Source organism: Perognathus longimembris, unplaced genomic scaffold (assembly GCF_023159225.1).
Source record: "Perognathus longimembris pacificus isolate PPM17 unplaced genomic scaffold, ASM2315922v1 HiC_scaffold_156, whole genome shotgun sequence".
In the NCBI taxonomy this organism is placed as follows: Eukaryota; Metazoa; Chordata; class Mammalia; order Rodentia; family Heteromyidae; genus Perognathus; species Perognathus longimembris.
The window spans coordinates 31,660-99,792 of record NW_025956573.1 but is presented as its reverse complement, the minus strand read 5'-3'; the positions used below and the strand labels follow the sequence as shown (position 1 = coordinate 99,792).

Below are 68,133 nucleotides of genomic sequence, written 5' to 3'. Positions count from 1 at the left end.
ATTTTCAAAAATTCCTGGAGATATTAATTGGCTTCTCCCTTATCTTAAATTGTCCACAGCTGAATTAAAACCCTTATTTGATCTATTAAAGGGGGACCCTGACCCTACATCTCCCAGAGAAATGACAACTAAAGCAGCCAAAGCCTTGAGCATAGTAAATTCTGCCATTTCTTCCCAACATGTAAATTATAGATTACTCAGCCCCTTGGGAAGCTTATATTTTAACTACACCTCATTCTCCAACAGTGGTCCTCTGGCAGAAGGGACCCCTTTTGTGGCTTTCCTTGCCTGCTACTCCTTCAAAAATAGTTAATTCCTTATTATGAATTGGTAGCCACCTTAGTCCATATGTGCTGTGTGGAATCTTGTAAGTATCTTGGACGAGATCCACAGGTTATTTACATACCCTACACTTTGCAGCAGCAAGAATGGCTTTATATTCATTGTGATTCCTGGGCCATTGCTTGGGCCAATTTTGTGGGCATAATTTCACATCATTGTCCCTCCAACAAATTAATTCACTTTGCCTCTCCTTACCATTTAGGGAGGGCAATGCTATTACAGATGAGGCTACCCAAATTTTTCTTTCTCAAATTGACTTGGCAAAGCAATCACATGCTGCCCACCATCAAAACAGTCGTGCCTTACGTCAGCAATTTCATATTACTCGTGAGGCAGCTCGTCAAATTGTAAAAACTTGTCCCAACTGTGCTACCTTCCTGCCTGTGCCCTCCAATGGGATTAATCTTCGAGGCTTAGTGGCTAACCATGTGTGGCAAATGGATGTTACCCACGTCCCTCTTTTGGACGGCTCCGCTTTGTCCATGTTACAATAGACACTTACTCTAATTTTATTATAGCTACTCCTCTTAGCGGGGAAGCTGGCAAACATTGTATCTCCCGTGCCTTATGCTGCTTTGCTACTATGGGACTTCCTAAACATATTAAAACTGATAATGGTCCGGGATATGTTGGACGAGCTTTTCAAACTTTTTGCAAATCTTACCAAATTGTTCACTCTACAGGAATCCCCTATAATCCTCATGGTCAAGGAATTGTCGAACGGGCCAACGGTTTGTTAAAACACCAAATTTCTAAATTAAAAGGGGGGGAACTATACCCCTTCTCTCCTGTTAATATACTTTCTCATGCTTTATTCGTACTAAATTTTTTAAATTTGGATTGCAATGGCCACTCCGCAGCACAGCGGTTCTGGAAAAGAGAGAGCAAAGAGCTTTTGCTCAAGTTAAGTGGAAAGATCCTTTAACGAGTGCTTGGCACGGGCCCGATCCGGTATTGACATGGGGTCGAGGACATGTCTGTGTTTTTTCACAGGATGAAAAATGATGCCCGCTGGCTACCTGAGCGTTGTGTTCGGATTGTGGAAACTCATCAGAACAGTACAAGCGCTGACCCACTGGGCTTATGTGCCAGATCCACCGATTGTGCACCCTGGGACCTGGGAGGAAGCTGAGGTGTTCGTCCATGTCAACAGATCAGCGGACGGTACAGCTCCAGACCCTTTTGTCCAACACGTTAAAATGGGAGATTTTGCAGCTTCTGGCATTGGAACCCCTTTATGCTTTACAACTGACTCCAACAGTTATATTCCAGGCTGTACTGTGATGCAATCCATAAACTATAGAATTTGGATTCCTGATAAAAGTCAAGTGTATAGTATACAAATGACTTCATTGCCTACTGGGTTCCCTGTAAGTGCCAATTCTACCTCATCCTTCATGATACCTCGCTGCATCAACTCCTCTCAAATTGTAGAATCCACGGGAGAACTGCACCCCATAAAGTGTAGACATGATCACCCTTTTATAACCAATATTTCAGGAACTAATTCTCAGCTGACAGACTGGTCCGGAGCTAATCTCACCAACAAGTACAACCCAGGTCTGTGGTGGATGAATGGGCGCCCTCAACGTCATGTCTGGATGTTAGTGGCTGCTCTGAATAATATCTCCTGGCCCACTTCTACTTCTTTAAAAATATTATGAGTTGTGTAACACCCCCTTATGCTATTATGTATGGACCTTTTAATATTTCTATAGGAGCCATGTATTTCAATGTTACTTGCACTAACTGTTCTTTTACAAATTGCTTGTATAGTGGCCTTACTGATTCTGCAATTGTTATTAAGCAACCACCATTTGTTATGCTTCCTGTAAACTTATCTGAAGCTTGGTATGAAGAAACAGGTATTCAAGTGTTAAAACATTTAAAAGAGCTTATGTGCCCTAGACGATTTGTAGGGCTACTAATAGCAGGCATTGTAGCCTTTATTTCCTTAGCTGCCTCTGCTGCAGCGGCCACTGTGGCTCTAACACAAAATGTGCAGACAGCTCACTATGTTAATCAGCTTGCTCATAATACCACGCAAGCCCTGCACTTTCAAGGCAGGATTGATGAGAAGGTAGAACAAAAATTAGAAGCATTGTATGAATCTGTGTTGTCTCTGGGAGAACAAATTCGTGCCTTACAAACTTTGCAACGGGTGCGCTGTCATGCTGGGTTTGACTTTATTTGTGTGACCCTCCATAAGTATAATGGGTCGAGCTATTCTTGGGAACAAGTTGTAGCACATCTAAATGGTATTTGGCACCATAATAACTTGTCCTTAGGTCTCTTTCAACTCCATAGACAAATAGCCGGACTAGAACAAGCTCCGCCTTTGGACTCTAAAAGTGGCAGAAACAGCAAAAGAACTGTTTGAACAACTTCAACAGTATGTCCCTTCCTTAACTAACGTTAAGGGGCTGCTAATGACATTGCTCGGCCCAGGGATACTTTTGCTGATGGCTTGCCTATGTCTTCCTTGCATTGTACGCATATTGCAAAACTCTTTCATGAGTTTAGCCAGCCAGCTGCATAAGGTCAAGCTCCAAGTAAATGAATTTCCCCCGAGAGGAACCGCAGCCAGAGACGGGTATGAGGCGGTGCCAGCCTTAGACCGACCTAAGACAGGGCCTTCAGCACTGCTCTGAAGTTGTTCCCCAAGACGGGTAAGGCGGGCTGGGGCACCCACCCCACCTAAGACAGGCGGGTTCGCTTCTTTTAATAAAAAGACGGGGGAACTGTCGGGAGCCGAGCTAGCAGCTAAGCTCATCCTGACCTCTGGCTGTGCTGTTATCACAAGGAATGTGGTAAGATTTGGCTTAATTGACAGCCAGCACTTACCAAGATGTTTTACTGTGTCCATAGGCGCCTGGTTTATGTTTACCATTCAGCCTTGTCTTGTTTTATTGCCTCCTGTTATTTACCGACCTAAAAGCTTTCTTATTTTCTTAAACTTTGGTAACCCTATGCCTTTCCCTGGTTCCCAAACTGCATAAAAGCTGGATGTTAAGAATAAACGGGGCTGCAGTCTTGAGGTTCAACCTTACGGCTGTAGACCTCCCGTACCCCATCTTTGTCTCTTGTCTTTTTTCTCTTGCCTTATTTTTCCTTTTCCGTATCCCTGCCGCCCCTCAGTCAGGATTTCTGTTCCCCTGCCGGCTGGCCCGGCAGGTCCACCAAACCAGCTTTACAGAAAATCTTCAAGGATATACTACACATGGAACACAATCAAGAACACAATACAGAGAAATGAACCCTAAATAGAAAGCCAGAATATTAGATAAAGAATTGGGAAGACACAGCTTTTAACAAGACAGTTATAATGAAAGGAACAAATGATCATCTCTCAATCCTAACTCTCAACATTAATGTACTTAATTCTCCAACATAGACTCATAAATTGGATCAAAAATCAAGATCTATCTTTCTGCTGCCTCCAAGAGACACATCTATCCAGCAAAAGCAAACATCTTCTAAAAGTGAAAGGCTCAAATAAAATCTTCCAAGCAAATGGCCCCCATAAGCAGGCTGAAGTTGCTATCCTAGTATCAGATAAAATTGACTTCAAATTAAAAACAGTACAAAAAGACAAAGAAGGTTACTACATACTAATAAAAGGATCTCTCCTACAGGAGGATGTAACCATCCTAAATATCTATGCCACAAATAAAAGAGCACCCAACTTCATCAAACAAACACTACTGACTCTAAAAGCACTCATAGACCCAAACACATTGATAGTTGGAGACATTAACACTCCACTGTCATCTCTGTACAGATCAATATGCCAAAAACTGAGCAAGAAACCTCAGAAATAAACAACTGCATAGACCAAATAGACTTAACCAACATCTACAGAATATTCCTTCCAGCAACACCGGAATACACATTCTTTTCAGAAGCACATGGAACATTCTCCAAAATAGATCACATCGTAGGGCACAAAGAAAATCTGTACATATTCAGAAATATCAAAATCATTCCCTACATTCTCTCAGACCACAATGGAATAAAACTAGAGCTCAACTAAAACAGCCACCACAGAAAATCCTACAATTCATGGAGACTAAACAACATGTTGCTGAACCATCAGTGGGTCAGTGAAGAAATTAGAACAGAAATTCAAATGTTTATGGAAATAAACCAAGATGTGCACACAAAGTACCAGCTCCTTTGGGACACAGCAAAGGAAGTACTCAGAGAAAAATTTATATCTTTGAGTGCCTACACCAACAAACTGGAGAAACAGCAATTCAACTACTTAAAGAAGCACCTTAAACAATTCAAAAGAGAACAACAAGCCAAAAACACAACCAATAGAAAGAAGAAAATAATTAAAATCAAATCAGAATAAAATGATTTAGAGTAAAAATAAATTGAAAGAATCAACAAAACAAAGAGTTGGTTCTTTGAAAAATTTAACAAGATAGACAGACCCCTAGAAAATCTGACCAAAAAATGAAGGCAGCACACCCAAATAAACAAGATCAGAAATGAAACAGGTAACATTACCACAAAAACAACCAAAATTCAGAACACAATAAGGGACTATCTTTCAAATCTTTATGCCAACAAATTTGAGAACCTGGAAGAAATGGATGATTTCCTAGCAAAAATTGATGTCCCCAAATGGAACCATGAATATTTAAATCTTCTAAATAGACCCATACCCAGCATTGAAGTAGAAACTGCAATAAGAGATCTCCCAACCCAAGAAAATCCAGGTGCAGATGGATTCACAGCAGAATTCTACAAGTTTTAAAACAGAACTCACACCAATATTTCTCAAACTTTTCAATGAAATTTAAAGAGAAATTTTGCTACCAATCACATTCTATGAATCCAGTATAACCCTCATCTCAAAACCAGGCAGGGACTCATCACAGAAAGAGAACTATAGACCAATTTCCCTGATGAACATTGATGCAAAAATTCAGGACATTTGATTCCAACATGTCATCAAAAACTGATACATCATTTCAAACTGGATTCATCCCAGGGATTCAAAGTTGGTTCAGTATACTCAAGTCAATTAATGTAATCCACCACATCAACTGGAGCAAGGTAAAGAATCACATGGTTATATCTCTAAATGTGAAAAAGGTATTTGATAAAATTGAGCACACATTTATGATAAAAAAAAAAACCCTGGAAAAACTGGGATTCCAAGGAACATTCCTGAATACAATAAAGGCAGTCTATTACAGACCAACAGCAAGCATAATTCTAACAAGTGAAAAGCTAAAGCCATTTCCTTTAAAATCAGGAGCAAGACAGAGATGTCTGCTCTCTCCTCTCCTCTTCAACATAGTACTAGAATTCCTCGCCAGAGCAATTAGGCAAGAAGAAAACATAGAGGGGATACAAATAGTAAAATATGAAGTTAAACTTTCTCTCTTTGCAGATGACATGATTCTATACCTAAATAACCCCATAGACTCTACTCCCAAGCTACTAGAGCTGATCCAAACTTTGGCAAAGTAGCAGGATATAAAATAAACCCAGAAAAATCAATGGCTTTTCTATATGCCAATGACCTGAACACTGAGGCCTAGATCAAGAAAGAAACTCCTTTTGCAATAGCCTCAAAAAACATAAAATACCTTAACCAAAGAAGTGAGAGACCTCTAAGATGAGAACTTTAAAAATATGAAAAATGAAATTCAGGCAGAATTAAGGAAATGACAAAACCTCCCATGCTCCTGAATTGGGAGGATTAATATTGTCAAAATGGCAATATTGCCAAAGACTATCTACAAATTCAATACAATACTCAGTAATATCCCAACACCATTTTTTAGTGAAGTAGAGGAAACAATCCAGAAATTCATATGGAACAATAAAAGACCCTGAATAGAAAAAACAATTCTAAGCAGAAAGCACAGTACTGGAGGAATTACAATACCAAACTTCAAACAGTATTACAAAGCTATAGTAATAAAAAAAAACATCTTGGGAGAGGAACAGGCCTGAAGACCAATGGAACAGAACTGAAGACCCAGAAATGAACCCGCAGAACTATGCCTACTTAATCTTTGATAAAACTAACAATAACAAATGTGGGAGGGGATGTGGCCAAAAGGGAACCCTACTTCATTGTTGGTGGGAATGTAAACTGGCTCAGCCACTCTGGAAAGCAGAATGGAGATTCCTCAGAAGGCTAAACATGGAGCTCCCCCATGACTCAGCAACCCTTCTTTTGGGCACCTACCCAATAGACTATAACAAGAACACACTAATGCCACCAGCACAACAAGGTTCATCGCAGCACAATTTGTCATTGCTAAAATATGGAACCAACCCAGATGCCCCTCAGTAGATGAATGGATCAGGAAAATGTGGTACATATACACAATGGAATTTTATGCCTCTATCAGAAATAATGACATTGCCCCATTCTTAAGAAAATGGAAAGACTTGGAAAAAATTATACTAAGTGAAGTGAGCCAGACCCAAAGAAACATGGACTCTATGGTTTCCCTCGTAGAGAATAATTAGCACAAATTTAGGCTAGTCACAGCAGAGGATCACAAGAGCCTAATAGCTATGCCCTTATGAACACATATGATGTTAAGTGAAATAAACTCCATGTTATGGAAATGACTGTTATATCACTGTTGTAATTACTTTCAACATGTCATTTGAAATGGTAGCTTCTTTTCTTGATGATCCTCTTATATTCCCTTCCTGTGGTTGTCCCTATCCTATCACTTGATCTCATCTGAGTACTCTGGATACTGTATATACTGGTATTAGAACTAGGGAAGTGAAAGGGAATATCAAAATTGAGAGACAATGGATAAAAAGACAAATGACTCCAAACACAATACTTGCAAAACTATTTGGTTTAAACCAACTGAACAACTCCCAGGGGAGAGGGAAATGGGGTAGGGGAAAGGGGGAATGAGGGAGGAGGTAACAAATAGTACAAGAAATATACCCATGGCCTAACTTATGAAACTACAACCCCTCAGTACATCACTTTGACAATAAATAAGTAATTTTTTTAAAGCTAGTTGTCCAACAAGGACTGTACCACCTACATCATCAACTTCAATGTGGCTAGCAGCCTTAACAAGTAGGAGACCAAGCACTGATAAGCTTCATTTGGCAACTGTCTGATCTTAGACAAATCCTCAGTCCTGGCCTCCAAAGTAGGAATCTTCCTCCAGGCTTTGGTTTGCTCATTCATCAGTTTGCTCATAAGCAACTTCAGGATAATTGACCTGCTGCTGAACATCAGAATATTCACCTGAACCCACCAGCAAGTCATATGATACAGGGATGTTGGTGGGATTATTATATTTTGCCACCTGGTCAAATCTTTCCATCCATTATGACTTCCATAACAGACAATCCTCCCTATTGAAGCAGGACTGAGCAATTGTCTTTCAATCCCTTGGGCACAATGCCTGTTGGTCCAAATCATATATCGGGGTTAAAGTAAAAGGAACAGTTGCCCCATGTTGAGTGGAAGTCTTGATTTCTTTCAATTCCTTAAAATTTACAATACCATACTGTCAGTTGCCTCTTTAGTGTAAGACAGGAAAAAGTTGGAAATCCCTCTTCCCCTTCTTTGAAGTCAATAGTCTTTTGGACTATAGACATAGGTGGAGGAGTTTGAATTAAGATAGGGTAATAATTTCTTTCTTCCTTTATCACAGGGAAGGTGGCTCTCACATGGCCAACCATAGGGTAGTGCCATGTCTTGAAGAATCTTTGCCTTCTTTATAGTGAATATCAAAAGATTCACACTTTTAACACTCTCACACTCAGATGGACAGCCTTCTCCCTCCTCATATGATACAGAGGAGGGTTATGTTTCTGCTCAGACAGTGATTTTATACAAACAATTCAATCTGGTGATTTGGACTCTCTAGAATCATGTTCCAAACAGAAAATATTTGAGGGGGGATAGCTTGTTTTTCTCTAATTTTTATCTGATTCTTTCATTCTTGGCCTGCCTTTTGCCATATGGCCAAGCCCACAGTTCCAGGGGCATAGATTCTCTATAAGCTCAAAAAATTCCTGTATCACCTTTGAACTAATCTTGCAGCCTTTTTGCCATAGAAGGACTTTGAGGGCCATGAGAAACAGTCTTTGTTTTGTTTTGCCCCTATGATAAGTCTCCTTTCTCGTTCCCACTACTGCACTTCGAGGTCCACTTTCCTGCCTACTTCTGTGCTTGAAACATCCTTCCAGTAATTGCCTGGGACCCTCCTTCAGGTGCAGTCCACCTGCAGCACCATGAGGGGCTTTGAGGGGCAGAGGCATGATAATGAAGGAGACAGAAAAGGCTGATGACACAATTCTGTTTATTCCACCTTCTATATTTGTCACATGCTTGCATAATGCTGCCCTAGGACCCACTGCACTGAGAAGTGCGGACAGTATACATCTTTGCTCATTCTATTTCAATCAATCTTTGTCTACCATGCTCCTTAAGATAAATCTCCAGGCCATAAAGGTGAAAGGAACACTTCTCTATTCAAAAGGTACACTTCTCTGTTCAAAAGTACTTGCAGCCCTGAGGGTTGGAGTCAAGGCTCACACCTTCACAGTTCCTTTCAGCTGTCCTGTGTTCTCTCTCTTGATGAGGCTTTCATAAACTAGCAGTGACCTGCTTCCTTGTGGCCTGGTTAGATTCAGATACCCGCTTGACATGGGAGTGTCCTGTTACCTAGAATCCCACTCTTAGGCCTGATTGTGGAAGATTGGAGGAAGTCGGGTAGAGTTGGGATTTATAGTTTGCTGGAGAAGGGATGAAGCAGTGTCCCAAGAGTCTTTTCCAAGGTATCCAAGCAAGGTTTAGGAAAAGAGTTTGAGTCTTTGCTTTCTTCAGATAGGATCTGTCCCTTTCAGGCAAAGATTTGGGCAAGGGAACTTTGGGTTGCCACAGAGAGGTGGTTACTAATGGAAAGAGTCCTCGATGGAATACTCACAGGTTTTGTGAGGTGGTGTTGAGCAGGCCAATGGAGGCCTGTTGAGGGGGTATCCTTCCGAGTGGCTGTAACAGTGTGCTATCAGTTGGGAGCCCACGCAGTACTCGTGTAACAGAGGGCCCATGGGCTTGTGGAATTTCAGTGGTGGTCCATGCGTGGCAGTAGGTTCAGCGGTGGCACTGATTCTTAGTCCGTGGGGGTTTTGGTGCAGGGGCTCAGTAGCATGGACTCTCTGTGGCAGTGGCAGCGGGGTCCCAGGTTCTTGGACACTCAGGGGTATTCTGAGGTGGTGATAGTAGTGGTAAATAGGGTCCACTTGCTAATTCTGGGATTCTTCCTGATTACCTTCCTTGGTTTCCACGGTCCAATGCTTCATGCTTTCTTTACATTTCTTTATTCTGTTTAAAGTTTGATTAATGGCCTTTCATGTCTGTTTTTCTAGGTCTACCCACATTGCCTGGGATGCTGTGGGTTCTGGAGCTATGGCTACACAGCTGCAGCTGTACAGCAAGAGTTTCCTCATTGTTTCTGTTTCCTTCTTTTGCCTTTCCTAAGGGAGAATTTTTTGTAACAGAATAATCCTGTTTAGAGTTTGAATGGTATGGATATTTTTTTTCACATTTTTATTATCAAACTGGTATACAGAGAGGTTACAGTTTCATACTTTAGGCATTGGATACATTTCTTGTACTGTTTGTTACCTTGTCCCTCTTACCCCCCTCTCCCCTCTCCCTTTACCTTTCCCCCCCTGAGGTGTTCAGTTCACTTACACCAAACAGTTTTGCAAGTATTTCTTTTGTAGTTGTCTTTTTTTACCCTGTGTCTCTCAATTTTGGTATTCCCTTTCAATTTCCTAGTTCCAATATCAGTATACATGGTTTCCAATATACTCAAATAAGATTACAGAGATAGTGTAGGTACAACCACAGGAAGGTGATACAAGAACATCATCAATAATAGAAGCTACAGATACAGATGGGACATTGAAAGTAGTTACAACTATGATATAACAATTGTCTCCATAACACGGAGTTAATTTCATTTAGCATCATCTTATGTGTTCATAAGTGTATAGCTATTGGCCTCTTGTGATGCTCTGCTATGACTTGTCTAAACCTGTACTAATTATTCCCAATAAGGGAGACCATAGAGTCCATGTTTCTTTGGATCTGGCTCACTTCACTTAGTATAATTTTTTCCAAGTCCTTCCATTTCCTTACAAATGGGACAATGTCATCCTTTCTGATAGAGACATAAAATTCCATTGTGTATATGTACCACATTTTCCTGATCCATTCGTCTACTGAGGGGCATCTGGATTGGTTCCAGATTCTAGCTATGACAAATTGTGCTGCGATGAACATTGTTGTGCTGGTGGCATTACTGTGATTTTGTTTGTGGTCTTTTGGATAGATACCCAAAAGTGGGGCTGCTGGGTCATAGGGGAGTTCTATATTTAGCCTTCTGAGGAATCTCCATTCTGCTTGCCAGAGTGGCTGAACCAGTTTACATTCCCACCAACAATGAAATAGGGTTCCCTTTTGTCCACATCCCCTCCAACAATTGTTATTGCTAGTTTTCTTGATATATGACATTCTTACTGGGGTGAGATGGAATCTCAATGTTGTTTTGATTTGCATTTCTTTTATGGCCAGTGATGTAGAGCACTTTTTCATATGTCTCTGGCCATTCTCATTTCCTCATCAGAGAAGTCTCTTTCTAAGTCTTTAGCCCACTTGATGAGGGAGCTATTGGTTCTTTGCGGTTTTGTTTTGGAAGAAGGTAATTTTTTTTAGTTCTGCATATATTTTAGAGATGAGGCCTTTGCCTTGTCTTTCTTTATCCTAAATACTTTCCACCATCCAATCCCTTTTTATGGCTGATGGTGGAGAGAGGAAGAGTCAAAGTTTTTCACAGGAGAATAATTTCTTAGGAGAATCAAGAACTTTCACTGGTAATTACAGTTATTTGTGCGTACAGTATAGCTATGGAAAAATAAATACATATTGAAATAATAGGAGTTAGTAGCTTCACATAATTTGCCAAATTTTGAATAAAAGTACTTCTAGCCTATTATTAAGGACAATATGACTAATACTCTATTCATTTTATTCCCATGGAGAAATTCTATGACCTAAAATCGAAGATGTCTCAGGCATGTTAGAGAAAGTTGTAAATCAGGAACAGCCTCACAGGTAATGGGCAGCTTTTTTACACATAGCATTCAATTCCAGCCTGCTCAGTACCAAACTTGCACCTGGCATGTGGGATACTAACAGGCAAAGGTCAAGTCTCCTAGCAAAGCCAGTAGCTGTGGACCTTCTACAGGCTGGCCTATTTTGCATCCCTATATGTGATAGAATGACCACTCCCACCTTTTAATGGAGTTCCAGTCCTGTCTTCCCTCTTACCTGCTTCAGCAGTTGGGTTGTCTGCTTGGGTATGAACTTCTACAACTACTGTCAGCACTAGGGGAGGGGAGGAGTTCACTTCAGTTTTTCTCCACGCTTTATACTGTAGTGCTTGTGCTGTAATTGGTGTAAAAATACTGGGAACATGTCATCTGCTATCCTACCACCTGGCTAATGGGACATAATGTGAACATTCAGAGCAACTGGTCCTCCCCAGGGTACCCTGCTCATTGCTGCTTTTCTGGCTGTGCACTGGCCCTAGTAGACTGAAAATCTTTAGTATAATATCAAGCATGGATTGTCAGCCAATACTTGAGCCAAAGGAGAGCCCAATTCCATCCTCACTACTCTGCCAAGAGCCATTTATATGGAACAGCTGTGAGGAAGAAGTCAGCTGCCTGTATTAGGAAGGCAACATCAAAGGTGCTCAAGCAATGTAACACGAGGAAACACAAGGAAAAAGAAGATAGATGGGCCACTCAGGGATTAGCTTCTGGTTCCCAAGCAGAAACCAGAGCCCAGGCCATCTGCATTCAAGCTGGTAGCTGCAAATAGAACTGCTTGGCCTTTTGTGCCCAACAAGGCCATTCATCTTGAGGAAGAAGGAAGTGTGCTTCAGCTTGCCAGAAGTCCTTATAGTTGCCTGCCTCTCAAGCAACATAAGCAAAGCTGCATCATGTCCTGATGTAGAAGCATCAGCTGGAGGGGTAGAAGCAGATGCAGATGTACCTAAAGGGCAGGGCTCCACATCACCTCCCAAGAATACCCAGGAGCCAGTTTATAGGGAGATTCCCCTGGCTCCTAAGAGTCAGGGATTTCCCTGAGGACCCTGCTGTAAAGGCCCCAGATCTCTGCTATAACAAAACATACTGAGCTACTAGGTGATTCCTCAACTTCAGTGAATAAGCTATACCTATCCAGGTATCCCCACTTCTCCCTCCATAGAACCCATAATGAAAAGAAGAGGCTGATAGAAAATCCTGTCCTTTAGTCTTCAAGAATAGTCCTGCCTTATATCTAAACCTGATTTGCAGGAACAGCGGTTGACTTCTCTCACTTTTCCTCCTACTGGGACTACATACTTGATGTTTACTGCTATTTTATATGATAATACTTGGCTTATATCACCTGCTAGCCTTGACTCTGCCACGCTACTCCTCCCTCATTCATGTACCTTCCCTCTAGCACAGTTGAATCTCCTGGGTTTCCTATTTTGCAAACATAAAAATTTGTTAGCCATTTGTATGGATATTTTATTTCTACTTGTATATGAATAGTTTTATATGTATAGTTTATATTGATAGATTATGTATATGTATATTTATTTATATTATAGATAGTTATACATACCTGTATATAAATATAGTACATAAATACCTTGATGGTGTCAAACCCTGATTCATTTAACCATCAGACTTGTAGGAAGATTGCATACTCTAACTTCTGTGTGTTCAAATATTAGTTTTATTTTATAGGAAGACATTTTTATTGTGTCTTCATAATTATTGTAGATCTGTACCTTGTTGATTCCATACATTAGCTGTGTCCCATAGCAGCCCACTTCTGCCTCATACAAAGACTTAATTTGGAGAAAGATTGCTTCCTCAAAATTTCCAGTGTATTTTGTAAAGTATTGCTACTTATTTTATGACAATATGTTGTTCTTAGTATATTCATAATTGTTATATAGGAAAACTTGGTTGGGAACCCCAACCTTACCCATACCATCCAATTCCAGCCTGTTGTACTTGACTCACCATTCTCAAGTACTCTTTTACTGGTGTTTGGTAGAATTTTGTCTTCTCCTTTCTAGGGATCTATACTGCTTAAGTGTTCACTTAAATTTACTGTATTTTATTTAATACACTTGTGTTGTTTTGCATAGTACCCATTATTTTTACTTATAAGTTGATGACTTACTCTAACTTCACTATATAAAGGAAAACTGTGTATCCTTTCTCTATCTGGGCCTCACTTGCTTCACTTCACATAATTTTTAAGGTCTTGTATTCTCTGTGATCTGAGCAGTGTCAGCTGGTTTAGGACACTTCAATGCCTAGAATTGCCTCTCCAAGAGAGGCTATGTCTTTGTGCTCATGAAATCAATTGTGTGTGTATGCATAATGTAGCTTGTGGGCATGTAGGTGGAAGGGAAAGCTGTTGTTCAGGGGTCTCCTGGAATGCATGTAGTTGTTGGTACATGTGGGCATCCTTGTGCCCATGTGGGTCCCGGTGTGTGGTACCTGTGTGTCTGCTGTTGCACATAGGCCTCCTTGTTCTCCTGCCATGTGTGTGGGTTTCTAGTTTCACATACCCTGCTAGACCACATATCAACTACAGCACCCTAGCATCTTACTGTGAATGTGCTAGATAAAAGCCATTTTTGGACTGTGCCAGAGATTCTTAGTGCATGTATGCCTGCTGATACTCCTTGGCCCTTGGTTCATATTAGCTAGCTAATATTCACCAGCCTGCTACTTCACATATCCCTACTCTCAAGTGCTAGAGGGCATCCAGGTGCACATGCTAGAGCTTGAGGTACCATTGGTGACCATTCTAGTGCACATTCCCCTACTGGTGGACATGCTACAACTTGTGTGCCTTTGGTGTGTCTTGGCTTTCTAGGTTGTGTGTCCATTTTGGTACATGTATGCATGCATGTGTTGGTACTTATGGGCCTCCTAGTGCATTCAGGCATGCTGGTGAGTGTGGACATCCTGGTGTACACCAGCATGCTCATGTGCATGTGCATGCTGGCGGGATTTCTTTTCTGGTGCAAATGGGTTCCCATCTGATTTATTTCTTGTATCTTTTTACTCTGTGTGTATGTATTTGTTGTTGGTGCAGCCTTGTTTATTTTTTTGCACAGAAGTTTTGAATTCAAGTTGCCCCCTTGTTGTTCCACTGTCTACAGAAAAGTTTCTTGGCCTTCCCAACACTGCAGGGCACAGGATCTCACACATCCCACACCTCAGAGGATTGGCCTACATTCCATGGGCTTCCTTTCTAGGTGTGCTTGTGTCATTGTGTACATGGGCCTGCTGGAGCACATAGATATACTGATGCACATGGACATGCATACTGTGGGCAGACTGGTGTATATGCACTTCAAGCTGTACATGAGCTGATTGGTGCAAGTGAGCCTGTTAGCACTCATGGAGCCCATCTTCCTGCTCAGGCTCATGGACCTCTGTGAACCTGTTGATGCATAGTGCCTGTATGTATCTGTGCCTATGCTGGGAAGCATGGGAATCCTGTTGTACAAGTACCAAGTAAAGACCAGGTGCCCACTAGGATACATTAGACCTCTGGTTTGCATGCTCTTGCTGATTCATTTTGGAATGTTCATATGGATGATCTACATGGCATAGGACCCTTGGTGCATGTGACCCTACTGGTCTGTATCCTGTTTAATCTAGACCTTCTTGTATGTATTTGTGGTCCACTGCATGGTATTTGTCTGGTGGTACACATGCTTGTCCCACTGGGTGTGATGGTGAACATGGGCCTAGAGTGCATACACTTACTCATGCGCTAATGATGAACCTGCTGGTGCATTGGATCCTTAAGGTGCATGAGCACATGCTGGTATCCATAGGCCTGTCTGTACATGCAGGGATACTTCTTGTGTGGGCATCCTGGTGGATGCATTGGTGGCTTGGTGTGAATGTAGTTTCTGGGGATAGTAGACATCCATCTTGTATTTTAGTTATATTACCCTTTAATTTATATTTGTATTTAGTTACTGGAGCAGGCCAGTTGTCTTTTTGCTTAGGATTGAGGCACTAATAGTCACATTCAAACCCACACTATTCTGTGTGTCTGGAGAGTAGAGGCCAGAATTCCAAAGCACCAATGAGCAGAGTCCAACAAATTTTGCCGGGCACTCTCTTGACCTAAAAAGTTTTCACTTCTTTTCTAATTGTGTGCAGGCCATTGTGTGTGTGGTAGAGCTGGTATGCCTACATGTTCTATGTGCTCATGCTCGCATATGTGCATGAGCATTCATGAAAGGCTGTGCTCGTTCTCCCGAACATTCAGACAGAGGCAGCAGCTGGTGCATATAGGGCACCTCTGTGCATGCTTTGACTGGTAGGGTATTTCCTGAGTAGGAAGCATGTGATTCCTGGTGCATGTGTACCAGCCAGGCCTCTTTCTGTGTACATGCCTATTAATCCTGTGCTTCTGGTGCATGGGAGTCACCTGTTTTGCATGCTCCCTCTTGAGTCCTTGGGTCTGCTGTTGCTTGTGAGCCTTCTAATGTGCATGTTCCTGCTTAAGCACATAGTTCTCTTGTTGAACAGATGTCATGTGTGGTTTTGAGCCTGCTGTCTTCCATATATTTCTGGAGCTGAGCACCTGCTGGTACAACTCAGCCTACTGCTGAGCATGTGCATTGTGGTACATATGCCAATTCATTTAGACAGGCCCATGTTGATGCACAAAATGATTGATGGCCCTGCACATCTTAGCTCACACGAGATTGCTGGGACAGAAGTGCCTTGCTGGGACAGAAGTGCCTTGGTGCGCATGTCCTCCTGGTGTTCACACAAGCCTTATAGTTAGTATGTGCTTCCTGGTCCACATGAGTTTCCTAGGGGTGTGGGCCTTCTGGTGTCTATGTACTGGGGCTCCTGGATTTGATGGTACATTTCAGCCTCGTGGTTCATACCCGCATGCTGGCATGAATAATCAAGCTTATGGAAGTGGGCCTTATTGTGCATGTGGATTTGCAGCAGATATTTTATTTTGTGCATGTAATAGAGCATTCCACTCTACTTTTGTTGCAGCATGGGGTATTCTGTTTTCTCTTACTCTCCATTATGTTCCTCACATATCCAGAGGGAAGGGGCTGGGCTTGGACAACAAAGGACAGAGGATCCCATCTGCCTTGCATCCTGCATGTGCCCTGCATACCACACCCTCGATTTTTGTCCTGAAATCTTCTCTGGAGCCCTGCAAGTTTCTTGTATGGTGTCATTCATGATTTCAGGAGATATTTCCTCAATAGAAATTGGTGATCTCACAGCCACAAGACTCTGGAATATCTATCACATTGCACTCTTTTATAGGCAGCAACATAAATGTCACCTGCACAGCTACCTGGGCATGCTGAAAATGAAGCCACTACCCTAGGTATGCAAATTCTGCCCACTAAGGATAAGTCAGTCCAACTGAAAATTGCACATAGACAACTACCTGGACACCCATCTGGCTATATACCTGGGCACATATAAGGCCATATTTCAATTTTTGGACAGAATATGCTCCTCTGCACAGTCAAGGTTCACCAAGTGATGCTATTTGTGGGACAGCCCCCAGGGCCATTACCTGAATAGCTACCTGGGCATAAGGCAGACCCAACTAGGACAATCCAGACAAAGGCAATGTTTGCTATGGCTCAGTCATCACATCCTCAGAATAGTGGACTCATCTCCCTAAACCTTGATGGGATGCTGCCCTGTGTCACATAATTACTTGGTGCATTCCAAAGCCCCATTTCTAGACTCAGAGCTCTCCTGTGTTGCTAACTCTCTGGCTGCACCTATAGTCTGGCAACCTGGCCATCTCTACCATTACATGAGGCAAAGAAAGCAGGTCACTCAGTACCAGCCTCAGTGTCTGAATACTGAGAGAATCCAAATACTTTATTTTGGCTCTCCAACGGATACTTCACAGGCACCCCTGTGTAGAATCTAACCCAGATCCATTAGTAAGGAGACTGTGTTGAAGTCCCTCTGCTAATGTAACAAGGCCAAAGGGGAGATGGCTGGGCCTTTCTGATTTGAGCTGCTAGTATCTGGCTGAAGAGATGTCTTGCCCATTGTGTCCTGTCCTTGGTGACACATGAGAAGAGTCACAAATGAAGTATTCTATAGCCTGAAGCCCAGTGAAGACTTGGTGGATGCTAATTCATCCAGCTTCTTTCAGTGCCTACTGAGGACCCAATACTGTCAAGAAATGTGCTATGCCATGTGTATTCAGCCCTGGGACAATCAGCAGGATGAAAAAGCAAGTGTAGTCCAGCCTGACACCATTACAGTCTGGCTAGACACCTGTCCAACCATGGGCAAAGACAAACCAGGTTCTGTATTGGATAATAACACAACACCTGGAAAGCCAGCAGCAGATGGAGCTATACCTTCATCTTCCAGATCTTCGTTACCAAGGAGCCACTTTCCAAGGGAACCCTCAGTTTGCTGACCTTCCTAAGAGTCAGGGTCTTCCTTGAACCCTCCATTTCAGCATTTCTGATACATGCTGTGCCATCAAAGATGACACTGAACCACCAGGTGAATTCCCATGCCTTCAATGGACAGGTATACCAGCATCTAGACACCCCCTACATCTTGTAGTTAAGTTCCCACCAACAAATTCTTGTCCTGCATCTTCCAGAATAGTCCTTCATCATCTGTGGACCAGACTTGCATGAACATAGGCATCCCTCAATCCAGTTCCTCTTCAGGGATATATATTTGGTGTTTGTTGTGATTTTACTTGATACACTTTCTCATGTGACCTGATAGAACTTTGACCTGCCAGCCTCCTCTTCCTTCTTATTGATTTGTTCTTTCATTTGAAACTTTCTTACTAATTCTAGGTAGATTGTTACTGCATGACTTTTTGCATCAAACACAATCCTTGATGCTGCAAACAAACTACTGCCTTATTCAACCATTTGACTTTAAAGCAGCCCAACAGCCCTGCTCACATCAGTTACCCCCTTGCTAATCGCTATATAAGCTGCTGTGTAAAAATAAAATTTGAGACCTTGATCAGAATCCTGTCTTGGTCTCCTTTCTTCTGTCTGGTTTGTCTCTCATTCAGGTCAATTCCCCCTCGGGCTCCTGTTGACAAACCCTGTGGGCTGGGGAACACATGGACCAGCATGCAGCATGTCTGCACGTACCAGCAGGTTTTAAGGCACCAGCATGCTCATGCACACCAAAGGCCCCGATGTGCCAGCGGGCACAACAGTTGGCTTAGGATTAGGTGCACCCAGACAGGCTTCTATTTACCAGTACATGCAGGCACATGCACACCCTGAACCAAGTGCACATATACATGAGACCCATATTTACCAGTATGTGTTCTCACAGTGGCACATGCACCAACACACACACACACACACACACACAATCTGGCACATGCACATCATGAGGCCAAATAGAACCAGCAGGGATGCATGTGAAACAGAGGCCTTGTACACATTATTAGGGATTAGGTCTTTATTTAGCACCTGCACCATAGGATGCCCATGCCTCCAAGAAGGCCTACATGCAACAGAATGTAACTATGCCGTAGCAAGTGCCCAGACTCCAGGAGGACCATGAGCCAGGCTCCAGGTGGCATGTGGGTGCCAGGAGGATTTAAATCATAGCCAATTTAATTATCTACCAACCTTAGTCATGTGCTGTGTCAGTGACACAGGCAGACAAGCACACAGGCAGACAGGCACTGAGTTTGCTTTGAGAAGTCAGGTTACTCACTGCAGAGGAGATAAATATAGTTAATCTTAGTTAAGAAAATCATAAGCGAGGTTGGTTAGCCTTAACAGAGAACCTGGGTGGGGTGTGTGCAGAATCCCCTTTTTAAAGATATGGGTAGAGAGAGGGAGAGAGAAAGAGAGAGAGAGAGAGAACACCTGCACATAGGTAGGCTTCACTTGCTAGAGCACATGTAGAAGTATCTATAGGTCCTATAAAAGATCAAGGTCCAATGTCCCATGGAGGGATCCAATTTGCTTCCGTTAGCATATAAAATTATGAGGCTTAAGGTTAGGAAGAAGCTTTAAAGGCTCCAAATTATAGAAAAGACAGCCTAAAGGAGACTCCTGAGGAATTTAAAAACAAGGCCCATCCCTTGATAAGTGTGAGGAAGTTGACACTAGAGCTTTCATGGAAATCCCCAGAGGAACTCCTGTCAACTGACTGAGGGAATAAGCAGTAAGAGGGGATATCACTCAATTACTGGGACTTGAACATGTTCAGTAGCAACACAACTGTTGGATCCCTGGCCTATGCTTACTGGCATATGGCCTTGGCCTACTGGGCTGGACTTGGAACTCAGCACCAAGCTTTTCCCACTATTGGAGACTGAGTCTCCATGAAGAAAATCCAAGCCCTGAAATGTCACTAGAAATAGTATGTGGCTGGGGCAGAACCAGAGAATTGTGGCAGCAGCATTTTGATGACACATCTGGGGGCCAAAGATAGTATAGTTTTCCTGGGACTTGACGATTGTGGCCAGGCCTGACTTGGGGGAAAGGACAGAGGACCTAGGATGGAGGAGTCAACCAAAAATAGGAATTGATATGCTAACATGCTCTACCTTGTGAGTCTGGCCTCCACATTGTAGACCTTAGAAATATGCCACAGCATGGGTTTATCAATGCAGTTTCCAGAGAAAAACTAAACAGTATTGTAACACCAACACACACACACACACACACACACACACACACACACACACACGCACTGAGAGAGAGAGAGAGGGAGGGAGAAAAGGACTACAGAATGTAAAATGAGATGTAAGCCCACTTGAATCAGAACGATTATCCCATAACCATGCACATGCACAGCAGCACACCGATACACACCAGGAGGTCCATACTCATCAGTATACATGCATGCACCAGCAGGCCTACAGGCACTGGCATACAAACACACACATTAAAAGGCTTGAATATAGGGCTGGGGATATAGCCTAGTGGCAAGAGTGCCTGCCTCGGATACACGAGGCCCTAGGTTCGATTCCCCAGCACCACATATACAGAAAACGGCCAGAAGTGGCGCTGTGGCTCAAGTGGCAGAGTGCTAGCGTTGAGCGGGAAGAAGCCAGGGGCAGTGCTCAGGCCCTGAGTCCAAGGCCCAGGACTGGCCAAAAAAAAAAAAAAAAGGCTTGAATATAGACAGGTGCACCAATAGTTTAAGGTATAGATAGGTGCACAAGTACCAGGAGGCCCATGTTTACCATCAGGTTCACCAGTAGGGATGTGTGTACCAGCATGTACACATGCACTATGCAACAGAATGCACATGTGCAGCCCAAGACCCACATTTATCAAAATGCATAATACTAGGGATAGGCACACCAAAAGCCCTATGTGTACCGGCTGCAGCATGCACACCAAGAGTTCAAGGTGAATTAGCAGTCACATGTGCACCAGGAACAGGAATACTATCACATACACCAAGAGGCCAGTGAGCACCAGGAGTCCAGTGTGTACCAGCACAGACACTAATGGGCTCAGGCATGCTAAGAGGCCTGTATCAGCTGGCACATGCATAAAAAGGACCAAGCTAAACCAGCAGGCATAAGTGCATCATGAGGCTCAGGCATAGGAATAGGCGCACAGTGCTTTGTATTTTACCTAGATACCTTGTCCAGGTTGGTAGAGGCTTAACATTCTATAACAGAGACAGTCTCTATAGTAGTAAAAATGGAAGATAGTCCATGGTTGATATTGCCCCAATTTGGCTTACACACCTCTATGGGATCTGATAAAGGCTCAAATATAAATTGGAAGTACAATGTGCTTACAGGCCCTAAAGTTCTGACCAAGTAAGAACATTCAGTAGGACTCTAAAAGAAACTATATGTGTGTGTGTGTGTGTGTGTGTGTGTGTGTGTGTGTGTGTATTTTTTAAACTGGCACAAAATAGACAACTCTGCTCCCCCTTACTTTCTTGAGGATGAGGTATGCACCATATAAGGAAGGGGTTTCAACATTAAAAAATCATGTATGATAGATAACCTCCCACCCTTCTTAGATTTCAGGAGAAATTAAAATTAGACCTCCATAACAAATGCTTTGCCTACATACCTACAGGCTTTGCAGTCTACCTATCAATCTATCCTCAAGGGGGTTGTTCATGTGCTGCCAGTTGCTTCCTCTAGTCATGTATATTCCTTCCATCCCAGAGATTCAATGTAGCTCAAAAATTTGCTGCCCAGGGACATAGTCTAACCTGGAAGGGACCATACACTATCATCTTGATCACCCCCGTGGCACTAAAGGTCAAAGGTCAAAGGCATTCCAACATGCTACATCATTTCCAGCTCAAGAAAAAGAAACAGAATGAAAATTGCAGGGCTCTCAAGAACCCTTAAAGCTAAGACTTTTGCATATCTAATTACTCTTTTGGGGACTTCACTAGTATCTGGTAATCCCATAAGCCAGTAATAGAAAAACTGAGAAATGACATTACTGGGGAGTTCTTTAAATACTCAAAGCCAGGGTAAAACAGTGACCTTAAATAAAGACTTATGCTACCTTTTCTGAGACATCATCTTGACAGCATCTGGAAAGGTTGGAAAAGAGGTTTAAATAGATGGAAATAGAGGGAATGTGCTTGTTACTAATAAAAGTTATATATATACGAAAATTACAATAAAATGAAATTACATATTGTATAAGATATATATGTCAAGATACAAAACTATCAGTCACACATATTTCATATATTTCTTCCCATGCTGGGTATGTAAAACATTCAATTCCATTGAGGGGAACCATGAATATGGAGACATCAATCTAAGTTTTAGACAGACCTCGACCTCTTCCTCCTGGGTCCTTGAAATCTAGGAGAGGTTAGACCCTAGTTGGGATATGTCAGTATCAATTAGGACTTGATTACTGTCACTTGACTGCTCTTCCACTACACTTCAGTTTTCAATAATACAATTGTAGTTAATTATAGATTTACAGCATTTTATAAAGTACTAAACATACTTGTTTTGTCTGTATAAATGGGGTAATCAGTTGTGCCTCCTCCCTTATGTGAAAACATGCCTCCACTCTAAATTCCAGAGTATAGTCTACCCTTCATCTTCCTAATTCCTGTAGAAGAGAGTCCAATCTGTGTATCAGTACTACTGAGACTGAGAGTTCTCATGTCAATGGCAGTTGGATCTGAGGCACATGTAAAAGGGGACACAAACCTGTGAAAGTATTCACTTAGCCACTTATAATGGCCACTTAAAAAATCTGTCACTTGAGGGCCTGGGGATATAGCCTAGTGGCAAGAGTGCCTGCCTCGGATACACGAGGCCCTGGGTTCGATTCCCCAGCACCTCATATACAGAAAACGGCCAGAAGCAGCGCTGTGGCTCAAGTGGCAGAGTGCTAGCCTTGAGCGGGAAGAAGCCAGGCACAGTGCTCAGGCCCTGGGTTCAAGGCCCAGGACTGGCCAAAAAAAAAAAAAAAAAAAATCTGTCACTTGAGAGCCAAGTAGATTATTTAGCTAAAATGGTCCTGCAGAATTGAAATGGCCTGAATCTTCTCTTTCTCCAACAAGGGAGTCTATAGCTGGTTGTGGTAAAAAGTTGTTATTTTCATGCAAACAATTCAGAGGTCATAGGAATTCTCTAACTATGCTGTGAAAAAATATGGAACTAAACAGGAAAACGAATTGGTAAGGGAAAGGATGCTTCCAAAGTTGATTTCATTGGTCATCTTACATAACTTACACACATCTGGGCCATCCTAGATCAACGTGCTCTATTACTATTGGCCATTATAAGTGGGAAGCATAAAAGCTGAACTAAATTGGATTATTGGAGCCTAAATTGGGAAGTCTATCACCATGTTTAGCCACCAGTATTTCAGGATGACAATAAAGACTCATAATGTGCCTTAATTTTGGCATCTTGTGATTTCTTGCTGATTCTAATACAAAACGGAGACATTCCTATTAGTTCAAACACACAGCTTTTATGAAGTGTGCAATTGTCGTTGTTTATCAACTGTAAATTCATAGATAAAGAGTTTTGTAACGCCTATATGCCCTGATTACTGCAGCTTAAATTACAGTAAGTCTGGGATGGCAGGCTTTGTTTCTTCACTGTCTTGCAGCGGAGATGCTTCTCTGTGATCCTTCCTCACCCTAGGTGAGGCTGCTTCTCCCTTGGAAGAGCTGCTTCTCTCTTGGTGAAAGTTCTCCCTCCTAGGAGGAGCGCCTTCATCATAGGTACATTTGTGTATGCCACAAAAGCGGCATGATGCAAAGATGACAGGTTACTTTACCATTCTCAAACCTTAATGCTGATCTTGGCATCTTGATGGAGGAAAATGGCAGAGGAGCAGCAGAACCCTATTTAAGCTCTCCCTAAAAACCCAGTTTTACTATTCTAGAGAAAGTTCCACACCTAGAAACCTATATCAAGTAAGTCATAATAGTATAGAGATTCTGGCCAAGAAGGAAAAATCTAGGCAGCAGGCTTTATGAAAGAGATTTGAGTTCCTGGGGGCTTCCCACCACCACTCTGGTTGAGTGGTGATAAGGAGAGAAATCCTTCAGATTGGTGGCAGAGAGACACGGATATCAGAAAGATTGTGGATGGTCTGTAAATCCAGAAAAAGCATGAATACCCCCTCAAAAGACATTCTCTCTTGCCACAGAACAACACTGAAAAGTTAGCCCTTTGCCTACCACCTGAGAAAAAAATTCCATCTTTGACTCTGGCATAGACCTGATCAGAGCAGATAGGACATAAATCAGGGCAGGAAAAGCAAGGAGGAAGGATCCATCTTTGAAAGGGGCAAAGGAATCTGAGGAATAAAGGCCAATACGGACCAGGGGAAGCTCTCCCCACCAGATGGGAGAATTTTCCCCTGGGTGAATAGTTTCAGACTGAGATAAATACAGCTAGAGACCACTCCACACCACTGCCAATCTGCACGAGGTTTAAAAAATCAAACAAAAAGCAGATAGCAGTTCTTGGCTGAATGAAAGTCACCTCAGCATAAAGACTGGAAGAAACCACGGCTGACAGACCAGCGTTCTCTCTTACAGAGGTCATTCAACTCTTACCTGAAAGCTTCAGGGACCACACAGCACTAGAAATAAACTAGCTTGGGAGGAGGGTCAGAGCAGAGCTGGTGACTGCAAACTGTAATTCGCTCAAACTAGCCAAGCCTCAGGAAAACAAAAGATCACAAGGTAACAAGAGGTGTGATTAAACACTGGGAAAAGGACATAGGACAGACACAAGACCACCCAAACAGCGAAGACTTCAACAACTATAAGTTTTTAGCTTTTTCTGATTTTGTCATCATTTTTACATTTTATGTTTTATTTTTAAATTTTAATCTTTTTTTTTTACTGGGTTTTCTCATTCCCCAACCTTTCCCTTCTTCTTTCTTTTTGGTCCCTCTCCTCTTTTGTATTTTAATTGTTATTCTTTTTGTCACTTCACTTTATTTTTTAACTCAGATATTTTACATTTTTATATTCTTCTTATTTTTCTTCCTCATCCTTAGGACAAGGTCCTATGAAAGGAGAGCCACTCCAGCTAGATTTGCAAGACAGCACTCAGAACCAAATTAATGAAGTAAAGAAGTCTATACAAGATCTAAAAGAAAACAATAGCAAAGAGGTGGAAGCCATCAAGAAAGAATAATTGGAAGAAAGTGAGATAAAATATACATAGCTTAGAGAGGAAACTGGATAATACAGAAGATTGAGTCTCAGAAATTGAGGTTAGCCTGGAATTTATGGAAAAAGAACAAAAAATAATACAAAACCAAACCAAAAATCAAGAGAGACAGTTTCAGGAGCTCCAAGATATAATCAGAAAGCCCAAATTAAGGCTAGAAGGTATTGAGAACCTACAAAAGGAAGTTAATGGAATAGGCATTTTGTTTAACAGGCTAGTATCCAAGAACTTCTCAAATATCCAGAATAAGCCCATTCAGATACAAATAGCTTTTAGAACTCCAAACAAACCAGACCAGAATAGGACCTCAAGTTGATGCATTGTAATCTGGAGATGATGAACAGAGACCAAAGAAAGAATGCTTAAAGCTGCCAGGGAGAAAAGAACAATCGCATATAAAGGAATTACTCCAGATTTCTCAGCAGAGAAAGCAAGGAGAACCTGGAATGGGGTATGCTATACCCTAAAGAAAAATACCAACCAAGAATACTGTACCCCCAAAGGTCAAGTAAAAACCTTCCACAGCAATGAAAACCTGAAACAATATATCTCTACCAAACAAGAATTACAGAAAATCCTCTAAGGTGTCCTACTCATTGAAAATCAACAGGATCAACAGGATCACAATACTGGCTAGAAATGAACCATAAATAGAAAACAGGTTACTAAAGTAAGAAATGGGAAGACATGGCAAAATAAAATATGGCAATGAAAGGTATAAACACCTCTCAGTACTAACTCAATAGTAATTGATTTTAATTACCAATTAAATGACATAGACTAAAAATTTGGATAAAAAAATCAAGATCCATTTTTCTGCTTCCTTAAAAAGACATATCTTGCCAATAAGGACAAACACATTCTGAAAGTGAAAGGCTTGAATAAAATCAGTCAAGCATCCTACACACCTATACACCAAATGCTGGAACACCCAACTTCATTAAACCAAAACTACTGACTCTAAAAACACATATTGATGCAAACACATTGGTTGTCAGAGACTTTAACACACAACTGTCACCTCTGGAGAGATCAACATGCCAAAAACAGAGCAAAGAAACCTCAGATCTAACCAATTGCATAGACCATTTAACTGAACCAACACCTACAGAATATTCTACCCAGCAACCACAGCACATGGAATATTCTTCAAAAATAGATCACATTTTATTGCTTAAAGAAAAACTGTACACATTTAGAAATATTGAAATAATTTTGTGCATTCTTTCAGACCACAATGGAATAAAATTAGAGTTCAACACAAAAAGCCACCAGAGAAAACCCTGCATCATGTGGAGACCGAACAACACATTGCTGAACTGCCAGTGGGTCATCAAAGAAATCAGAACAGAAGTTCATTGCTTATGGCATTTAACCAAATCAGCATACAAAATACCAGCTCCTTTGGGACATAGCAAAGGCTCTACTCAGAGGAAAATGTAAAGGTATGAGCACCTATATCAACACACTGAAAAAATCCCAATTCAACAAGTTAATAAAGCAACTAAAGATCCTTGAAAAGGAGCAATAAGCCAAACCCCAACTAATAGAAGGGAGCAAATAATTAAAACTAAATCACTTACAATTCAAAAAAATAGAGTCAAGAAAACAAGGAGTTTGTTCTTCAAAAATATTAACAAAATTAAAAGGCCTCTAGCAAACCTTAGCAAAAAAAAAGACAGCACACCCAAATAAACAAAATCAGAGATGACACTAGGAACATCATCACAGAAACAACCAAGATCCAGAATAAAATGGAATATTTTCCAAAACTTTGTGCTAGTAGATTTGAGAATCTGGAAGTAATAATAGATGAATTCATAGCAAAAATTGATATGCCCAAACTTAACAATATTTAAACTTCATAAACATAAATATATCAAACAATTAAATAGAAACTGCAATAAGAGATCTTAGGAAAATGACAGTCCTTATGGATTCAGTGCAGAATTCTATAAGGCCTTTAAGACAGAAATCATGCCAATATTTCTCAATTTCTTCAATAAAATTGGAAGTGAAAATTTGCTACCAAACATTCTATGATCCTACTATAACCATTATCTTCACACCAGGTAGGGATTCATCAAGGAAAGAGAACTTTAGACCCATTTCTTTGATGAACATTGATGCAAAAATTCTCAACAAAATTCTGGTCAATTAACTTCAACAAGTCATAAAAATTATGCACTATGATCACATCCAGGGATGCAAAACTGGTTCAATATACACATCAATTAAACTAATTCACCACATCAATATGAATGAGGTCAAGAATCAAATGCTTGTTTCTTTAGACTCGAAAAAAAAGAAGATTTTGATAAAATCAAGCCACTCTTAGATGACGAAAGCTTTGGAGAAACTAGGATTCCAGGGAACATTCCTGAATATAACAAAGGCTGTCTATAAAAAACCTAGCTAGCATTATACTTAATGATGAAAAGTTAAAGCCATTTCCTCTAAAATCAGGAGCAAGACAAGGATGTCTGCTCTCTGCACTCCTCTTCAACATAGTTCTTGAATTCCTAGCAAGAGCAATAAGGCAATAGGCAAATATAAAGCGGATCCAAATAGAAAAAGATGATGTTAAACTCTCTTCACAGATGACATGATCCCGTATGTAAAGAACCCCCTAGACTCTACTCCCAAGTTGGTTGAGCTGATTTGAAGCTTTGGCAAAGTAGCCAAATATAAAATAAATCTGCAATAATCAATTGCTTTTCTCTTTGCCAACAATCTGAAGGCTGAAATCTGAATCTGAGGCTGAAATCAGGAAAGCAACTCATTTTGCAATAGCCTCAAAAAAAAAAACATAAAATTCTTAGGAATATCCTTATCCAAAGAAGTGAAAGATCTCTATGGTAAGAATTTTAATCACCTAAAAAAAGGAAGTTAAAGCAGAATTAAGGAAATAGAAAACCTTCCTATGCTCATGGGTTGGTAGAATTAACATTGTGAAAATGGCAACATTGTCAAAGGTGATCTATCTACAGTTTCAATGTAATACCCATCAATAACCCATTACCATTTTTAATGAAAGCAAGCAGCAGTCCAGAAATTCATATGGAACAATGAAACATCCCGAATAGCAAAAACAATCTTAAGCAGAAAGAACAATGCTGAAGGAATTTCAATACCAAATTTTATGCTGTATTATAAAGCTATTATAATAAAAACAGGTTGGTACTGGCACAAGAACAGGCCTGAGGACCAATGGAATAGAACTGAAGACCCAGAAATGAACCCTCAGAACTACGGCCACTTAATCTTTGATAAAAGAGCTAAAAAGTAGGATGGAAGAAAGACATCCTCTTCAACAAAGCTGGCAAAACTGGTTCACCAAATGTAACAAACTACAACTAGATTCTTATATGTCATCCTGCAACAGAATATATTCCAAATGAATCAAAGACCTCAAGGTAGAATCAGATACCCTGAAAATATTGCAAGAAGGAATAGGAGAAACACTTGGGCTGTTTGGCACTGGAAGAAAGGTTAATAAAAACCCATAAACACAATAAAATAAAGAAAAGTTGGACAAATGGGATTGCAACAAAATGCTGAGCTTCTGTTCAGAAAAGGACAAACTTGCAAGATAAGTAGAAAGCCCACAAATTGGGAGAAGATCTTTATTGCCCGTACAACAGACAAAGGCCTCCTATCTAAAATATATGTAGAATTCAAAACATTAAATTCCTCCAGAACCAATGCGCTGAGAACTGCCCCATCAACAAATGGCTAAAGACCCCCAAAAGAGACTTCTCTGAAGAGTAACTGAGAATGGCCAAGAGACACATGAAGAAGTGCTCAACATCAAGGGTACTTTCTCTGACATTTTGCTCATAGTTAGGTTTCTAATATTGTACCACAGTCTTACTTTTTCCTGTTTCCTGATTAACTGAAATAGGAGTCCCACAGAATTTCCAGCCTAACCTGGCTTACACTCTTAATTCTCATCAGACTCCGGAGTAGCTACTGTGTGAGTAGCACTGATAGCTGCCCTAGAATTATTGTTGATTTAACAAAATCCCTGCTGCCTCACCACACTTTGAAAGTAAGCTGCCCTCATTTCCTCCTGGAAAATTGATGTCAATACATGTGAAATCTCTACCTCCTCACAGTATTCATAGCAGAGTACAAACTTCTTGACGGTGGTCAAAGAAACTTGTGAAAGCTCCCGAGTCTCCAGAGGGCCCTGAGTTGCTGATGACCCTAGTCAGGGGTAATCTTGAGCTCAAATTTGGCCCTGCAAGCAAATAACTCATTGAAAGAAGGAAGAAATGAGGTGAGATGAGTGGGTACATTTTGGTTTCCTTTAATGTGTAGTTGACTGGATTGGTGTGAGGCAGCTTCTAAACAATGACCCAGGCAAGAATTTCTAAACAACCAGGCATGATCCAATGAATATTGTTGTCTTTGGTGGCTCCTTGATTTGTGGCAACTCTTTCTTCTTGAGGAAAATTGTAAATAAAATTCACTAGATTAAATAATTAAATAGAAAATTAACCGGATTAAATAATTGAGTTCATGCTGGTAATATGGCCTAGTGGTAGGGTGCGTGTCTCCGGTGCATGAAGCTCTGGGTTCATTCCTCAGAACCACGTATATAGAAAAATCCAGAAGTGGCTCTGTGGCTCAAGTGATGGAGTGCTAGCCTTGAGCAAAAAGAAGCCAGGGACTGTGCTCAGGCTCTGAGTTCAAGCCCTAGAATTGGCAAAAAAGTTAACTAGAGCAGAAAACACTTGGGGCTGGGGAAATGACATGATCACAAACAGGGATAGTAGCTTCACAAATAGATTAACAACCTGTTTGTCAGCTATATTGGCCTGATGATTTCTCTGAGCCACATTTGAATTAAGTTTCTCGTTCCTTCCAATTGATAATAGCCAAGTGTTTTGTGGACATTCAAGTTCCCAAAGGGCTAAGCCTACTTGTTTGTTTTTGCAACTGTTTCCTTTTGTGAATACTACTCCTATTCCTAAAAAACAAGCATGTGCACAAGTATGTCCATTTATGATATCACTTTGAGTGTTTACTCTTACTTTTGTGTCCAAGTAGTGAGCTCCACCTTTTTGGGCAGTCTGCCTGGGGTAAAGGCAGGAGCAGATAACCTTGTCCTGTGTAGTAGTAGCCAAGGCTTTTGCCACTAGTCTTCCATCCTGAAGCATACTGCTTCCATGAGTAAAGAAGTCAATATTGGTGATGGACAAGGCATTGTGAATAGGCTGGTTAAGATCAATCAGGCATCATAAATCCTTGATGGGAGCCTTTAGGTCATCATCAAGATGGAGCTTGTCTAGGTGTTGCATTGGAGCTGGAGATGATCCACAGGGAAAAAGTGTTCTGGCTCAAAGTGTGAGCATTATACATCATCCATTATCCACTGGCATGCCCAAGTGTCAATAGCATTGGGGTTTGTCAGTGTCAACTTTTACCCCACTGTTAGTTGGTTGGCTACTTTTACTAAGAGCTAAGTCATCACCAGGTTAATCGGTCAGATCTCTTGGTATGGTAGCCCATACCAAGAGTATGGTGGGAAGTCCCACAGTTGAAGATTATAAATAAGCAATGGATTTGCAATGGCCCAAACATCATGGTCAACAGATGGGAAAGGTTTGGAGATCATCATCAATGGTTTGGATCATCAGATCTGGAGCAGTAACCGTTAGCATCTTGAAGTCCTGAAAGGCAAGTTCCTCCTCAGCAGCTGTTTGGAACCCCTAGATGTGGCACAGTAGTTCGGTTTGGTACTCTCACTAATTCACAAGATCCACACACTACAACATCCTTCTGTGCCCAGAAAATCTTGTGTCAATTCCTTTGGAACTGGAATTCAGGTATAAAGTAATGATCTTTGCTGGCTGAAGAGAGGGATCTGCTCTCAGACCAGGGGTTGTTTCCTAAAGAAGTGTTTCCTAAAGATAGAGACAAATAGATCTATATCTTTTCACATGACACTATGTAGTATGGCTGATGAAGAAAGGGTGAGTTTCTTTCAGACCTCTGAGCACATCTGTTGCTGGCAGGAGAAAATTGTCTTCATAATGAAGTGAGTTAAGTTGGGGTCTTGTTCTTGAAACTCTCATAAGTCCTGTTGGAGATCCTCCTCAAATAGGGTGGCTGAGTTCATAAATCTTTGCAGGACCCCACTCCCTTTAGCTGCTGGGTTGCCCACATCAGTGGGTCTGCACACTGGCTTGCTTAAAAAGCAATCTGAATTTAAACTCCCTACAAACTTGGATGAATGAAGCCAAACAAAAGCTACCAAAACTTCTTCATGGTAGGCAATTAATGAGGAGACAAGAAGATTTGCAGGTTTATTTGTTTAATTTGTCCACTTCACAGAGCTCTATAAGCTTTTAAGTCAAGGAGTCCCCCAGTTATATTCCCTAGCTAGATTGTCTGTTTGTACCCTGGGCTCCCAAAAAGACTGTTACCCTTATTTTAATACCCTAGCTTCTTTAATTAACATAAGGAACAAAATCATACTCAGGCTCCTATAATTGATGATCCTGACAGCATTTATCTCCCCATTCCTTTGAGAACCACGTTAAAAAAAACTAATGTTTCACTCCGAAGCATGTCATATTGTTTTGTTACTACTGTGAAAATGCATACACTCTGCTATCTGAAGAAGAGCTTCTTCAAACAGTGTCCTATTGTGTTTCTCTGCCTTAACAAGGGTCTTACAGAAGCCAATGGTTGGGGACATAATACTCTGTAGTGATGGCTTTGGCAAAAATAACCTACACGTTGAAAAAAAGAAGAAAAAGTGAGTTACTAGAGCATGTCAGTCTGCCTGGAGAGCAGAAGTGTCAGCTGCTGTTACAGCTCTAAGGCCTATTTCTTTTCAGGCAGTTAATATAAGGATGTGAAGCACAGTATTTTCTTTTTGCAATGCAAATTATAGAGAAAAATATTTATCAGTGCACATTATGGTTAAGGAGTTGGTATTGCTTCTTGGTGTATAAACTTGAGTATTAAAAGAATGCATTTAGTACCCATATTCTTTCCCATTTTGAAATACCAGGACCTCTGACAAAAAGCAATTAGCCTCTCAAAATGCCCAGCTTTCAAATTTACTTTTTATTCATCAAAATTACAAAGCTCAAATAAAAGCACTCAATCTAGTCATAGCACAAGTTGAATAAATACTGACAGCCTACCCAGATTGCCAGTGATCTGCATGTATCTCTAAATCATTAGGAGTCAGTCCCAGAGAATTACTTGACAATCAGATATGGCATGTCTCCTCATTGGGGAAAGGTTTCCAGTGACTTTTTTTCACTTCATGCATGCCAGTGTTAAACAGACAAATAAACATACCTGATCCCATTTATTCAACAGTTTCAATCATATGGGAATTCCACAACACCTTAAAATTGATAATGGATCTTTTTAGACCTCTCACAATTTTCAGCCCCCTTACAGGCATGGAAAGTTTAGCATCATTGGATATTTCTTATGCCAACACAAGTTCAAGCAGTTGTAGAATGTGCTTGTCATATCTTTAAAATCCTGTGTAAATAAACAGAAACGGGAGAAGTCTAAGTCCTCTTGGAGATCTGAACCAAAACATCACCACTGAATATTTCTGGCAACAAAAATGGTGCCAGGTGGGGGCTGGAGCCAACTGAATTAACAGAACCAGAAAGAAAAGATAACAATGTGGACAGTAAGAGCTCTCTGGATACATGAAAACCAGCTTACCTTGCAACTTTATTTGTGTGCATCTTTTGTAATAGCTATTTACATTTAGACCAGAGATATGAGACAGGAAATACGTTGTGGTAATATTCTAGACTCACTGTATTTAGAGTACTCCCATTTCTAAAAGTGACAACCAAATGTGGAGGAGTCTCACAAGGAACCTTACTTAAATGAACTGACTGGGGGCAACAAATGCATGACAGTATTTTTGTGTCTTCCTTGTTTTTCTGCTTCAGCCAGTCATAGTTGTACTCACATTATAACACAAGAGCATGTATATTATCACCATTTTCATGATAATAATCCCGGTTAATCTCAATTCACTCAGACTATGGTATAAATGCTTCCTGACTATAGACAGTATATACTTACTATCAAGATTAGAGAACTGCCAGAGGGCACATAATTCGAACCAAGGCTATTATATTATTGTGTTATTATACTGCTATTTGGTGCTCTTCTTCTTTGACAACATAAAAAAGAGAAACCTAAAATATTCTTACTATTTAATGTGGGAGAGTTCATTTTTTTCTTTACATTCTTCATTTATTTAATTTTCAACACTTAAAGAGCATCTGTGTGGACCTTGTTAGGCTTGGAAAGTCAGGCCTATCTTTCCCAGGCTGAGTTATTTAGGGCATGATCACATTCATCAGTTTGACCCCAAGCACAGCCAGAGCCAAGCAGACAGGAAAAGCTTCAGAGATGAAAAATGGGCTTTAAAAATCAAGACACCAGAAAATTCCAATTTCTAAAGAGCAATAAATTATCAAAAACACTGCTGTAGAAGCAGTAATGAAGTAATTCTAAGACAAAAGACAGTAAACAATGAGTTGAGGATCATTAAAAAAAATCTCAGAACTGAAGATTTCAGACACCTTTCCATGTCTATACGATGCCCACTTCATCCCACCAACATTAAGATTCCCAGCACATTGTCATGCTGGTTCTGAGGATACTGCTCCTCTTGAAATAATATCTGAAAATCAAAATGAGAAAACCTAAGTGTGTGATGATGGACCAGTATTTCCTTCCCACTGTAATTTTCTTCAAGCTCTTGGGAGGATCAGGACAAAACAAATTCAGTAGTCTCAGGTTCCTAAATTAAACTTCCCTCACTCACTGTTAATGTGGTCAAAAGGCTTTTGTATGATTAAGACAAAGGGATTTATACTGGTAGGACTTTAGGGCACTGGTTCCTCTGTATTTGCTGTGAAATATGTTCATGGTGGGGAGGGGCCAGAAATATCTTTCACTGGACAACAGGACACACAGCAGGACCCCAGCTCGGCTTTAAGGAACTAATTCTATTCAGGCAGGAGCAAACCAACACAATTGTTTCACACTTATAAAATATCTCTCTGAATTCAGAAACAAGAGACATTTGATTGAAGATACAATTCCATCTGTAGGAACTAACTTTCAGTTTAGAGAAGCAAACACTCATAGCATTCATAGTATGGGATGGGGCTTCTTATGTGATTCCGATATCCCTCTACTATGTTTGATACAATTTACAGTTATGGTAATAAGACTACCACCCCAGCCCTGGTTCAGGTATGGTGTTTAGTTTCAGAAAGCCAATCTGTCATGTAGCTGGCAGCCACCTGTTGCTTGCAGAGGCCTCAGAGTACTGGGTTTGTCTAGAGACTTCAGCATTTCAGCTCTTCCTACATAGGGGCCTGGTGTTGTGCAGTCCTAGCCCTGGTACTATACAGCTTCTGTGGAAGAGGTGACTGCAGGGAAGCTGCCGGACTGCTTCCTCAACTGTGTAATCTTCTTTGCATGCTGGACATTCTAGGCCCATCTCAACTTGTTCCTGAGTTATTGTCACTGTTGGAAGAGATGTGATCTTTTCCTGTGGCTGGTGGAGGCCCTGTGTTTGACACTTGTCCGAAAAGCTGCGTTACACTGGCATCAGCCCTGTCTGACCCGGGCATAGCCCCCAGGGTTTGAGTGCAGCATCCCACTCCAAGAAAAAGGTGGGGGGGGCTCCAGGATTTGTAGAATTTGCAAAGAGTCCTGCCAAGATCCGTTGTATGATCCCTTCAATAGCTGGAGATCTGTCAGGACGAGGACTTCCCTGAGACCTGTATCTCCGACTCATTGGCAGCTGTGGAGCCTTCTTGGTCCCAGAAGTCAGTGTGAGTTTAGTGACCCCTCTCGTTGGCTCTATAATCGTGATCCAGTGGATTATGACTTAGAAATGGTCTAAAATCTTGGGAAACGTTGTGTGATCCAAATGGCCCTAGAGCTCGGCAAAATGTGTCGTTGTGCTATTGTCTATCCGGCTGCCACTACCACCTAGAAAACCGGAATCATCTGTCACTTCTTCAATAAAGCCTGATTCTCATCTGGGACTTATATATTCCGGTAGTTTGGGGATGACCTCGCCCTTGCAAAAGTGGCAGAAAAGCGGTGCGTGGCCACAGGGGCGCCCACATTGGCCCCGGCCCCCAAAGCCTCCGCCACTTTCCACCTCCACCGCGGAGGGCAAGAGGGCAGCGGGCGCAACTCTCGCCAGGCGGCTCCTTGTGGCTGCACCGGCCGCTGCCGCCTCAGCGCGCCCGGCTCCGGAGCCCGCGCCCGTGGGAGAGTTCATTCTGATAAATGTTTTTTTTTGTTTGTTTTGTTTTTGTTTTTGGCCAGTCCTGGGGCTTGGACTCTGGGCCTGAGCACTGTCCCTGGCTTCTTTTTGCTCAAGGCTAGCACTCTGCCACTTGAGCCACAGAGCCACTTCTGGCCATTTTCTGTATATGTGGTGCTGGGGAATCGAACCCGGGGCCTCATGTATATAAGGCAGGCACTCTTGCCACTAGGCCATATCCCCAGCCCCTTGATAAATGTTTTTAATATGACCGATTGCACATCGGCACCATGCCACTTGTGTTCCTGTCCAAAGAGTACACTCCTTTGGTCTGCTGTGAGTGAATGCCTAGAGTCCTCTATCTATTTTTCTATGTCCCAAGGTATTTTAAAACTCACTTTTGCATGTGAGCAAAAACATTGTCTCTCCCACTTTGGCTTACCTCACAAAAAATGATTTATCTAGTCCTATCCATTCCCCTGCAAATGGTATATTTTACTTTGTAATGGCAGTATAAAATTACATCGTGTATTTTTAGATCCACTCCTCCACTGTAGGACATCTGGGCTGTTTCCCTAACTAGGTTATTGGGAATAGTTAGTTCAGCAGTGAACAAGGAGGTGCAGTTGTCTTTCCCTATGCTGGTTTGTGATGTTCAAGACAGATACCCAGGAGTGGCATTGCTGGGTCATGTGAAATGTGTGCTTCCATCTCTTCAGAAACCTCCAGCCAGCTGTCCAGAGTGGTTGTATTAGTGTACATACTCACCAAAGGCACAATAGACTTCTTCTTTCCAGCACACCCCTGCCAGTATTTGTTGTTTTTGTTTGAATTCACAAAGTTGGCCAAGGAAATTGAGGTGAGATGGAATCTCATAGGTATTTTGATGTGCATTTTGTTTATGGCCAGGAATGCTGAGCCTTTCCTTATGAGTTTCTTTGCCTGTCTTTTCTTCTCTGAAGTCTGTCCTAGGCTCCTTTTAGTGATTGATTGGCTTTGCCACAGTGTTACTTTCTTGAGCTCCTCTATGTTTTGGATATTAGGCCTTCCTTAGATGTATTGGTGGTAAAGATCTCCTCCCACTCTGCTCTGTTGGTTGTTTTTCTAGTTCAGTATCTATATCCTTTGGCATGCAAAAACTTTTTATTTTGGTGAAATCCCGCTTGTCAAGTGTCTCTCCTATCTGCTGTGTCCCTGAGACTTTTCAGAAAAGGTCCTGCACATGCCTTTGAGCTCATGTATTCCTTCTACTTCTTTTTGCAGTAATTGCAAAGTTTCAGGTCTGATGTTGAGGTGTTTGATCTACTTTGAGGTCATTTCAGTGCATCAACACAGGATTTAAGGCACTCAGCACTCTCTGACCACAAACAACATGAGTATGTTTTAAAAGATTAGAACTATTATAAAGCACAAAATTAAATGCACTGTTGGAAACTAAATCTGTCGATACATAGGATTTAGTGTTAAAAGAGGTGATGGTCAAGTATGTTTCTTTTATGCAGAGGAAATTAGAACTATAGATTATAGGCTGTGTTGCCTAAATGCTTACACAATAGCCTTTTACTGAGGTTAAATATCCAGCACAACTCTCCTGTATCACACACCTGCAATCCTTGCTAATCAGGGCAGTGAGAACTGAGGAACATGGTTCAAAGCCAGCCTAGGCAGGGAAGCCGATGACACCCTTATGTCTAATTAACCACAAGAAAAGCAGAAGTGGCTCTGTTGCTCATATGGTACAGCACTAATCCCTAGGCCAAGAGTTCAAGCCCCTTAACTGAGAAAAGTTAAAAAAAAATTTGAGTAAACTTTTGTGATTCTTTTTTCCTTTGTAGATCAGATTCCCCCTGCATAGACCTTTGGAATATTTAAGATGGCATCAGAAGCGGTAGCTGCTACACACACTGCAGTGAGGTTAGTTAAGGGTCCAGTAGAAACTTTGGTATTTATGGGTGTAATGCCCAAGTTCAGAGAAACCCACCAAGAAGACCACTGAGAGCCAGACGTTCCGAAATGCAAAAGCAAGGCTTTAATCAGGCGAGTTGCAACTCGAGCCTCGTCCCTTACACCAACGCAGAAGAGATAGGGAAGAAGCCCTGAGCTGGATTTTTACAGGGCTTATAAAGGCAAAAACTACGAAATTTACAGCAAGCAGGTGTTTGGGCAGAATTAGGGTATGGACCGAAGGCTGATTGGCTCGAGGCTAGGGGCATTCTAGGATGGTCAAAGGTTATCAAGGGAGTTTCCCAGCTGTCTGGATTTTTACAAGCTGTCCTGCCAAATGGGGTGATTGACATTCTGGGTCTGTTTCTAGTGTCCTTTTATCTCATAATGTGTGCAGTCCTTTCCAAGGCCAGGCACAGCACAGAGTAGCTTTTTTAACTTGTAGATAGCTTTGTTCTTGGAATTTACAATCGCTGTAGGGAGTCTGGCTTTAGGGTTGTTAAAGAATTTGCAGCTTAACAGCTTTAGCACAAACAAACCAATTCCTGAAACTTAAGCATGCTCAGGGTCATTTATATTTTAATGTAAACAACAAACTGACGCCTCACGAGTCACTTTAATTTAACCCTTCAATGGGAAGATGAAAAATATGGTGGGAAGAATAAGATTACCCTTTGAATGGGAATTTTAAAGTGTCCTTTGACTTTTGAAGTTAATGAATGTAGTCATAATGAACGTATAACTGTGAGGAGTACAAACTATGACATGCTCAGTCAGGTTCCCTCACAATGTATAACCCTTTGTATAATGCCATGAAATAGAGTTATAGTTAAAACTACAGTTCTAGTCTCCCATTTGCTTCAAAAATAGCCCATGCACATCATCTCAGTGGATCCAGAGAAATCCTTTCAAAAAAATCAACTATAGCACTCAGGTGAGGAAAGTCAATAATGAGGTATACTTAAACTGTGTACTATGGTACATAAATTTAATTCCAATATTTTAAAAAGTGATAAGAAAATCCCAAATAGGACAAGTACAGACAGTGGCTACCTTCAGTGCATATACCTGGAGACTAATGGATTAGAAGGGCCTAGATCAAATCAGCATACACTTAACATGGCTGAGAAGACCTGTACCCAGGTGTGAGTGACTAGTGACTAGGAATCTTCAAGTTCCTATTTTGCAGGACCATGACACGCTAGTACTAGTAGAAAATTCGAACTAAGTTTATACAGACACTCCTCTGACAGTTAAAATTCTGTGTCTGAGTATCCAATTTCACCTAACATAGTCCATGAATAATAGTCAATGAGCTTAAACCTATCTCAGAGGACTTGAGAAAACAAGACTGTAGTTCACATCAAAATTGCACATTGAACCCTCATTCTTCTCACAAGATGTTGCAAGAACTGCCCTTGATAATCCTGCTCACAAACATCAGAGGCACACCTACAAATCCAGGGAACCCAGTGTCACTCTACAAAAGAGCTGCTGGGCCTACCAAAGGACAATAGGTTTGTACTCACTGCCTGAGTCCTTGACTTCTATATGTAAACTCCAGTCCTGAATCATAACAGAGATTGGTTGCCATAGAAAAACTCACTGCATTCCACCCTGCAAAACATAAAAACCTGCTTGACACCTACCTAAGGATGGATAGAAGGAAAGAGAAAGGAAGAAAATAAGAGAGGAAGAGATGATTGAGGACAGGAATTTGGGCGCTCTTAGTTTACAGGTATAACATAAATTTCTCATGAGGCAGAGATAAGGAGCATTGTGTTTCACAGGATAGTCATAGCAAAATGACTTTGAGTGTTTGAGAATTAACTTCTCTGACCAGTGGAAAACAGCCTCAGCACAGATACTCAGATGCCTCATTAGCACACTAACAGACCTGTGGGGAGAAGTCCCTCCTAATGAGTTCCTTTGTGTTTACAGGCCAAAGGAAGCTACCTTTGTTATGAGAATCTCCCTTTTCCCTGCTTAGAGTCTCTCCGAGGAGACTTGCTTGACCAGCTGCCTTTAGCAAAAGATTCTCACTGTAGATAGTAAAGTCTCTTCACAAGTAAATGGAGAAGTCATGATCAAAGTTAATTAGTCTTGAGTAAATAGTAGCTAGGTGATAATTAGAATTCTGCCTCCACTGTTTATAATCCCTTGTTTTGATATCAACAATCTTTGTAGTATCTACCTCCTGTAATAGGAAACCTTTTGTATTAGTTTCCTCCCTAACTTTAGTAACATCCTCCACTTTTGTATTTGAGATGGATATCATGCTGTATTAATTTTTACCCTTGAAGTTGTGAAATTGATTTCTAACTCTATATAAACCCTGGCCCTCCTGAAATAAAGCATGCTTTGGTTCACTAGCCTTGCATCCCCTGTATCCTGACTATGGCTGCAGTACCCAGGTCCAACACAGGAGATGCCATGTTAGCAGACAAAGCTGACTGTGGTAGGATATGCCTATCCTCTCAGCCAAGAGGTTCACAGGTAAGACATACTCTGGGTAGAAGCAGGACACTGTTTCAACAGTAATCAGAACAAAAGGGTTGTAATGTGGTTGAGAGTATCCCTGAGAACTGCAAAGCCTTCAGTTCGAAGTGAAACACAATCCAAAAGAAAAAAGACTAGAAGATATGGATGCATTAGTTTTCATCATACAAGCCAAAGATCCTGAGTTCAAATCACAGTACACCAGTATAAAGTCTTTGTGCTACACCCTGAACTACATAGTTTTTTTTATTCCCATTTTAATACCTACAATTCAGTAATACTGGAAATAGGTAAGATTAAATCATTCTCAAAGCTCATCTTACTAAATTGTTACTACATTGCTTCATAATAGTTTTCATTAACTGTGCCTCTGAGAAAAGATCATTAGTTTGCAAATAAGCTTTCCTGTCCAAAGACTATTTGAAATTATTGAGCAGTTTTCAGTCTTACTAAGTCCTTTTGTACAATCAATCTGATGAAGTATTATTCTTAAAGGAAGTCCTAAACATTATGTTGGTATAATAATTTCTATGAAAGAGTTAACTGCCTTGGTCTTGGAAAGCTGAGGATGTCCAGCCTGGCTAGGCAGTCCAAGTGGGAAAGGAGCCGCAGCCATGGTCTGAGAGCGTTTCCAGCCTCACCAAAACTTGTTTGCTCTTACCACCGTGCGGAAAAATAAAGGTAATGCTGCTAACTACAGGCCATGACTCTGAAGTCTGGCTACCCGTCCTTAGACCCCTTCGTGCAATAAACAGTTCTTCCTTCCTGCTGGCAAATGCTTGTGACCCAGGAAAACGAGATAAACCAATACTTGCTGGTAAAATTCCATGATCTTTTTCATTTGGGAAGATAGAAATGTCATGTTCAGGATTGCCAAAGATAACATTTCTGAATTCCAATGGACTGTAAATATATTCATACTACAGCTAAGGTATTATCCATTATTAAAAAATCACTAATCTGTTCCGAGTCTGATTTCTAGATGACCCACATCTTATTCCTATTTATAGAAATAATAGGAAAATGAAATCCTGAAAGGCCGTTGCTTTTGAATGTGATGTAACCATTTTCCCTAATTGGATTAGAACTGTAATCTCACAGTAAGGCTAGCTTACAAGGCCCAAGCCACACTGAAAAGCAAAAGAGAAGAAAGGAGGAGGAGGGAAGATTGCCACTACTAAAGAGAAATGCCACTTATAAAGGACTTTTGCACAGACAAAATATTGCATTGTCCTATGCTGAAATGTCAAAAACAACAAATAAAATTTTGTGATTGAAAAATTACAATGACCAATAATTGGGTCTTTAAAAGCAGTTGGTCAGTTTAGTGCCAACATCTGTACATGTTAGGTTCACAGTCGAGGGGCTTGTCAGACGGAATTTCTTGCTGTGTCATGGGATGTAATAATCACTGTAGCTGGGAAGGCAGGGAGCCTATGCTGAGCACAGTACTGCTGGGAAGAGGAATCAGACCTCTTCCATTATGTCAGAGCACTATATGCTATCCTCCAATTAGCTCCTTTGCAGAAACTTCTTCCCTTCATACTCCTCAGGATTTCCAGGTTCTTTGCCAGGATATCACAGTTTTTGTGTTCGAGTTACCTTTCCTTTATGAACCATGCCACAGAGCAAAAGAGCAACTCAGAAAATTCACATAAGCCAAAGAAAAGCCATGTTATTTCAAGTGAAAAATGTGAAACTTAACCAACTTGGAAAAACAAAAAGAAAAATCAGATGCTGAGACTGCCAAAAATCTATGGTAAAAAATGAATCGTCCACCCATAAAACTGTGAAGAAAAGAAAAAAGTACAGAAATGTGTGCTGGTTTTGCACTCTCAGCTCCAAAGGAAACATCACAACCACTGTGCATGGTGAGCTGTTTGCTAACAAGGCAATGATAGGGCTTATGCCCTTCCCTGCCCCCGGGGTCTTAGAACACAGCCCTGTCCATGAGGAGTGACTGTGTTACCTTGAACAGTGCTAACCCAGAGCCAAGCCCTGTTCCGAGTACACAGTGTGTACTACTAAGGAGAAATAAAAAAGGACTTAGGGTCAAAAAAGAGAACAGAGAGAAAAAGGGAAGAATTTTTTTTTCTTGTACAAAACCTGAAAGTCAGAGAGAGATTTTTTTTTCCTGCGCTTGTATATCTTTGACAGATTTCTTTTCCAAGGTAAATTTCATCTCTGTTAATGTCATAGACTAATACTAAAATTAAATATAGGGCATGGCTCCATCTCACACTTTGTTGAGGTGGCACTCTTTGAGACTATATAATCCCTGCAGGAACTCCCATAGGACCAAACTGGAATCTCTCTCTCAGCACAGAAAAACAGGATTCCTATTGTTTACCTTGGCCTAAAGCCCATTTTTAGACTGGCTGTCTTGGGAGCTGGATTCAGTCTCTGTAGATGTGCATGGACAGAACAATCCATGCCAGCACACTCTCAAGAGGCCTTTAAAAAAATTTTTTTTTACTGTCAAATTTACCTTGGCCTAAAGCCCAGTTTTAGACTGGCTGTCTTGGGAGCTGGATTCAGTCTCTGTAGATGTGCATGGACAGAACAATCCATGCCAGCACACTCTCAAGAGGCCTTTAAAAAAAATTTTTTTACTGTCAAATTGATGTACAGAGAGGTTACAGTTTCAAATGTTAGGCCTTTGGTACATTTCTTGTACTATTTGTGGCCTCCTCCCTCATTCCCCCCTCCCCCTTTCCCTTTCACTCTCCCCCCATAAGTTGTTCAGTTGGTTTACACCAAATGGTTTTGTAAATTTTGCTTTTGGAATCGATTGTCTTTTTAGCCTTTGTCTCTCAAGTTTGATATTTCCTTTCACTTCCCTAGTTCTAATACCAGTATATACAGTATCTAGGGTACTCAGATGAGATACAGTGATAGTGCGGGGACAACCACAGGAAGGGGATACAAGAGGATTATCAAGAAAAGAAGCTACAGTTTCACATGGCATGTTGAAAGTAATTACAACAGTGATTTAACACTTGTTTCCATAAAATGGGGTTCATTTCACTTAGCATCATCTTATACTTTCATAAGGGTGCAGCTATTGGGCTGTAATCCTCTGCTGTGACTAGCCTAAACTTTTGCTAACTATTCCCTATGAGGGAAGCCATAGAGTCCATGTCTCTTTGGGTCTGGCTCACTTCACTTAGTATAATTTTTTCCAAGTCCTCCATTTCCTTACAAATGGAGCAATGTCATTATTTCTGATAGAGACATAATATTCCATTGTGTATATGTACCACATTTTCCTGATCCATCCATCTACTAAAGGGCATCTGGGTTGGTTTCATATTTTAGCTATGACAAATTGTGCTGTGATGAATATTGTTGTGCTGGTGGCTTTAGTGTGTTCTTGTTTGTGGTCTTTTGGGTAGATGCCCAAAAGTGGAGCTGCTGGGTCATAGGGGAGCTCTATGTTTAGCCTACTGAGGAATCTCCATACTGCTTTCCAGAGTGTCTGAACCAGTTTACATTCCCACCAACAATGAAGTAGGGTTCCCTTTTGGCCACATCCCCTCCAATAGTTATTATTGTTAGTTTTCTTGATAAAGGACATTCTTACTGGGGTGAGGTGGAATCTCAAAGTTGTTTTAATTTGCATTTCTTTTATGGCCAGTGACTTAGAGCACTTTTTCATATGTCTCTTGGCCATTCTCATTTCCACATCAGAGAAGTCTCTTTTTGTCTTTAGCACACTTGTTGAGGGGGCTATTGTTCTTTGTGGTTTTGTTTTAGAGAAATTTAATGTTTTTAGTTCTGCATATAACCTTAACCAAAGAAGTGAAAGACCTCTATGATGAGAACTTTAAAACTATAGAAAACAAAATTAAGGCAGAACTAAGGAAATGGAAAAACCTCCCATGCTCCTAGATTGGGAGGATTAATATAGGCAAAATGGCAATATTGCCAAAGGCTATCTACAAAGTCAATGCAATACCCACTCATATCCCAACATCATTTTTTAATGAAATAGAGGAAGCAATCCAGAAGTTCATATGGAACAATAAAAGACTGTGAATAGCAAAACAATCCTAAGCAGAAAGAATAGTGCTGGAAAATTACAATACCACTTCAAGCTGTATCATAAAGCTATAGTAATAAAAACAGCTTGGTATTGGCACCAAAACAGGTCTGAGGACCAATGGAACAGAACTGAAGACCCAGAAATGAACCCGCAGAACTATGCCAACTTAATCTTTGATATAGGTGCTAAAAAAATAGAATGGAAGTAAGATAGCCTCTTTAACAAATGGTGCTGGCAAAACTGGTTCAACACCTGCAACAAACTAAAACTAGATCCCTATATATCACTCTGCACCAAAATCAAGTCCAAATGGATCAAAGACCTCAAAATTAAAACAGATATCCTGAAAACACTACAAGGAGTAGGAGAAACACTTGGGTTCCTTGGCACAGGACAAAACTTCCTTAACAGAGGCCCAGAAATGCTACAAATCAAAGAAAAGTTGGACAAATGGGACTGCATCAAACTTCAGAGCTTCTGCAGGGAAAAGGACATAGCTCAGAAGATAATGAGAAAGCCCACAGATGGGGAAAAGATCTTTACTCGCCATACAATGACAAAGGCCTCATATCTAAAATATATGCAGAACTGAAAAATTAAATTCCTCGCAAGAAGTCTTGAGTTAGCTCAAGCTATGGCCCAGAAGACAGATTCTAAGGGAGAACTCATCTTCCAAATGGGAGTGGATTTAGGTACCAGTAACTCTTGGTTCAAAATAATTAAAGGAGAAAAGAATAGATTGCAAAATCTGTGTCCTTCTGATCTGTTCACCAACTCCACCGAGCTTTAAAATGGGGGTAGTAGAAACATGAGAAATTTCCTGAAAGACATGGGAAACCATACTAAATTAGAAAAATAAATTTCTTTTAGGTAGTACTCTCTGGCTTATAGATAAAATGTGGAAGCATGAAACCAATCTTGGAGCATGAACATTTTTAAAGTGAAGAAGTAAACTAAAATCACTTCTAATGAACAAGACTAACCTAGGATTATTTTTAATGAAATCACAAAAAGAGAGGAGGAAGACCAAGTGCTGGATGCTCATGCCTATAATCCTAGCTATTCAGGTGGCTGAGATCTGAGGATCACATACCAAAGCCAGCCCAGATAAGAAAGCCTGTGAAACTCTTGTCTCCAATTAATCATCCAAAAGAGGGAGGGAGGAGGGAGGGAGGGAAAGGAAGGAAAGAGGGAAGGAAGGAAGGAAGGAAGGAAGGAAGGAAGGAAGGAAGGAGCGAACGAACGAACGAAGAAAGAAATGACTCACAAAGATATGGGATACAACACAAACTTAATATCTATGTTCCTTTAGCCTAAAAATTGATGTTCACATTAAGAAACAAAAACAATATAAGGAAATTTAAATACCAGCAATTTAGATAGCTAGCAATTTCCTGCTGCATTTTTTAATTATTATTATTTCCTTAAACATCATTATAGATACACGCATGGGCCTAGATTTTTTTTTGGGGGGGGCCAGTCCTGGGCCTTGGACTCAGGGCCTGAGCACTGTCCCTGGCTTCCTTTTTGGGCCTAGATTTTCAAATCCAATAAGCATTTTTAGAAATGCCAAAGTAGCCGAAAACCATGGCTCATGCCTGTAATCTACTCAGGTGGCTGAAATCTGAAGATCATGGTTTGAAACCAACCCCAAGCAGAAAAGTTCCCAAGACTTTTATCTCCAATCAACCAGTCAAAAGCTGAGTGTGGCGTTCCAGCTCAAGGGATAGAGCACCAGCCTTGAATGGAAAAAGCCAGGGTGGGGGTGGGGAGGATGCCCTGGTTCTGAATTCAAGCCTCAGTTCTAGAACAAAAGACAGATGCAAAGAGTCAAAAAAGGAGAGAAGGAAGGAAGGAGGGAGGGAGAAAGATGGAAAGAGGGAGGTAGGAAAGAATGGGAGGGAGGGAGGGAAAGAGGAAAGGAGGAAAGGAGGGAAGGAGGGACGGAAGGGAGCTGTGACTCCAGTGGTAGAATGCCAACTTTGAAGGAAAATGGTAACAACAGACAGTACCCATGTCCTGAGTCCAAGCCCCAGTAGTAACACAAAAAATAAATTGAGTAAATAATTAAAAATGAAAGGCATTGGCCTGAAAGATAGCAGGTATTTCAGGTAGCTTGCTTGCTGAAATAAGGATACCAATCAGCTTTTCGTTGCTATGATGAAATACAGGCCCAGGCATGCTTATGGAGAGTTTTGGAGGCTGGGGCGGGGAGATGTGCAATGCAGGTCTGGTGAGGTCCTGTTGCAGATTGCAATGGACAGGCACAAGTGAGTGCATTGCCTGTCAAACCAGGAGTAGGGACATGAGAGGGAAACCATGCCACAAAAACTTGGGGGGTCGGGGGGCTGGGGATATGGCCTAGTGGCAAGAGTGCTTGCCTTGTATACATGAGGCCCTAGGTTCGATTCCCCAGCACCACATATACAGAAAACGGCCAGAAGCGGCGCTGTGGCTCAAGTGGCAGAGTGCCAGCCTTGAGCAAGAAGAAGCCAGGGACAGTGCTCAGGCCCTGAGTCCAAGCCCCAGGACTGGCCAAAAAACAAAAAACAAAAAACAAAAAAACAAAAAAACAAAAAAAAAAACTTGGGGGGTCGGGAGGGGAGACACTGTCTCTGTGCTCCCACCACGCCTTCCCAGGGAATCTTTTCCATCTGCCCAGGCTTGAGCTGTATCCTTTTGGGTCCGCCTGAGTTCTGTGCGCCATTCTACAACTGATAAACTTGAGAAGGGGCTGGGAGAACCCCCAGCTACCACCATCAGAGGCTCAGGCAGAGACTATCAGGAGCGAGATAGGCAGCAGGACGCACAGTAGGTATCTGTCAGGAAGAGGAGAATTGGTGAATGTGGGGGGAAATTCTACAAATCGGGTATCAGAAGCAAAGAATGGCCCAGTAGGGAGACACAACAAAGGCTTCCGATAAGGTCCGGCTACATCCTCACCACTTGCACATTGATGGCATCTCACCAGTATCCCAGTGTCAACCTGGAGGGGCACGCCCATGTCACAGGAAGCAGCAACTGCCACCCCACAGGGCATGATGGATCATTCCAGATCAGAAGTGTGCAAACGTTGGCCCACAGGACAAATCGAGGCCACTAGCAATTTGATAAACAAGGTTTAGGTTGGATGCAATGATGCACCTTCATTTGTGCATTGCCTTCAGCTTTTTTCGTTCCTTCCTCTATAATAGTTGACACAAAGACTCCATAACCTGCAAAGCTGGAAATAGGTATGCAATCTGGCCCTGTCTAGGAGAGTTCTGCTATTTTGACTTAGATTTAAGAGCACCGTGGGTACACCAAATCAATATATACAATTATTACATGTCAATCCAACACTATTTTTAAGAAGAAACTGCCAACTACCTGGATTCAATGATGGCACTGTATAGTAATACATTGATGACACTGTACTTCATGAGTTTCTACCATTCAAAGTAGATTTAAATTCTGAGAAGTTATGGGGGAAATGCTAATAATGCAGATTAAGTCATAAAAGAAAATAAGTGTGTTGAATCTTTGGGCTTTTGGTGGCATAGCACATAAAAAAGTAAGTATTTTTTAATTATCAGATCTCCTAGCCATTCAACAGCAAAAGTACACGCATCTAATGGTGCTGTAGACTGTGAGGTTGATTCTGAAATACATCTTTGCCATTCCACTTTCAGATGACTCATTCACATACACAAAATGCCAGCCAGTCAAATGCCAGCGGCTACACATTTACCAAGCACGCCACTCAATCCAGCTGGCCACTCACTGAGTCACTTGCAGCTTTGGGAAGAGGCGTGCTTTTGCAGATAAATCTGTTTGGCTTCTACAGAAAGGAGCCACACACATTTCTTGCAAGTGTCACGGACAGGCCTGGCACAGGTGCGGTGCCCTTGCAGACCACAGCCATGGGAAGATTCGATTTTTACAAGTCCACAGGTGAGGCAGAGTTGGCATGGTTAAGAAACCTCACCATGTTGACTCTAGGATTCAAACCCAGATTTATTGAAATCTGACTACATTTGTTGGACAAACAGAGGTTTAGTAGTGACTGTGAAAATGCATTACCTTTTTTTTTAATGCTACAGTGAATTTGGTTAGACTTTAAAAATAAATTTATATTTTATTCATCAGAATCTCAATACACACTTGAAAAATCCATGTTTGGAAGATACATCTGTTTGCACTGTAGGCAGCATCTGGTATGGGGTCACATCACCCCTGGTAATAATTCAGCAGCGGCCTCACAGTTCTGCCTCCAAAGGCTGGCAACATTCAGGACAATTAATTCTCGTGTGCATCTGTGAGATCCTTCTTGCTGAGAGACCAGAGTCCCTGACATAAACCTGACCTTGAACAAGCCTCCCTCCCTTCCCCGGATTCCTTGTTCGAGGTGTTTATAGAACAGGAGTTGACTGCATCCGATCCACACAGCCTGGCCATCTGGTGTGACATTCCTGTGATATCCTTCCATTCCTGGGGACCTCCCAGTAGGGTAGTGATTGGGGTGACCCTTTGAAAAGGCTCAGTGGAGAGAGAGAGCAGGCACACAAACAGACTTGGGGTGACAGCAGTTTGGCCATGGCTGGAAAGAAACACCTCAGACATGTAACGATGATGACAAGTTACACTGCATGGCTAAGGGGTTTATTGGTTAAGATGATGCCACAGTTATAACAGACTGATCTTCATCCTAATTTCCTCCTCACTCAGAGGAAAGGAAGCAGATGCTGGGGCCTAGCAGCTCAAGCTTATAGTACTAGCTACTAAGCAGACTGAGAACGTAGGGCTGTGATTCAAAGCCAGCCAGGGAAGGGACATCCAAGAGACTCATCTCCAATTATCCACCAAAAAAGCCAGAAATAGAGCTGTGTTTCCTGAGCCCAGCCCACAAGGGCCAGGAGAAACCTGGAGGGGAAGAGGGAGACACTACTGGAAGGCAGGTGTTCAGAGCCAGTGGCAAGTCTCTGTGCTCAGGGACCAGGGAGACCAGCAGAGGTGGCAGCCATGCAGGCCAGGGATGGGGCTGGCAGAACAAGTGCAGATGAGTGGGGAGATCAAGCATGGCTCCCGGCTACTGTTACCCACAGAACAGGGCAGTGCACTGCCCAGGAGCCTGGCGGGCAAATGAGTGCAAAGCAACAGTATGTTACATAGGAAAAATGAAATGTGTAGTCTTTCCCTTGCTGTTTGGGTCTACAGTACTGCAGTTTTGACAATAATATACTGGAAAAGAAATGCACTAAGTTCCATGTGATGATTTAGAGTCAATCCATCATTTACTCCAAGCAGTAAATAGTCTTTTCAGATTCTGCAAGGAGAGGGGAAGACTGCAGACACAGTCTGCCATGCCAGGCCCTTCCAAGGGCGAGTGACCCAGCACAAGGAAGGGATCCCCTCGAAGTGAAGCCCCCACATGTGGGCTAACCATCATCAAAGGTGAGGGAAGAGGCATGGGTCCGTCCACCTCGCTCCCTGCCACACAGGAATAAGAGACCTGGGCCAACTGCAGGGCAATCAGCCTTAGCAGCTTTTTCTAGGAATCTTCTCAGGTGTTTGTCCTAGCAATGTATACCACACTGTCAGAAGAGATGCTAGTGGTCACCTTCCTGCCAACCCCATGGGTTCCATTCAGGTTCTGCTCCTCCTTCAGTTTCTATTACCACCAGGCTGGCTCTCAGGAAGCATGGCATGGAGACAACTTAAGACTTTCATGGGGGAGTACAAGAGGCTGCCAAAGCAGCCTGGAAGGGAGTAGGGAAGCATGGTTTAGGAAGAGGCTTAGATATGTCTGCCAGGCACTTGGAGCGCTAGAAATCAAAATTTATGTAGGAAGAGTGGCTGGAGTCCTAACCACAGAGGCTGCCACAGAGAGAGAAAGCCCAGGCCACTGGGCCTCAGGCTTGCTGCTGCAATCTCAACCTTGCCAATGACAAAGGCTACCCAAACAGTTAAGACTGGCTTCTTACTGCCCATAGTGGCTCATAACATGCAAGAAAGGCTCTCAGAGCATGAGGCATCAGAAATATAACTGTGTGTCTCTTTCCTGTCCCAAGTACAGTCCTGCTGGGTGGCTCGTGTCTGACACTCAAACATTGGAGGGATGAGGTCCCCTCTGATTGATTACAGGGTGTCCTTAGTGAACAAACTTTCAAACCAACTCCAATGGGCACGTGGGCCACATCTTTTCAATGTGTGCAGAAGGTCTGCAGTGAATAGAGCTCCTCATACCAAGTGAGATGCTGGCTTTCCAGTTTCAGGCCTTGCTAGCTGGTTCACTCATGCCCTGTCTCAAAGGCTGGGTGGGTGGAACTATGCAAATGAAAAAGCCCAATGTGGCTTCTGGGGCAGAGCAGGTGGAGTGAAAGACACCCAAGTCATCTTTGTTCAGAATCTTCCTGAAGGAAAAATGGAATCACAAACATGTTCATTCTAGGTAACAGGAAGCATCTAAACACTGCTGACAATCTTAGTGATAAATCTATACTCATATCTGAGACTTTTTTTTCTACAACTCACCTATGGATTCAGTCTTATACTCACTGTCAAATCTACACACCTTTGTTGAGTCCTGTTAGTTTTGATCTGCCACTATGAGGCAGATCAAGTGAAAAACTGTCTGTCCTCATTGGCAGTCCTCCCCTTACCAAAAAAATGAGTGTGTTATTTATAAAAGTTCATAAACGGCCCGCCCGCCCGGGCGAGGTCCTCTCCAGTCTCCTGCGGCCCCGCTAGCGGCCGGGGCCGAGGCCGAGGCTCGGGGTCTGTGACGGATGCTCGGCAGGAGTTGTTTTGTAGTTTTCCTGGGCGCCGAGTTGGCTGAGCTATGTAGCCCTGCCCTTCTCCTGAGAGCTCTGCGGTTCTCGTGAGACCATGAAGCTGAACAAGAGGAGTGTGGCCCACTATGTGCGCAGCGACGCCCCGGCGGATCACACCGGCTTCCTGCGCACGTGGGGGGGTCCAGGAACCCCACCCACTCCCAGTGGCACTGGCCGAAGATGCTGGTTTGTCCTCAAGGGCAACTTGCTCTTCTCCTTTGAGAGTCCAGACGACCGGGCCCCGATCAGCCTGGTGGTGCTGGAGGGTTGCACCGTGGAGTTGGCAGAGTCGCCCGTGCCTGAGGAGTTTGCCTTTGCCATCCGCTTGGATGCCCCTGGAGTGCGCCCACACCTGCTGGCGGCGGACTGGCAGGCGGCCCAAGAGGCCTGGGTGAAGGCCCTGTCCCGGGCCAGCTTTGGCTACATGCGTCTGGTGGTACGAGAGCTGGAGAGCCAGCTGCAGGATGTCCGCCAGAGCCTGGCCTTGCAGTGCTCCACACCCTGGAAGGTCACCGCCAATCACCGAAAGCCACAGGCTCCGGACCGCTGCTCTCCAGCCTGGAGGAATGGCCACTTTCTCCCCAGGGACCACAGCCCCGGGTGCTTCACAGAAGAAGGAGGCAGCAGGCCCCAGGGCGGGATCTCGTAGAGCGGGAATTGCAGGGCCCTGCCAGCCTCCTCCGAAGCAGAGGACAGAGCCCTGTGTCCCCTGAGACCTCATGCTTCTCTACGCTGCACAACTGGTATGGCCAGGAGATTGTGGAGCTGAGACACAGGTGGCAGCAGAGGGTGCAAGGTAGCCAGCCAGAACATGAGCGACAGGTCAGGCCCTGAACCTTTCAAGTGTGGCCCTGTCCTGCTGGTTAGGACACTGTGGCCCATCCATCTTTCTTCCTTCCTTCTTTTCTTTCTTTGTGTTGGTACTAAAGCTTCAACTTTGGGCCTCAAGCTCTCACTTGGCTTTTTCGCACAAGGCTGGTGCTCTACCACTTGAGCCACAGCTCCACTTTTTGGTGGTTAATTGGAGATAAGAGTCTCACAGACTTTTCTGCTCCAGCTGGCTTTGAACCTTGATCCTCAGATCTCAGCCTCCTGGGGAGCTAGGATTACAGGCGTGAGCCACTAGTCCCTAGCTGAGCTTTCTTCAGGAGTTAAAAGTTTACTCATTTCTAAAGTCGCTTTTGTGGCCTTCTCTAAATTCCAGATCCTTCCTTATGCCTGGAGGAATCAACATTTCCTCTCTTGCATATGCCTGCAGAGCAAAGAAATCTTACATAGCACCCAGAGCAGCCCCAAGTCTCTGCCCCTCTCTCAGGGTGCTAATGAAATGAAGGAAGTAGGCCTGCTCTACCTTTGGCCTGCACACAAGATTCTACAACCATAATCTCTAACACAGGAAGGCTGTGTGCATTTAAATCCCACAAGTTGTCTGGCATATCAGCTTGAAAGACTGACATAGCCAGGGAACAAGGATTTGTTTGTGACAGGGATTTCTATGAAGAGCTCTTTGGAGGAGAGGGCCTCCAGCCAAAGAGAGGATTTTTTTGTTGTTGTTCTTCTTGGCTGCCCTCTCCACAGATGTCCTGGTCTATGCTCTGGGCAGCCTTGGTAGCTTTTCCAAGTCAAGAGAAACCTTTCCCGTGCCCTGTCTTCAGCAGCCAGGCAAGGTGGCTCCAAGGAACGTGCCCTGGCACTGTGATAAGTCTTCTGACTAGCTTCCCATACCAAAGTGTTCCTGTTCCTGAAACTTCCTGTGAAACTGCATGGGAAGGAACCGTCACAACTCTGCTTGTCCAGTTTCCCATCAAGAACCCTCATTGTTACTCTCCCCAGCGTCATGTAGATGTCTGTTTTTGGCTCTGAAAGGTACGACCCCTGGGTCTGAAGATAGAGACCCAGGTGCTAGCTAGACCCACCCGTCTCCCTTAGGGGTGTAGTGTCCATGGATGGTTAGAAGATGTAGAGTCTGGTCAGAGACACCCCTTTCCAAACACAAAATTGCCTCTTCCTAGCCTCCCTCACTACTGGGACTTTGGGCCAGCAGAGACCCAGCCAGGCCTAAGTCTGCCTCTTATCTCCAGGAGGCTGAGATGTCTCCCAGGCTCCCGGATTGGTGCTGCCTGCCTGGCTTGTTTTCAGCCCAGTATGGGGAGTGAGGCCGCAGCCCGCTGCACCCATTATATAGGTACACAGTACAGACTTCTGGTGATTTTTCTAAGTGTTTTCTACAGAATTAAACACTAAGTAAAGTTTTTTTATTCCCATTCTTACTCAGAAAAAAAAGTTTATAAACATGGAATAACATTTTCAGTAACATGAAATACACACTGTGATAGCAACATTGGGGTTGCAATAAGAACAAGACAAAACTATTTCATTTAGGGTACAAATACATAAATTCTTGATTTGGTTTAGAGGCTAGTAGGTGATTGGAGACTAAGTTTCTATTTCTTTCCAAATTTAGCCATTAGTGTCTTTTGTCTTGAATAATGCCTGGCCCAGTTCTGGGTGTAAGAGTTGTAAACACTTATTCATTTATCAAAGAAGTAGCCAAGAGCAAGTGAACAACACACTGAAACCAAAAGCAACTGTCTAAGAACCCAAAGCCAAATGCCTAAAAGTGAACCCACAAACCCCAATGGAACCCAAATAGATGTCCTAAGCCCCCTCCCAGTCCCCAAAAGACCCCAGAGAATCTGTCGCACTGTCCCCAGAGAGTAGGCACCTGTTAACCCTACTAGATTCCTCTCAATCTTGTTGGCTTGGGCTACCAGGGCAGTCTAGGAAGAAAAGCGCCAGGGTGTCAAGGATCTGCAGGCCAGCTCATAGTGTGCACCCAACTCATGATGGCATCACGGTACAGTACAGCACTGACCTGACCCTAAACATCCCTGCAGCAACAACAGCAGTGACAAGGCTCCATCAGCACGCTCTCCCTGCTCACAGGGTGAGAAAAGATTTTTCATTTCATGCATCATTTACCACTTGCTGCTGTGATTCTAAAAAAAAAGTGAGCTTTGTCAAGTTAATGAGCAAGAAAAACATATTTGGTGAGCATGTTAATTTTCTGGAGGTTCTGTAGAGCGCAGGACATAAGGCAACGTCCATGGGGCAGCTGGGCATGGGGTGGGGGGGTTGGAGGGAAGCTCCCTCACCCTCCTCCTCACCAGCAGCAACAAGGAAACCTGTTGACTTATGAATTAGCCAGCAAAGGCATCTTATTCGTGACTGAACAGCAAAAACATCATTCCATTTGGTCTCTCTGGATTATATCTGCACAGAGACACTTGACCCCTTGGGCCCAAGTCACCAAGGGTCTAACTGAGGTTTTTCTCCATATCCTATTCTCATGACAAGAGAGAGAAGCAAGTAGGACCAGCTACCAGGACAAGTCAAGTCACAAGAGGGAAAATGGATGTCGAGCCATACTGTCTATGATTTGCAAAATGAGATTAGGCGAAAGCCTGATGCAGGAATGAAGGTGACAGGACAGACATGGACTGAAATATTTCTGTCAGGCAAACAAAATCCATCCTCACTTTTTACAAGATCCCTTTCAAGTTTATATTCTTATCTACCAAAATCTCTGGTACTTCCGGCTGGTTAACCATATCTCAGGATGAATATGCTCACCAAACCATTGCACTATTCCATTGTGCAAAAACTCAGTCCCCAAACTCCTACACCTAATAAACCATTTTGGCAAGTAGCAGGATACAAAATCAATCCACAAAAGTCAGCAGCTTTTCTGTACACCAGCAATATGCAAACAGAAAAGGAAATTATGGAAACAATTCCATTTACAGTAGCCAAAAAAAGAATAAAGTACCTTGGGATCAACTTAACCAAGGACATGATGGACCTATTTAATGAAAACTATAAAAATCTAATAAGGGAAATTAAAGAAGACACAAGGAGATGGAAAGACCTCCCATGCTCATGAGTAGGCAGAATCAATATAGTGAAAATGGCCATATTGCCCAAATTGTTATACAAATTCAATGCAATCCCTATCAAAATCCAGTCACATTCTTCACTGAAATAGAGAAAGCAATCCATAAATTCATATGGAACAGCAAAAGACCTAGAATAGCCAAAGCAATTCTAGGCAAAAAAAGCAGTGCAGGAGGTATCACAATACCAGACTTCAAACTCTACTACAGGGCCATCATAACAAAAACAGCCTGGTATTGGTATAAAAACAGATCGGAAGACCAATGGATTAGAAATGAAGATCCAGAAATAAAACTGCACTCACAGTCAGCTGATATTTGACAAAGGAGCTAAAGACATACAATGGAATAAACATAGCCTCTTCAACTACTGGTGCTGGGAGAACTGGGCAGCCATATGCAGAAAACTCAAAGTAGGACCCAAGCATATCACCATGTACCAAGATCAACTCAAAATGGATCAAGGACCTCAATATCAGACCTGAATCCTTGAAACTACTGAAGGACAGAGTAGGAAAGATGCTAGAACTTATAGGCACAGGAAGGAACTTCCTGAATATAGTCCCAGGGGCACAACAAATAGGGGAGAGACTCGACAAATGGGACTACTACAAATTAAAAAGTTTCTGCACAGCTAAGGACATAGCCACCAAAACAGAAAGACAGCCAACCATATGGGAAAGGATCTTCACTAGCACAGCAACAGACAAAGGCCTAATATCTGTCATCTACAGAAAACTCAAAAAACTAAGCCCCTCCAAGCCCAATAAACCAATTAGGAAATGGCAAAGCAGCTAAAGAGAGACTTCACAAGAGAAGAAATAAAAATGGCAAAGAAACATATTAGGAAATGTTCAACATCTCTGGTAGTAAAGGAAATGCAAATAAAAAACAACCCTGACATACCACCTCACCCCAGTTAGAATGGCCTATACTCTGAACTCAGGCAACAACAAATGCTGGAGGGGGTGCGGGGAAAGAGGAACCCTTCTCCATTGTTGGTGGGAGTGCAAATTAGTACAACCACTTTGGAGAACAGTATGGAGGTTTCTCAAAAAGCTCACTATAGACCTACCCTATGACGCAGCCATACCACTCCTAGGGCATCTATCCTAAACAGCAAGTCCCAACATATCAAAAAGACATTTGTACTTCCATGTTTATTGCGGCACAATTCACAATAGCCAAAATATGGAAACAACCCAGATGCCCCTCCACAGATGAATGGATCCAAAAAATATGGTACCTATACACAATGGAATACTACATAGCGATTAGGAATGGTGAAATATTGTTATTCGCAGGGAAATGGTCAGAACTTGAACAAATAATGTTGAGCGAGACAAGCCTAGAACACAGAAAACAAAGGGGCATGATCTCCTTGATATATGACTGTTAAGAAAGGGAGATGGAGAGACAGTAGAGACCACGTCTGTGAAACCAAAATCAGCTTGTCAACTGGTATTTCCCACAGGATTGGGGCAGCAACCCAACAGTATGTAACTAAAACCAAACAACTACTCAATATATAAAGGTCAAAAATTGACCTCTCAGTGGAATACAATAGCTCAAAATCTATGTATGTACGTTGATATAAGACTACTGTTGACATATTGTCTAATATTGACATTACATTTAAAGCCCTAGGCGAATTTTCCTTGGGCTTGGCCAGGTGGCTACTGTATGTGTTCTTGATACATTGTATATTGTATATATGTCTACCTGACATAGAGTAGGGAAAGAAAAACAGGGCGTAAGATATCACAAGAAATGTTCACACTGCCCTACTATGTAACTGTACCCTTTTTGCACAACACCTTGTCAAAAAAATTGTGTTCAATTAATAAATAAATTAAATTTTATAAAACAAATGGCAAGACAAAGTAAAAAAAATAATAATAATGTAACTCTACCTTATCAAAATTAATTCCTCCAAACAAGGCACCAGGTGACCATACTTGTTATCCTAGCTACTAAGAAGCTCAGATCAGCAGATCATGTTTCCAAGAGAGCAGAAAATTATTTGAAGCTCTTACATACAAAAGCTGGACTATATAGAGTTGCAGCTTAATGGTAGAGTGCTAGCCTTGAGTAAAATACCTCAGGGACACTGACCAGGACCTTAATTCAATCCACAAGACTGGCACAAAATATTAATAATCATTCTTCCAAGAAATGATGCACATGAAAATGTTAAATATATTATGCTGATTATTATAAGTACATTTTTATATGTTACATTGGAACTTTTGATTACTCATTAACTCTGCTATTTTGTCAAATCCCTCAAATATGCTTACAACTATCAAGTGTCTGCTTCCTGGTCTCCTTTTCATCTTAGTGCCAGAGTTCCATAAAACAAGAACCATATGTAGTGTAAGTACGTTGTGTATTTTTATGTCTTCTTAGCTTTAGTAATGTACCTAATATGCCCTCATTATTTTGAACATGGCTTTTATGCTAAGCCAATCTATGGTAAAAAGGGACAAAGTTTGTTTATTATTCTTCAATGTTTATGTTTCCATTACATGAACTATATGATGTTCTATATCTTTATATTAATAATGACAAGAGAAAGGGGGTATAAACTAAATAAATTGAGCATTGTCTTTTCTTAGACCAGTATAAAGTCAGATACCTGTAGGTAGTACTTGTAATGCTAAGCTACTTGGGAGGATGAGATCTGAGAATCAAAGCCAGCCCATGAAGGAAAGTCTCTGAGAACCTTATCTCTAATTAATCACAGAAAAAGCTGGAAGTGGCATTGTTGTTCAGGTGGTAGAATGCTAGCCTTGAGAAAAAGAAGCTCAGTTATATTGCCCAGGCCCTGGAATGACCAAAATGAATAAGGAAGCGATTTAACAGTGACCAATGTAGTACAAGTACCTCACACTTATATGTTACAATGTGAATATATTTAAATACCTTATTTTAGGATTTCCTCATAAAACTTAAATACCCTCAATTATTTATCAAGATTTCTAATGCCAAGTTATAGGGATAGATTCGTGTTCAGTTTTTGCAGTTATTGACTTTAAACTTGCTATTTATTTTCATAGTTTTTAGGATGAAAGTTCTACAGCTGAAAAAAAGAATGTACATCTAGTGTACAAAAATATATATGGCTACATAAATATTCATAACAAAACCTGTATTCTCTAACTCCACGTGCAAATTTATGTTACCTTTAAATTGAATAAAAGTCTCAAGGGAACATTTACATAATTAGAACACAAAGATTCTGAGAACAAATTTATGGGAACTAAGGCTTCCTATATACATCCAAGTAATGGAGTTAAAATTTCATTTCTAAGATTTAAATGTTTGCCTTAATAGTAAACATTTCCATGTTTTGTTCATAAATTTTATTGGACCTCAAGAAATGTTAATGAAGGGACAGTCTAAAGTACAGTTGACTCCATCTGACCCCAACTTAGAATGAACTCAGAGTAACCCTGGCTGATGTAGTTTTGCTAGAATTTATCACAAACCAGAAAACCAAGCATACAGAACTGTCCAAAAAGGGAGTGACAATCATTTCCCAACACCTGGGCTGGTTCTTGGCAGCAGAGTCACAATAGGTAATTTCTAAAATAATTAACAATCAACCAAGTAACAGCAAAGAGAGCCTTGGTAAAATTCTCCTAGTATGAGCTGACTGTGATCAAAGGTCAGGCCTAGCCCTGTGCTTTGTGGGGTTTTCCCCATAAAATTAGCCTGTAAGATTGGGTCAGTGCACTTTCTATGGGGTGAGAAAACTGCGATGTTGGAGGGAGCTCAGCTAGGGCTCTGCTGCTCCCTAGATCTAGAAATAAAGGAAATGAGAGAACTAAAGATAGTAAGCATCCAACAGATTTTCCATTTTTCCTGCCTGTTGTCAATATATCTTTCTCTATTTTCTTACAGACAAATCAAAATTGGAGATTATTGGTGGTGAGTAAATGAGTGTTTACTTCAGTGTAAAATTTTCACAGCCTTCTTTCTATTCATCTCAATAGTACTTCATGTTTTGATTCATTACTATTTACACTACTGTGCCCCAACATATTGTAGCCCTTACTTCCATCCTGAGTGCACACACAAACACACACACATCACAACTTTGTTGAACATAGGTTGTCAAAACAATCACTTACAATCTTAACCTTTGCCTGGTCCAAATGACTCATGGCTATATTTCTAGCTGTTCAGGAGGATTGCAGTTCAAAGCTTGCCTAGTTCCTGAAGCCCTTTTGTCCATTAACCACAAGAATCCAAAAGTGGAGTGGGTCAATTGCTAGAGTACGAATATTGAATAAAAACGCAGAAGGACAGTGCTCAGAGTTCAAGAGCCAGGACATGAAAAAAGCAAACAAATAAGTATATAATAAAACCAAAGCCCTAAATATGAAGTTCAGGGTGTTAATGACTCACAGGTCTAATTGTAGCTAGTTAGGAAGCAAGGATGTGAAAACCACCTTCGAAGGCAAGCCTAGGCAGGAAAGTCCATAAGGCTCCTATCTCCAATAAATAAGCACAAAGCAAGAAGCACATGTGTTACTCAAGCAGTATAGCTTCATAGACTTGAGCAAAGCCCTGGTGTTCAAGCCCCTGTCATGGAGCAAAAACAAACAAACAAAATTTGGATTCTGGGGGAGATTAATTCTCATAATATCATAAATGGGATTTTTTGCCCTGGCAGAAATACTTTGGTCAATTTCAACATGTCATTTTTTTATTGTCAAACTGATGTATAGGGAGGTTACAGTTTCATACGTTAGGCATTGGATACATTTCTTGTACTGTTTGTTACCTCCTCCCTCATTCCCCCCTTCCCCCTCACTTGTCCCTCTCCCCCCATGAGTCGTTCAGTTGTTTTACACCAGTTTTGCAAGTATTGCTTTTGTAGTCGTTTGTCTTTTTATCCTGTGTCTCTCAATTTTGGTATTCCCTTTCACTTTCCTAATTATAATACCAGTATATACAGGTTCCAATGTACTCAGATAAGATACAGTGATAGTGCAGGTACAACCACAAAAAGGAGATACAAGAGGATCATCAACAATAGAAGCTACGATTTCACATCGCATGTTGAAATTAATTACAACAGTGATATAACAGTCATTTCCATAACATGGAATTCATTTCACTTAGCATCATCTTATGTGTTCATAAGGGCATAGCTATTGGGCTCTTGTGATCCTCTGCTGTGACTAGCCTAAACCTGTGCTAATTATTCCCTATGAGGGAGACCATAGAGTCCGTGTCTCTTTGGGTCTGGCTTACTTCACTTAGTATAATTTTTTCCAAGTCCTTCCATCCTTATGAATGGGGCAATGTCATTATTTCTGATAGAGGCATAAAATTCCATTGTGTATATGTACCACATTTTCCTGATCCATTTATCTACTGAGGGCCATCTGGTTCCATATTTTAGCTATGACAAATTGTCCTGAGATGAACCTTGTTGTGCTGGTGGCTTTAGTGTGTTTGGGGTAGGTGCCCAAACGTGGGGCTGCTGTGTCATGTTTAGCCTTCTGAGGCATCTCCATACTGCTTTCCAGAGTGGCTGAACCAGTTTACATTCTCACCAACAATGAACTAGGGTTCCTTTTTGGCCACATCACCTCCAACATTTATTATTGTTAGTTTTCTTGATAATGAACATTCTTGATGGGGTAAGGTGGAATATCAATGTTGTTTTGATTTGCATTTCTTTTATGGCCAGTGATATAGAGCACTTTTTCATATGTCTCTTGGCCATTCTCATTTCCTCATCAGAGAAGTCTCTTTTTAAGTCTTTAGCCCATTTGTTGAGGGGGCTATTTGTGTTCTGCAGTTTTGTTTTGGAGGAATGTAATTTTTTAGTTCTGCATATATTTTAGATATGAGGACTTTGTATGGCCAGTAAAGATCTTTTGCCAATCTGTGGGCTTTCTGTTTATCTTGGGAGATATGTCCTTTTCCCTTCAGAAGCTCTGTAGTTTGATGCAGTCCCATTTGTCCATCCTTTCTTTGATTTGTAGCATTTCTGGGTCTTTGTTAAGGAGGTTCCGTCTGTACCAAGGAGCCCAAGTGTTTCTCCTGCTCCTTCGATAGTGTTTTCAGGGTATCTGTTTTAATTTTGAGGTCTTTGATCCATTTGGAATTGATTTTGGTGGAGGGTGATATATAAGGATCTAGTGTTAGTTTGTTGCATGTGTTGAACCAGTTTTGCCAGCACCATTTGTTAAAGAGGCTCTCTTTCTTCCATCCCATTTTTTTTAGCACCTTTTATCAAAGGTTAAATAGGCATAGTTCTGTGGGTTCATTTCTGAGTCTCCAATTCTGTTTCATTGGTTTTCAGGCCTGTTCTGGTGCCAATACCAAGCTGTTTTTATTACTATAGCTTTATAATACAGCTTGAAGTTGGGTACTGTAATTTCTCCAGAACTATTCTTTCTGCTTAGGATTGTCTTTGCTATTCTGGTCTTTTATTGTTCCATATAAATTTCTGGATTTCTTCCTCTATTTCATTAAAAAATGGTGTTGGCATATTAATGGGTATTCATTGAATTTGTAGATAGCTTTTGGCAATATTGCCATTTTAATTATATTAATCCTCCCAATTCAGGAGCATGGGAGGTTTTTCCATTTCCATAATTTTGCCTTAATTTTGTTCTTCATGTTTTTAAAGTTCTCATCAAGAGGTCTTTTACTTCTTTGGTTAAGGTTATTCCTAGGTATTTTATGTTTTGGGGGGCTATTGCAAAGGGAGTTGCTTTCCTGATTTCAGCCTCAGTCTTTGGGTCATTAGCATAGAGAAAGGCTGTTGATTTTTGAGCATTTATTTTATATCCTGCAACTTTGCCAAAGTTTTGGATCAGCTCTAGTAGCTTGGGAGTAGAGTCTATGGGGTTCTTGAGGTATAGGATCATGTCACCTGCAAAGAGAGAAAGTTTAACTTCATCTTTTCCTATTTGGATCCCCTTTATATTTTCTTCTTGCCTGATTGTTCTGGCTAGGAATTCTAGTACTATGTTGAAGAGAGGGGGAGAAAGCGGATATCTCTGTCTTGCTTCTGATTTTAAAGGGAATGGCTTTAGCTTTTCACCATTTATAATTAGGCTTGCCGTTAGTTTGTCATAGACTGCCTTTATTATATTCAGGAGTGTTCCCTGGAATCCCAGTATTTCCAGGGCTTTTAGCATAAATGGGTGCTGGATTTTATCAAATGCCTTTTCTCTATCCAGGAATATGACCAGGAATATAACTGCTTTGTTAGTTGCTTCCCAGTTTCACTTCTCATTTTAGCTCTTTTTTATATTTATTACATAGAATATAATTTTAACTCCCTTCACCTCTCTCTTGCACATTCTTCCCCCCAATGACTCTAGTCCCTTTTAATCTCACAAGGGCTTATAAAGGGAGGAGAAATAATCCTCAGTCTCTCTGCAGATTGACTGGAAGAGGCATCAGCTTCAGTATACATTCTATATAGCTAACCTGCCTCAACTTGCCCGTAAAACACAAGATCTCAAAAATTTCTTTGTGGGAATCAGAAGGTTGGAATTCTCTTTTTCTGTAGCAGTTTCACTATTGACATGGGCTTTAGACCCAAGGATCTAGTTTCTCATTCTATTCTGTCCCTAGCAAAAAGTGATGGTCACTTGCTAATTGTCAGAACTTATGTTCCTAATGATGGATGACATTTAGGAAGACCTCAGACACTTGGCATCCCAATGATGGCAAGGAAGAGAGAGAGGGAGGGAAGGCTTCTTCTTAGGTGAAGGTCTAAGTTTCCATGTGCCATCTCTCTCCTCCATTGAGGGGTTGATATCCCTCTGAGAGGAAGAACTTGGTTACCTGTTATTGTACATGTTTATGGGGAAAGTCAGAAAAACATTTAACAATATAAGGTCCCACCAAAACCCTCCAGTAAAGTCATGATCCCAAGGAGGAGAGAGCCAGTGACTCCAGGATGGAGGAGCCAGAATAGGATGTCCCATATTGGTTTTTATGTTTTCCAATAATTGCTTGTTATTTTCTCTGCGCCTGATGGGTTAGCATATTGGTTGGGCACATACGCCTTCTTTTTTGTCTGTTACTAGGTTGAGCTTTCTCAGCTTTGTAGAACTATTTAGGTGTTGTTGTTTTAAGGTCACCAGGATTTTGTTGGACTAAGAAGAGGTCTATTTTTATTTGAGCAGACAGTTGGCTATGTTGGACCTGTTGCAATCCTATGGCTATTCATCCCAGGGCTGTGATACTGGCTAGGGCCATACCAAAAAGGAGGGGCAAAAAAGCTTCTCTCTTTTGTTTTGAGTGTTAGGTAAATAACTATTTACTTTGTGGTCTGACAGAATGTCTCATGCTCAAAAAGATCACATCACACTTGTCAGCCTGAGTAAATTCCATGAGGACTAGTAAATAGAGCAGTTTGGATGATTTCCCACACATTGGGCTCTTCCCACTACTTGAATGGGGATTCTAAGGTATAGGTATTGTTTGTGGTGGTATTGTAGAGGATGAAGGAGAAGAGGCCAACGCCAACATAGGATAGTTGGAGTATACACATCTAGCAATCTTTTGCCAGGTCCTGATTAGTCTGGTTTAATAATACATGACTGGATCTTGCTGTAGCTAAAAGTTGAATTAAACAGGGGCAGCATATGGATAATCTTGGGATGGCCTGGAGCTGGGAAGCTTGGGCTGAGGTTTCCAAGGATTAAACTCTGTTTTATGTACGACTAGTATTAGAACATTCTTTATCTGTAGGGTTTGGGGGGTGAGAGAAATACAGAAGAATGTTCAATTTGTCCACCATCTGCCTCTAAGGTCATTTTCCCACATGTATCAGGAAGAATATGGTTAAGTCCCAGAGTGTGCCCCTCCCCATATCCCCAGGCAATCCCTCAGTAAGGAGCACCCTGTCTCACAGTGGGCCACTTGGTCAGGCTCTTCAGGATGCAAAATCCACACAGGACCATTATCAGAGAAGTCCCCAGAGGGGCCTTCAGTCACTTTGATCTCAGGGGATGCAACCATATATGCTGGAAGACAGTTAGGCCATGAGTAGTGTCTCCCACTGCATGCCTTACAGCATGACTGGGAGGATGGAATAACTTTGAGGGAGTTATACTAGCAGAGTTGAAAAGACAAAATGCTAGGTCCTAAGGGGAGGCAGGTAGTCTGACATGTCCTGGGCCAAGGTTGACTAGACTATGGGGTATTGTGGATAGGTTAGGAATGGGTGTAGGACCTGAGGTGTTCCAGACTTGGGAATTTACCTCTGAAAGGAGAGCTTGGGGAGCAGAGGATTAGGTTTGGGGTAGAGGCTTGTACAAGTCAGCTCCATTTGGAGGAGAAAAATAGTGGTGGATTTTAAAGGTGAGATATATAAGGAAATTTTAAGTTTAGAAAATAGGTCTGGAAGTGGCAGAGTGACCAGAGTTCAAGCCACATTACTGAAAAAAATTAAAATGGAGAGAAGGCAGGCCTCTTTCTAACACTGAGACATAACAAGAAAGAAATGCAAGAGAATGAAATTTCCACACTGACAAGGCAAGGCAGGAGGTTTGGTTTGGGGCTGGGAACACAGGCCTCCTCATTGTATCAGGGCATGGGACAAGGTGGTGTTATAAGGTAAATTATCCAAGAAGCCACATTTTGAAGGATTAAATCTTGGAGTCTTTAGTAGAGCATTAGCAATCTGCAGGCAGCCAGTCATTACAAAGGCCTGCAGCCCACAAATACCTTAACACTATTAGGAAACAGGCTAGAGACAGTAAAGAAAGAACAAAAACAATACCAATGAACAGATTCAGCTCCAATGGAGAGCAGAATTGGGATGCCATGGTGACAAGAGATATGCCAGGAGATCGGACCCAGGATGTAAACATGGAATCATGTATGGCGTAATAGCACCTGATCTGGGCTGATACTAAATAGGGACAGATCAGTGGGCAGGGTCACAGGAAGCCCCCAGTCTCGGGCACTTGACTGACAGGTTCAGTCACATATAGGTCAAGTGCCCAGCCCATATCCAGGGATTCAGAACCACCCATCACCTGAGGGTGGGACTTCCCTTCCTATAGGAATTCAAGCACACCCATGCAGACAAGCTGCCAGACCCTACAATTCACCATATGGTGATGAACAGATCTGACCTCCTTACTTCAGTGGGAGGGGTAGTATGGGGGTCAGGTGGAAAGGGGAAGTCTGCAGGACACTCCCATTTCCAGTATACCTATTGTCTGCAGCTAGGGCAGGCCTTGGTAGAAGGCTTTAGATTTGGACATTCCTGGCCCAATATTCTCTTTGACTGCAAGCAAGGGGAAGGGAGGCAGACCCCACTTCCTTGTAACTGGGGGAGGGCTTGGGACCAGCAACCCCAGGTATGACCTCCCTGCCATTAAAAAACTTGAAAACCAAGTCTAGAATCACAGTTTTTGGAGTTGTAAGCCCCTTTCCAAGTTTTGTAACTTTCTCCTTACTTCAGATGTGTTAGGAAAATGGAAGAGAACAGAAAAGGAATTGGCCATACTCGATCAACAGGTAGGACTGCTTATTGATAAACAGTGAGGGGCACAGACTTCCCATGGGTTTGGAGGTTATAAGAGGTGGTGAATTTGAGATAGGGTCTGAGTAAGGAGACAGAGGTTAATGAAAGTGCCACTAGGTCTAGGAATTAGGTGACTTTTCCTTGGGCCTATAAAGGACTGTTTATCGTTGGGTTTAGGTAAATTGCTCTGCCTGCATATCAAAGCAGGTCAACACATACTTGGGTTTTTGCCTGATGCTTGTATGGGCCTGGGAAAACTGGGTGGGGGTCAGTCCTTCAGGGTGTACACTGGTTTATAAAATGAACACGAAGGAGAAGGGTTCCCTCTCTGGAATTAACATTACTGAGTATTGGCCTCTGTGGGGCAGCTAAAATAAGAGTGTGGGGTTTTATGGGGCCTTGGATGATGTTTTTAAGTTTCTTCAAATTAACCTGTGAGTGAGCATTTTGTTTCATGCCTAGGTGAGAGAATACGATTAAACTGCTTTTTAAAATGAAGAGGATTGCTTGAAAATAACCCCAATTTCTGTTTAATATAATCCATTTTATTTAGGGTAAACAGAACATGGACATGAGTGAGCTGGACCTGCCCTGCCACTTTGGGGAGAGGAACATATGGGCACTTTTAGGTGGGTAATTGGGGAGGCATTGGAAAAGACTGGTAATAGTGAGGTATTGGGAGCTAGAAAGGAAGATGGTAAACCTGGAGTGGAAGACAGTGGGGAGCTGGGGGAAGGAAGATATTGGAAGGTGCTTGGGAGTGGAAAGGGAAGCTGAAAGAATTAGAGGGTAAGGAAGGGGAGGTATGAAGAAGGTTTATTAGCAGTGTTGTAGTCTATAAGAGTAGGAGGAAGTTGAGATGGTTTGTATGGGTTTTTTGAAGTAGGGAAGGGCGATTGACAGAGGAGGATTTGTGAGGTAGAATAGAATGAGCAGAGGCAAGTGTCTTGAGCAGAGGTAGGAAGACAGGATTAGCAGAAGGCTTGGGTGTAGAAGACCTTGGAGCCTCATGTTAAGTAACTCATTAATGTCAAAATCAAAAGTAAGAAACTCAGACTCAAGTTGGTCCTGAGGACAGATCTGGGTATGCTTTGCTTAAGGAAGACTTCCTTCAGTATAACTCCTGGCATTTCTTCGCCAGTTCATACATACTTACTTCCCTATCTGAACTATTCAGTCTGAAATAACGTTTGTAAGATCTCTAGTTTATTATAGCTTCTTCCAGAAGAAGGGACAGGGCACTCTGATAAGTGATTTACAGGAGAGTGTCTGTTCTCCATAGCAGCCAGGCAAGTGGGAGAGAAGTTGTTTGTTTTCCATTCATTCCAATTACAATCTCATTGTGTGAACATGAGAGAAGAATTTTTCTGAATAAGGCAGTAGACCCACACTTCTCACACATTCAAAAGAATGGAATTTGCCTAACCAAAATACCTATGATGGCTCAAGGCTACTCTTGGAAATGGAAAGTATCTGTAGGGACTACAGAGGGCCACGTTGGTCGGATTCAGGTTCTTTACTGGCCACATGTCTTACTAGGAATGGAGACAGTATTCTCCAATGCCATTTTGGAGTAGGATCCACAGGGACTTGGAGGGTAACTGCAAATTGCCCCAATATTTTACATTTGTGACAGGTGGACTTTCCAGGGCCACCTTGCTCTCCATATCCTAGGGCCCAGGGCTTCTTAGGGCTTCCCCAATCATGGCTGCCATAACACTGACTTGCTTATTTTTCTGTTCTTTTTTGTCTTCCTCCACAGTTATTACATGCTATGAAGACAGAATCCAGTAGCTGGATTTTAAGAGTCTATGAGTCTGGTTGAAGCTTCTGTGGCTGACTAAAATATAAAATGATGTTTTATCTGCTTCTCATCTTGGAGCTATGAAAAGTCACTGTCTTTAGGGATGTAGCAATTTGAAAGGATAAGCTAGACTTTTTCCTCCAGGCAGGAAAAATAAACAAGATCTTTTGACATGGAAAGAGGTTGGAGCTCCCCTTTGGAAGCAGGTGGTCCTTCTAGAAGGGAGCCATCATGAACATTTTACTTTCCCTTTTTTGACCTAAAAGTACCTTAGGGAGGAAGAAATCCTAGAGCAGTGTCATAAAAAGGCCTTGTAGTATGGCACTTCAGTCCATTTCTATTTTTCTTACAAAAGAATCTAATTCCAAGATACTATCAAAATTTAGTCTTTCAGTTTCATAGATGATTTTCTTAGTCACCTACCTGATCTAGGAGACTAAGAAAAATAGTTTTATTGTAAACCAGGAGATGCTGCTTCAGGTTATCAAAGCAACCTCAGCACCTTAAGGTGCTACCAACTGGGATTCTGTAGGAATAAAACTATCCCACTATATTTTCTGAGTAAAAACACCCATTACATAGGTCTAGTAGGAATATGGTACAAGCATTATTAATCCTGCAGAAGCAGTAAGACCAGGAGTTGAGTTATACTTCTGCTATTAACGTGGAAGAATAATAGACACAGGAGGTGTCTATTACAGACTTATAGAGCTGCAGATTGAGAGGGTTTGGAAAAAACCCTATTACTGAACTGCATAAGCAGTAGGTCTAGGATAAGGGTGGTCCTAAATAACCTGGGTGGGTTCCCAGAAGCCAGGAAGCTCTAGCCGGGATTGGTGAACCCCTATAATTAATCTGGAGCAGGACTTAACCCTAGCTCAGGATTTGAGGGCCCAGAAGTTAAGATCAGTAGATGACTTTGTTGGGGATTATTATGGCCTGGGAAAGACTGCCCTTCCACCAGCCTTGGGACAATAGAAGCCCCTCCTACCTTTTGACCTCCACCCCTTGGGAGGTGAACACGTGTGTGCCACCATGATGGGATTGTCCCGCCCACAAAGGGAAGTTTCGTGATGTCACTTGATGAACGTGACCCCTAGCCTATGATTGACCCTTTGGCCA

The 68,133-nt window shown here is 41.9% G+C and overlaps 1 protein-coding gene and 1 pseudogene across 1 annotated transcript; one reads left to right on the top strand and one right to left on the bottom strand.

The window, feature by feature from the left end:
- Nucleotides 1-7,529: 7,529 nt before the first annotated feature.
- On the bottom strand, nucleotides 7,530-46,960 carry LOC125344566 (annotated as a pseudogene).
- Nucleotides 46,961-50,712: 3,752 nt separating this feature from the next.
- On the top strand, nucleotides 50,713-51,566 carry LOC125344564 (sesquipedalian-2-like). The gene is given in 2 exon segments (XM_048337052.1): nucleotides 50,713-51,361; nucleotides 51,364-51,566. Coding segments are annotated over 2 exon segments (777 nt in total). The 5' UTR covers nucleotides 50,713-50,787.
- The last annotated feature ends 16,567 nt before the right edge of the window (nucleotides 51,567-68,133 follow it).